Raw genomic sequence first — 72,089 nt, forward strand, 5'->3', positions numbered from 1 at the left:
ATTCCTTTTAGTTGATTTTTTTTTAAATACTTTATAAAATTGACAATATACTTGCATAAAGCTAGATCTCCGAGAAGATACAGCTCTGTAGACCAGTGTTTTAGCTTCCAGTAGAACTACGGGGTATTGAACCTTTTGTTTAAAGAAAATCACGTCCTACACAGTAGCTGAGTCAATGGCTCACTGGTAAGGTGCTTGCCTGCCATGCATGAGGTCGTGAGTTCGAATCCCATCTCTGCCCGGTGTTGATGTCCTGCGAAAATTACATATCCAAGGCGCCGATGTAATAAGGTAAGTGAAAGTATGTGTGTGGAAGAAGATTCTGTGGTGAGGGTGGGGAATATAGACAAAGGAGCGTTAATGGTGGACTACAATACTGTGTGTGTGTGTGTGAGAGAGACTGTGTCTAAATGAAGAGTAGAAAGCTGGGGGAGGAGGAGTCAAAGTCAGGAGGAAGGTAAAGTAGGGAAATAGGCCAGAGGAGGTGGCATAGGAGGAGTTAAAGTCAGGGGGGGGCAGACTAAAGGAGGTACAGTGGGGAAATAGGCTCAGGGAGGAGGAGTTAAGGTCAGGGGGGAAAGGTTACGGTGGGGAAAGAAGCTTGGGGAGGAGGAGTTAAAGTCAGGAGGGATAGGCTATGGGAGGTAAAGTAGGGAAATAGGCTAGAGGAGGAGTTAAAGTCAGGGGGACAGACCAAGGGAGGTAAAGTGGGGAAATAGGCTAAGGGAGGAGGAGTTAAAGTCAGGGGGGAAAGGATAAGTTGGGGGGGAAAAAAAGCTAGGGGAGGTGCAGTTTAAGTCAAGGGGGCTGGCTATGGGAGGAGCAGTTGAAGTGGGTGGGAATTTCTTTTTATATCATTTTAGGTTATTCCCCAAAGTTCCCTATACTCCACCAGTCTGTCCCCCCCCCCCCCCACATTCAACCCTCTTCCCTTATCCTGTACCCCCACATTCCCTCCTCCTCCCCCACTTATTCTGCACCCCCACATTCTTACCTCCTCCTTTAGCCTGTGCCACAGCACCCCACCCCCAAAAAAAGTTCCTCCCCAAATTTTCATAGCCGCCACCATACTCAGTATACTAACTTTTCCTCTTCCCTAAGCCTGCACCCCCTATTTTGACTCCTCCCTTAATCTGTACCCCCCACATTCCCTCCTTCTCCCTTAACCTGTCCCCCCCCCCCAAACTGCCTCCTCCTCACTCAGCCTGTACACCCTTTTTTTACTCCACCTCCTCTAGCCTGTACCCCAACTTCTCCCCCCCCTCTCCCCCCTCCAAAAAAAAAGTTCCTCCCCAAGATTTCATGGCCTCCACCATACTCAGGATCCTAACTTTCCACGCTCCCTAAGTCTGCACCCTCTATTTTGACTCCTCCTCCTCCCTTAACCTGTACCCCCCAACCTCCCTCCTCCTCCTCCTCCCTTAACCTGTACCCCCCAACCTCCCTCCTCCCTTAACCTGTACCCCCCAACCTCCCTCCTCCTCCCTTAACCTGTACCCCTCCCCCCCCATTCCATCTGCTTAACCTGTATCCCCACTTTCCTCATCCCTTAACCTGCATCCCACACTTTCTCTCCTTCTCCCACTTTCCCAGCTACTCCCTTAGGCCATACCTCCCACTTTAACTCCTTTTTCTCCCTTAATCTGTACCCCACCACATTCCAGCCCCATACATTTTTACAACTACCCACTCGTTGTTACACAGGACAGTGGGTCATGACATGAGTCATATTATATTTTGGTGCAGTGGCGGGATTCGAACTCACGACCTTGAGCATGGCAGGCAGGAACCTTACCGATGAGCTATACTCAAGTACTGGCAATTTGCCTCTCATGGCAGCGTATTGGTCTTAAGATGCAGCAAATACTACTCTTAGCAATCGATGTCCTCAGCAGAAACATCTTGTGTAGCTTGCTGGTAATGTTCCCGCCTGCCATGCTCAGGGTTATGGGTTCGAATCCTGTCAGTACTGCTATTGACTTTCAAATCTTACATGTCCCCAGAGACTATGTAATAAGGTGTCCTCAATGAGTTGGACTTTTTTTAAGAAGTTGTTTTAGGTGATTTAATTTTATAGCAAAACAGATCTCCACAAAGGGTACAAATCTGTATAGCTCACTGGTAAAGCTCTTGCCTGCCATGCTCAAGGTTGTGAGTTCGAATCCCATCAGTCCTGCATGTTGGCTTGCAAAAATTGACATGTTCCCAGAGCCTATGTGATTAGACATGCACAGCAAGGATCTCTTTTGATGAATTCCTTTTAGTTGATTTTTTTTTAAATACTTTATAAAATTGACAATATACTTGCATAAAGCTAGATCTCCGAGAAGATACAGCTCTGTAGACCAGTGTTTTAGCTTCCAGTAGAACTACGGGGTATTGAACCTTTTGTTTAAAGAAAATCACATCCTACACAGTAGCTGAGTCAATGGCTCACTGGTAAGGTGCTTGCCTGCCATGCATGAGGTCGTGAGTTCAAATCCCATCTCTGCCCGGTGTTGATGGTGTGTGTGTGTGTGTGTGTGTGTGTCAAAAGCTTTGACCAGAAGAGACCCGCTTAGCGTTAAATAGTCTACGTATATTAATGGATGCGGATGCACCAGAGCTTGTATCACCTCTGACAGTTAGTAGAAGTGAAATGGGTCTATAAGATTCTGGTTGTTTGGGATCTTTACCCGGGTTTTGGAATCGTCACTATTATAGCCTCCCGCTCACCTTCTTCCTCTGCTGTTTTAAACACCTTAGTAGTAGGAAATCCTGGTATTTTTTTTTTTTTTTTTTTTAATTCCCCCGGCAGCCCATCTATTTCCGGAGCTTTGTCATTCTGAAGGTTCTGTTCCACCTCTTCCAGTTCCGACAGGGTAATTGGGGCCTCCAATCTTTCTCTAACCTGTTCAGTCACTACTGGCATTTGAATGCCAGCTACAATCTCCCTCATGACATCTAGGGATTCCTCCAACCCCAAGCTATAGAGTCTTCTGTAGAAGTCTCTTAGCATTCTAAGAATACTTGTATCCTCTGTTACCTCTTGCCATTCTCTGGAACATAGACATTAAATATGGGAGCTACTAGTCTGACTTTTAATCAAAGTGGCTAGTAGATGCCCCGAGGCCTCCCCCTCTACAAAATATTGCTGTTTTAAGAAGTATCTCTTATAGGATGCCCTATCCAGCAGATGCTCTTTAAATAAGTCCTGGGCCTCTTTCCAACTTTGTTTGGAATCAGCATCCAGGCATTCAATAAAACTTTTCTCCGTGTCAACTACTCCTTTTTCTAAGGCCATTGACAACTCCCTGGACTTGGTCTTGTATCTAGAGATGCGGGCATATAGCAAGCCCTTGCTTCACCTTTCACTGCATTCCAGAGGGCTAAAAGAGGGACCGACCCCTCATTATATGTCAAAAATGTCTGTATGTCCTTCTCTAGTGCTTCCCCAACTAGTTCTAGCCAGAACAGATTAACTTTCCATAGTGGTCTCTCTCTGGTCCCTACTCCAAAGTCTAAACCCACTCGTATTGGTGTATGGTCAGAAATACTACGAGCCAGATATTCTACCTCCCTTACTTTAGAGGCGATATGCTCTGACCCTATTGCCATATCTATTCTAGATAGACTATGGTAAGAGGCTGAGTAACAGGAATATACCCTTGCCTTAGGGTTCCGGTGTCTCCAAATATCTACCATCCCTACCTCTCCTAATAATCTGGCCAGTGAGGTGGGAGGTGCGAACTCTGCAATGGTGCCTTGGTGGAATTTATCTAGGAAGGGATTTAAATAGTTATTAAAATCCCCTATTATAAGAAGAGAGTGTGAGGGGGAACCCGAGGTTAATCGCAGAATATTCTTCATTATATCTGCTGAATATGGTGGTGGTATGTAGATAGCTACCAGCAATATAGGACATTCATGGATAGTACAGAATAAACATACAAATCTACCTTCAGTGTCAATGACCTGCCTATAGCAGTGAAAGGGAATAGATTTGTGGACCAGTACACCTACCCCCCTTGCATGCGTCGAATACGTAGAATGAAATTGTTGCCCTATCCATGATCGGCCTGGCACATTAACAGTATCAGCCGTATAGTGCATTTCTGACGATTGCACTCATATAGTGCATTTCTGACGATTGCTGGTTGATACTTTTGGAGGGTTTGGAACACGGCAGATCCCCATTCCCCTAACATTCAACGCTATAACATTAAAGGCATCTGTCATAGCTATCTAATAGCTGATATAATAGCAGTGGCATTGCAACACCCTTCATGGAATTCACAGACAGGTTCTTTGTATAGGACACAAGAGTTGTACCGATAGAACATTTCCCCCTACCCATTCCCAACAAAGACAAACACATGCAACACATACACCACTCACACAAAACCCTATCTAATTCTGGATGCCTAGGTATCCTATATCCTAGAAAATAAGTTCTGACCTGAGCTCCCGATTCCCTTGCTTCTGTGTGTCGTTCTCTTCCAATATGTCACTCACAAAATAGAGCAGTTCACACTCCTCCAGCACAAATTCCTGAATCCTCCGATAAGAATATACCGCTATTCAGACCAACACTCCTGCGTTTTTCTTGTGACCTCCTCCGTATGCAACATATGTTGCCGTAGATCGCTGGAAGAGATTCACCCGCAGATATCGTAGTACAGTTTAACACTCAGGATTTATTTAGGTTAAAAACATACTCACAAAAGAGCGATAAAAATGTGCATATAAAACTCCAATATGGGACGCCAGCTGAACGGTTTCGCCCGGTTTGGCTTCTTCTGGGGCATTGCTCTCCTATATCCTGATCCTTGTAACCACGTTAGATGTTAACTATACAATAATCGGTACACTCCAATACACTCCGGTGCTTAAACTAATAACGAGGCAGTACTAACAACAGAACAACAGCAGGTTCATTAGAATATTGATCAAAACCTTTGCCCCCCTACATGGAAGGGAAAGCAATATCTATTGCATCTTGCTTTGACTCAGTCCCATACCTGTTGGCGGATGCGGGCCTCGTTTATATCTACCCATTCCATAGCCTCTCTTGGTTGATCAAAGAAGTGCGTCTCCTCAGAACGGGTATGGGGGGAGCCCCTGGTGGGAGATGCCTTATGCCTATATACTATTTTACTATTTTACTATTATACTATTATATACCATTTGACAATGGTGATGTCATCCAAGGTTCTATACCCTTTACATTTGCAAAATGTACCCCATGTATGTATCTGATCACAATAAACCACAACATATCTATGTGGACTGTGATTTCATGTGATCAGCACATCTCAAGTCATACCTCTGAAAACGTACTAAAATGCTATTACCTGATATTGCTGATTACAAATGGAGTATTGAGCATGCCCAAAGAGTGCCCAAGTCAGAAAACCTCCCTAACGCAGTTCCCCAGAACATACTGGCCAGATGCACCTTCTACCATGTCAAGGAACATCTTCTCTTGCAGTCAAGAAAGCTCCTTTATGTATGACTCCATCAAGCTGTTCATGGATTTGTTGCCAGCTACTCTACAGGCAAAGGAAAATTTAGCTCCTATAACACTAACACCTCTCCTCAGAGCTAACAAAATTCTGTACAGATGAGGATTCCCCACCAGAGTCCTAGTCAAAAGGCAAAACAACATCACAGAGGGATGGTGGTGGAGCTGGCCTCTGCACCCTTGTGTTTCCACTTCATCTAAACATGGGTACCAAATGTCTACTCTGACATGTTTAAGTGTTGTTGTTCTGTGTTTTGTAGTTTGCCTGTTGTGACACAGTCAGGGGTTTGTTGCTGGATGGGAGGTATTATCCTCTCAGCTTGTGTTGCTCAGAGTAATGCAGCAAGCTGAAATCAAGCACCGGACCAAACTTCAAGCACCGGTCCAAACCGGGTTTTCAGGGTGTTCCAGCTAACAAAGCTGAGCTGGAAGTGTGCACAAGAGAGTGGAGTGAGCTCTAGTCTCAGAGGGAGAAGCTTGTTCCAAGAGCAAACACGTGTCCTGTCTAGGAGGACAGGTTGGCTGTTTTGGACTTTAAATGGACTAAGTGCTATGCAGCAGCTTCTGCAAGGTGTGAACTTACACCAACAATTTGGACTATTTGTGAAGACCCTGCTACTGGGTGAGAAGGCCAAGCCTGGTCTGTATGTTTATGTTTTAAACAAGCATGAAGACAATGCTGGATTTTTGTTCCATTTGTTTTGTGGTGTGAATAAACACTGAACTGAACTGAGAACTGTCTCTTTCCCTCTGTCTGCGACCGCTACCTAGCTTACACCTGAGCAATACCCCACAATTGGTGGCTTGGAGCGGGCAAAACGCAGTGAGGGTGGTGCAAAACCGGAGTTTTTTTTCTGGGCACCATTGCATGTCGTGGATTAAACCTGCAAAGTTTCAGCTAGCATCACCGGACAAGATGGAGGAGCTGATTAAACAACTTGTGCAAGCTAATGTTCAACAGCAGATGGCACACTCTGAGGCTATGCAGGCCCAGCAACAGACTAACGACTTACTGCTACAACAAATAAAGGCGCTGCGTGAGACTCCAACAGTGGTGACCCAGCTACAGCCTGCGGCCAGAGAGAGAGTCCGAACTGCGCTGAGAAAGCTGACAGCGGAGGATGACGTAGAGGCCTTCCTGGCGGTGTTCGAGAGAACGGCAGAGCGTGAGGGGCTGCAGCCTGACCAGTGGGCTGAAGTGGTGGCCCCGTTCCTGACTGGCGATTCGTTAAAGGCATATTTTGACCTCACTCAGGAGGATGCCCTGGACTACAAGAAGTTGAAAGGTGAGATCCTGGCACGCATGGGAGTCAATGTTTATGTGCGGGCCCAACGTGTATATCAGTGGGGGTTTGTGGAATCCCGAGCTGCCAGGTCTCAAGCTTATGACCTACTGCACCTGGTAAAAAGGTGGCTTCAGCCTGAGACTTTAACCCCAGCCCAAATAGTGGAGAGGGTGGTGGTAGACCGTTTTGTGCGCACTCTGCCGGTTGCCATTCAGCGCTGGGTAGGTCAAGGTGACCCAGGTAATTTAGACCAGCTGGTTGGTCTGGTCGAACGTTATATAGCCACCCAGGACTTTGTGCGGGACTGTACCCCTACACGTAAGCCACCCCGTCCCTCACCCCCACTTGCAGTGACTGAGGAAAAGCTCCGACCTTCTGCTGGGAGTAGCTCCCCAACGATGTCCAAACAACGTTCCACAAAGATTCGTGAGATCCCCACACTCCGCTGTTGGCGCTGTCATGTCCTGGGACATGTGGCTGCAAATTGCCCCTTGGCCTCCGAACCTATGGACTGTGGGTACGCTCGCCGTACTTCCTTCTATGCACGGCCTGTATGTACCGCTGACGTCCTGGATGCAGATAGGGCACCTCCCATGTGCCCAGTGTCCGTTGATGGGTGCAGGGCTAATGCACTACTTGACTCAGGGAGCCTAGTGACCATAGTACGGGATACCCTGGCGCTACCCTCTCAGTTCACTAGTCGCAAGGTTCGAGTATTGTGTATTCATGGAGACTTAAAAGATTATCCAACCGCACTGGTGGTCATAAAAACACCTGCTGGGAGGAAAGTCCACGAGGTGGCAGTAGCATCAAATCTGCCCTATGACCTAATTATAGGAAGAGACTTTCCATTATTCTCTGCACTATGGCCATCGTTACTGCATGTCAGTCCCCAGGGGTCAGGGAGAGCAATAGCTGAAGGTCATGTTCCAGACCTAGAACCAGAACCTTGGGAACCCGAGGCGGAAGGGCCAGCGGTAGGGGTGACCGCCACTTCGGTGGATGATGGGGAGACACTACCAATGAATGTAATGGTTGGGGAAGTAGAGGACTTGCCGCCAGGCCCTGAATTGTCAGACTTAAACGTCTCTGGTGACAATTTTGGTACGGCGCAACTCCGGGACCAGACTCTGTCCCGAGCCTGGGGGAATGTGTTAATGGTTGAAGGTGAGCCACAACAACCAGGAGCTGAGGCAGTTTTTCCTCGTTTTGTGGTTCACCATAATTTACTGTATCGGGTCACCCAACTACGGGGTGAGAATGTTGAACAATTAATAGTGCCTCAGGCATATCGTAGGATGGTACTGGATCTTGCTCACCAACATGTTTTAGGTGGACACCTTGGGCCGCAGAAAACCCAGGACCGTATACTACAGCGATTTTACTGGCCCAGTGTGTTCAAAGAGGTGGAAGAGTTTTGTAAGTCCTGTCCGACCTGTCAAATAACTAGCCCCCAGCAGCACTTCCGCAGTCCCCTAGTACCCCTCCCAATTATCGAGGTACCTTTTGAGAGAATTGCCATGGACCTTGTGGGTCCAGTACCTAAATCTGCTAGGGGTCACCAACATATTTTAGTTGTCCTTGACTACGCAACCCGGTATCCAGAAGCAGTGCCACTGCGTCATACCTCTGCCAAACTTATAGCTAAGGAGTTAATGGAGATGTTTTCAAGGGTTGGGATACCTAAGGAGATTCTGACAGACCAGGGGACTCCCTTCATGTCGAAGGTCATGAAGGAACTCTGCAAGTTGCTGGGGATTAAACAGTTAAGGACTTCAGTTTACCACCCCCAAACAGACGGCCTGGTGGAGAGATTTAATCAAACTTTGAAAAATATGCTGAAAAGAGCAGTGTCCAAGGATGGAAGGGACTGGGATCTGCTTCTGCCCTATCTTATGTTCGCAGTGCGAGAGGTGCCCCAGGCCTCTACTGGGTTCTCGCCCTTTGAATTACTATATGGCAGACATCCCCGAGGTTTGCTGGACGTGGCCAAAGAGGCATGGGAGCAACAGCCCACTCCGCATAAGAGTGTCATTGAATATGTCACTAAGATGCAGGAGCGGATGGAGACAGTGTTGCCCCTTGTCAGGGAACATATGGAGGCGGCTCAGCGAGCCCAGAGTCAGGTCTACAATAGAGTAGCTAAGGTGCGGAGCTTTAACCCAGGAGACAGAGTCTTGGTTTTAGTACCAACGGTAGACAGTAAGTTCCTCGCAAGGTGGCAAGGCCCTTACGAAATTCTGGAAAAGGTAAGCAATGTAAATTACAAGGTACATCAGCCAGGGCGACGGAAGCCAGAGCAGGTCTACCATGTCAATTTGCTAAAGCCTTGGAGAGATAGGGAGACCTGCGTTGGGAGCACCCCGCAGCCGGTATGTTTAGGGGAAGGGAAACCAGTACCTCCAACTGTTCCCGGGGAAGCGGCTGCCACAGTGCGCATTGCTGACAGCCTTTCCCCTAAACAGGCTCAAGAGGCCAAGGAGTTAATTAGTCGGAACACGGACGTGTTCTCTGACCTCCCTGGACGTACTTCCGTAATCCAACATGACATTGTCACGGAGCCCCAGGCAAAAGTCCGGCTAAAGCCGTACCGGGTGCCCGAAGCTCGGCGACAAGCCATCACGGAGGAAGTACAGTTGATGCTGCGGCTGGACGTAATTGAAGAGTCAAGAAGTGAGTGGGCAAGCCCAATAGTTTTGATACCCAAACCAGATGGGACGCTACGTTTCTGTAACGATTTTCGTAAACTGAACGAAGTGTCCAAATTTGATGCTTATCCCATGCCCCGGGTGGACGAGCTAATTGAGCGCTTAGGACAGGCCAGGTATTTTTCTACCTTGGACCTCACTAAAGGGTACTGGCAAGTGCCCTTGACGGAGGCTGCCAAGGAGAAAACTGCCTTTATCACACCTGAGGGACTATTTCAGTATAAAGTGTTACCCTTTGGCCTGCATGGCGCCCCGGCCACGTTCCAGCGTTTAATGGACATTGTGCTTCGTCCACATCGGCGTTACGCGTCAGCGTACCTCGATGATATTGTCATTTTCAGTGCTGACTGGGAGAGTCATCTGGCAAAAGTGCAGGCTGTAGTAGACTCCCTCCGTAGGGCCGGGCTAACTGTTAACCCAAAGAAATGTGCCATAGGGCTAGAGGAGGCACGGTACTTAGGCTATATCATTGGGCGTGGAGTCATCAAACCCCAGATGAATAAGGTAGAGGCAATACGGAGTTGGCCACGACCTGTCACCACCAGGCAAATAAAGTCATTCCTGGGGATGGTGGGGTATTATATGAGATTTATTCCCCATTTTGCTACTGTAGCGGCTCCATTGACAGGGCTCCTGAAGGGACGTAAGACAGTGATGGTTCGCTGGAATGACCAAGCGGAGAAGGCTTTTTCCGCTTTGAAGTCGGCCTTGTGCGGGTCACCAGTCCTGGTGACACCCGACTTCAAGAGGGAGTTTGTAGTACAGACCGATGCCTCTGAAGTGGGCCTCGGTGCTGTACTATCTCAGGAAATTAATGGGGAAGAGCATCCTGTTGGGTTCCTGAGTCGCAAGCTCACCCCAGCCGAAACCAGGTACAGTATAGTGGAGAGGGAGTGCCTAGCCATCAAGTGGGCACTCGAGTCTCTCCGCTATTATCTGTTGGGGAGGAAGTTCCGACTGGTGACTGACCATTCACCTCTCAAGTGGATGAGCCAGGCCAAGGAGAGGAATGCTCGGGTCACCAGATGGTTCTTGTCTCTACAGAACTTCAAATTCACAGTGGAACACAGAGCAGGCCGGCTACAGGGGAATGCAGATGCCCTGTCCCGGGTGCACTGTCTGGCGAGTGTTCATCCCCTCAAGGTTGAACAAAGGGAGGGGGTATGTGACACAGTCAGGGGTTTGTTGCTGGATGGGAGGTATTATCCTCTCAGCTTGTGTTGCTCAGAGTAATGCAGCAAGCTGAAATCAAGCACCGGACCAAACTTCAAGCACCGGTCCAAACCGGGTTTTCAGGGTGTTCCAGCTAACAAAGCTGAGCTGGAAGTGTGCACAAGAGAGTGGAGTGAGCTCTAGTCTCAGAGGGAGAAGCTTGTTCCAAGAGCAAACACGTGTCCTGTCTAGGAGGACAGGTTGGCTGTTTTGGACTTTAAATGGACTAAGTGCTATGCAGCAGCTTCTGCAAGGTGTGAACTTACACCAACAATTTGGACTATTTGTGAAGACCCTGCTACTGGGTGAGAAGGCCAAGCCTGGTCTGTATGTTTATGTTTTAAACAAGCATGAAGACAATGCTGGATTTTTGTTCCATTTGTTTTGTGGTGTGAATAAACACTGAACTGAACTGAGAACTGTCTCTTTCCCTCTGTCTGCGACCGCTACCTAGCTTACACCTGAGCAATACCCCACACTGTATAATGTCACTATGATGTCTAATAATGTTGCAGTGTTAAAATCAGTGCTGACAACTTTTTCTCACTAAGCGCATCACCTAAACACCACTATGACAGTGTCAGTATTCTCACTTAATGTAAAAGAGCTTAATAGCCCATTTAAGCATTCTCAACTATAAAATGAGGTAAAGAAGCGAAATGGGGATATTGTATGTATACAGGAGACTTATATATGCTCCTCCAACCCCCCAAAAATCTCTCATATGTCATTTTCCCATATAATATTTTCTTCCTTCCATAAAAAAGAGAGGGGTTATTACTACTTTGAGGTCGACCCTGGCAGTCAACATCCAGCATACTATCATAGAAACTCAAAGTCGCTATATATAATTTGAGTTTGCACAATCAACAGTGTGCAATACATTATTGTCAACTTGTCTGCTTCAAATATTAAACAAGGACCCTTCCTTAGAAAGCTCTCTCTAAGTGATGTGGGTTAAACAAGGTTTATAACGCGATCAACCACCTCATGTCAGATACCACATCTACTTCTTCCCCTACCTAGGTCTTTTACACTAAACCACATACTATATATTTGGCGAAAATAATCTGCAGGACATTTGGTGTATCTAGTACATGACAGAAAGAGATTTTACATACTTCTCTTTTAGACATACTCTCGTATAGATTTTATCTTTGTCGACAGATGAATGATAGACAGATGAATGATAGGTGATATCCTCCATAATAGGGTGCATACATTGACCTGCACCTGTTGTGGTCAAACTCTTGGATACATTTCCCAATCATAATGATTTTGTCTGAAGGGCAAATATGTCTTCTATCTCTCAGACTACCCATTCTACTCATATTGGAGCTTGCACTCAAGGAATTTCTTCGATTTAATGATAACAGGAATGCCAATATCTTCTCCGCTTGGATAATGATGAAGGGCTTTGTTCAGGTTGAGTTTATAAAACTAGGTATCACTCTTAAGAAAATAAGGACAATGAAGTTAACCCTACATTAGCTAAAATACAGCGCTTAGAGTCACTGAACAAATAAGCTCCGTCCTAATCACTAATCTTAGAACTAAATAAACTGGGTCTCCATTTAAGGAACCATATGCTACATACCTACACTCACTCCCTTCAGAAACTTAAAATGTGTCACTACTCACAAGATCAGAAAGCTGGAGCATTGCTAGCTAGGAGATTAAAGCAAGCATTAAAAACAAAAATACCCTTTCTCAACCTCATCCAGGAATTAAGATTATGTCCAGGGTCAGACTGGGTGCCTAGGGCCCACTAGTGAAATAGATTCTGGGGGCCCACCTACCGCTACCTGGAAATATTACCTGTATGTTCTTAGGCCACGTTTACAGAATGCATTTTTATTGCGTCTGAAAGGCACAACAAATGGATCAGGCAACACACACAGTATTAACGATAATAAAAACATGGATGTATTTTGAGGAGTGTTTTTTTCCCCATATGTTTACAAAGTGTTTTAAAATGCAACGCAAATACATAATTTGAACGCCGCCTAAGACCATGTGCACAAGATGCGATTTAATTGTGTTTTAAAATAAATTTTAGGTGCATATAGAGAATTTCTTTCCTGAATGCAGACTCCTGAAAGCAGATGTGTTCAGACCTGCTTGTGTTCGTTAAGTAGTAACATGCTATGTTGTAAGTAGTAGCATGTGCAACATCCCCCACCGGGGCCTAGCCTTTTCTCGGGGCCTGGAGTCAGCCGGGGCCCGCAGTACCTGAGTACCACGGTGCTTGGTATGGGGGAACCGGAGGGCTGTCCTACAGCCTGGCAGGTCTCCAGCAGTGTGGTGTTGGCAAGAAATGATGAGGGAGAGGCTGCTATAGCGGTTCTCCCTGGGGCAACCCTTTGGTGTCTAGAGTATGAGTCTCTGTGTGGTGGACAGGGTGCCCGTGATGGTGGCAGCCGTAGTAGCAGGGACCAGACGGAGGCAGAGGTTGAACAAAAACAACTTACAGTTCTTTATTGGAACCGACAGGAACCGCAGCAACGTGCCTTAACAAAATGGTGGAGTACTGAGATGCAGTTGGAGGGAACCACAGGAGGGATCCTCAGTCTGGATGCAATGGCAGGCTGTGAGATAGCTGTGTCCTAAAAGGCTGCTTCAGCTTGTCCTGGGTTTCTTCAGGTATCACCCTGGAAGGTAGGATGATACCCCTTTCCTCTCTCTGTCTTACTCACTACACTCTACAGTCTCACTGCTTGGTCTGACTGGCTAGTCTTTCTGACTGAATCCTGTCAGACTCACTTCTCTGACTGAACTGACTGTTGGAAATCTCCAACCGTCACTTTTTCTCAGCTCTTGGTCATGTGGTGGTTACTCCTCCAATTACATCCCAGCTTACAATATATTAGGATAATACATGTGGTTGGATGACACATTTTACATCACATAAAGCAATTAACTCCTGCCTTACCAGGCAGGATCTACCACTGCAGAGTTCCTCTGTGTTATCTAGTGTTATGTAGTGACATGCTGTGAGGCTAATCAGACCCTACACAGGCTGCAAGCTACATGGTGGGACGTATTTGCAAACACAGCTCTGCCTTGCATCGGTGAGGGTGTTGCATACCCCCGGGGCAATTGAAAGAGCCTCCCTCAGCTCGACTACAGACTGATTGGGGCGCAGAGGTAGATAGGGGCACTTCTGTGAAGTGCAGGCTACATGATCTGTAGGGACAAACCGCCCATGGTCTTGGAGACAGGCACCTGGGTTGGTGTCGGACTAAGACAAGGACATGTGTGACAGTTGGTTGCTGACGCCATTAATCCAAACTGTACAGTAGGAAAGGTGTGGTGTCATGTACTATAATCCACTCCTTGCACCGGGGCCTGTATATTTGTTATATAAACACTTCTTCCCTGGCGACAAATATATAGTGTATATATGCATTACTTTGGCATATGTGACACAATAAAACATTGTACAATGTACAAGTACCTGCCGACTGACATTCTTACCCTTGTGTGAGTGGCATCCAGGTGCTATATCTTTAACACCCCCGGTCCCTTAAGGACCCGCAGTTTACGGACTACCCCCACTTGCAAAGCTTTGGTTTGAGGCATAAGATAGCGGTCAAGGATTAGACGGTCCGACACAGCCACACTACAATCTGAAAAGCCTATAAAAGGTTGGTGCAAACTACAGACATAAATTGACAGTGTGCAAACATTTTGTAAACTCACATTGGCTTAGGAGCCCAATGGGTACACATCTTATAACATTACAAACGTTACAGATAGTTAGGCTACTCAGGGTAGCAGCATAGAATGTCTCTTTACCTGAAAAGGAAAGGCATAAAAGTGCATGTAGAATGTCCGTACCTAAAAGGAAGGCATTAAGTGCAATATAAAAATAAATAAAGTAGCAACTTTTCCTTGAGGTTGGCAAAAGTCTCTCAGAAGGTCTTTAATAGCAATGTCCATCTTCTGGGTACAGCCCTTGAAGTGGGAACAGTGCAATAAAGATGCAAATGGTCCCCTCTATGTGTAGAGGGACAGAGTCCTTTGTAGGGGTGCTATCATAGCACTTGACAGTGGGCAGTTCAAGGTATGTCTCTTGACTGAAATAAATAATTAGGGGTGAGAGTCCCAGGAAAGTCTCTGGCTCTCGTGGAATAGCGGGTGCTCAGCCCAAATGGGATAGCAGTAATAATATTTACAATATGTACAATAAGTAAGGCTGGTAAGGCTTTCAGCCCATCAGGGGTTACTCAGTATCTTCTTCGGTGGTAAGTACTTCGGTGTCAGAAAAGCGTACCTGCCTCCTCCTTCTGTGTGACACCAGTTGGTACTCCTGCAGGTACGCAGGAGCTTTACCTTTTGTCTCCCTTTGAGACCTCCGAAGTTCCGGCTGGGACTCCTCATCCTCATCGTCCTCCTCTGAGTCAGGCGCTGGAGTCGGAGTCTCAGCTGTCTCTGATGCTTCAGGGGTTGCAGACACTGGAGCCGGATCATCCTCCACAGGCAGCAGTATTGGAGACTGCGGTGGGGATGATGGTCTCTCTGGGGTACCTCTTACTGGAGTGGAAACAACAAAACAGAGTTGAGGCACAGTCACAAGTTCTAAGAAACTGGGGGGTAGGTGAACACAAGGAGGTCTGTAAGTTGGGGGTCGAGGTGAGAGGTGTGGACATAGGGGCAAAAGGACGAAGACATCTCTTCAGCCGGTTCCTATGTACCCGGAGTAGTGGACGGTCACCTCTTGAAATCTCGTAGACTTCAGGGGAGAGACTGTCCCTAACTAGGTATGGCTCACACTCCCAACGCCCATCTAGCTTACTGGTGGGATGGTTGTTGCGCAGCCACACTCGATATCCTGGGGCAAGAGGCTCAGCACAGGCATTACGATCGAAGTCCCTTTTTTGTTTCTCTCAGTCCTCTTCCAACCGCAGATCCACAACTTCTCTGGCATCCGCCAGGCGCCTCTGGTGTTCATGAACCCAGTCAGTCTGGGGGAGTAAAGACTGAGAATCAGGGGACTCCATGTCCCAGGTCATATCAGCAGGGAGATGGCCGTGTCTCCCGAACATCAGATAATACGGGGTGTATCCTGTGGAGCAATGAGTGGTATTGTTGTACAGGTACACTAATTCGGGCAACAGTTTTGGCCAGTCAGCCCTTTTTGCAGGGGTCAGAGTCCTCAGCATGTTGATTAGAGTCTGATTCATCTTTTCGCAAAGCCCGTTGCCTTGGGGATGATAGGCTGTGGTCCTCAGCTTTTTACAGCCATATAGAGTGCACAGCTCTTGGAAGACTTGGGACTCAAACACTGTTCCTTGGTCCGTAAGGATCTGGTCCGGACAGCCATAGGGGAGGATGAAGCTCTTCCACAGGGCTGCTGTGGTGGTCCTTGCAGATAGGTCTCTTACAAGTACTGCAACCACAAACTTGGTATAGTGGTTGATGATCGTGAGAGCATAACTGTGACCGGATCTGCTGGGCTCCAACTTCACATGATCCAATGCCAGGATCTCTAAGGGCCGTTGGCTCACAATGGGATGTAGAGGGGCCCTTTGATTGTGTCGCTCTCCTCGAGCGATGGCGCAGGCTGGGCATTCCTGACACCAGGCTTCGATGTCGGGCTTCATGTTGACCCAGTGGAAGCGCCTTCGGAGGGTGGCTTCAGTCTTCTGAGCGCCAAAGTGTCCGGACTGGTCATGGTACATATCCAGTACTATCTTGGCGTCCCTCCTGGGAATCACAATCTGGTACAGCCGGTCATAAGTGATAGGGTCCAGAGTTCTTCTCTTTAACAGACCCTGATGCATGTTCAGAGTCTTTCTCTGGCGCCACAATTGAGACAGTTCTCCATCAGCTCTTCTGCGGCGGATTCTTTCAGGCACTCGCCCACTAGAGAGATAGTCGATTACTTCTCCTATGGCGCGGCTATCAGCCTGAAGACTTATCCAGAGGTCCTTTTCCGCAGGGGGCTCTGACTCTTCTTGAGGAGTAGCTGGCGCTGCCTCTGACGGTAAGGAGTAAACTCTCTGGGCATCTTGACGCACAAACCGGGCATAGAACGCTGGCATCTCCACATCTTCCCACTGAGCATCCGTGGAGGGTCCCTCCCACTGGTCAGGGAGACGGGACAGAGCGTCGGCGTTGTCATTGGTCTTACCAGCCCGGTACTTGATGGTAAAGTTGAAGTTGGCAAGTCTGGAGGCCCACCGTTGTTCCAGTGCTCCAAGACGAGCGGTGTTCAGATGCGCCAAGGGATTATTGTCTGTGAAGACAGTGAAGAAGGATGCAGCCAGGTAGACCTTGAACTTTTCGGTCACAGCCCAGACTAACGCCAGAAACTCCAACTTGAAGGAACTGTAGTTCTGGTCGTTTTGCTTCGGTTCTCGGAGGGAACGGCTGGCATAGGCTATGACCCTTTCAGTTCCGTTTTGGAGCTGGGATAGTACAGCCCCTAGGCCTTGCTTGCTGGCATCAGTGTATAGGGTGAAAGTCAGACTGTAGTCTGGATATCCCAACACCGGAGGCTCAGTCAACCGTTGCTTGAGCATCTGGAAGGCAGCTTCTCGTTCGGCTGTCCACTCAATGGATACTCGGGAACGTTGGCTCTCTTTTGGCAGGCCCCTTAGAAGTTCTTGCAGGGGAGCCGCCAGCTGGGCAAACTTCGGGATGAAACGCCTGTAATAACTGGCAAATCCCAGGAAGCTTTTGATGTCCCGTATGGTTGATGGGGTAGGCCAGTTGTGGACAGCTGCAATCTTCTCTGGATCTGGCTCAATTCCATGAGCGCTCACCACATGTCCCAGGTACTTGACGCTAGGTTGTAGCAGGTGGCACTTGGATGGCTTGACCTTCAACCCATGTTGGGTCAGGATTTGGAAGATTTCAGCCAGATGGTGGAGGTGGTCTTCATAAGTCTTGGAGTAGATGATGATGTCGTTCAAATATAGCAGGACGGTCTCGAAGTTGCGATGACCCAAACATCTCTCCATCAGCCGTTGAAATGTGCCTGGGGCGTTGCATAGCCCGAACGGCATGTTGTTGAACTCGAACAGGCCCATTGGGGTGGTGAAAGCCGTCTTCTCTCTGTCTTCCGGTGCCATGGCCACTTGCCAGTAGCCACTGGTCAGGTCCAGGGTAGAGAAGTAGGCAGCTGACCCTAGGGCTGCGAGGGATTCCTCGATTCGAGGCAGAGGATAGGCATCCTTGTGGGGGATATTGTTGACCTTCCTATAGTCAACACAGAATCGAAGGGTTCCATCCTTCTTTTTCACAAGGACCAGCGGGGCAGCCCATGGGCTGTGACTTTCCCAGATAACATTGGCTGTCTTCATCTCTTGTACCAGCTTCTTCACCTCTTGGTAGCGGGCTGGAGGTATGGGCCGGTATCGCTCCTTGATAGGGGGATGAGAGCCAGTAGGGATGGTATGTTGGATCAGGGTAGTCTGCCCAAAATCCAGTGGGTGTTTGCTGAAGGCCTGGTGGTGCTTCATAACGACATCCAGGACACCTTGTACTTGGTCTGCAGGAGTAAAATCGTCGTCTCCAATATTGAGCTCAAGCCACCAGGATTGCTCGGCAGGCTCACCTTCAGCACTTTGCTTCAGTTCCAACTGTTGGGAGGCAGACAGAGAGGTTTCCACCAAGTCTTCAGGATGGACGCTGAAGAGAGTGGCTACGGCTTGGTACTTTCTCAGATCCACTGGGGAGTCTCCCACATTTAGTAGTCGAATGGGTACTTGTCCTCGGGATACAGTGACTAGGCTCCTGGCGGCTAGAATGGGCAGGTCTTCATCAGCTGGTAAAGGTTCTACTATCGCCTGGTAGTCTTGACCTTGGACGCCCATGCAGGCTCGAAACCATACTAACGTCTCAGTCCCAGGTTGAAGGCGGACAGGTTGGGGATCCTTGATCCGGCCTCTGCAGATTTCTCCATTAGGGCCAGCAAACTTCTGTTGCGCCGCTAGAACCTGCATAGTCTCCTGAATTACCTTCCGGGAACTGTTGGGCACTGTTGGCAGGGAGTCGTGGAGAGCCTTCAGCACTTCAGGGTAGCAGTTGCGGAGGACATTGGTACCCAGTACCAGAGAGAAGTTACCATTTTCAGGTACTCGTGTCACCACTGGTTAACTCAGTGTCTCCAAAGGTTAGCGTGGGCTCCCAGTAGCCGCGGATGGGTACAGGTTTTCCGTTCGTAGCAATAATGTTCAAGTAAGCCTTGGGAGGCTGGACTAAGGATGCTCCTCCTCGGCCTAGAGACAGTGGCTTGGATTGGCGAAAGCTCGCCTGGCAGCGGAGCGCCAGCTCCATCTCAAGATCCAACTAACTTAGTTTTAACTGCAGCACCTTTAATCTACTACTAGTTCACTGCCTCCATACATGGTCCCCTTATCAAACGAGCTGTGTCAGGCATAATTTTGGGTTGTTTTCATGGCTTCCACATCAAACTTGTTAACTTTGTTGCCACCCTGCTGTGTAATCCACAAAATATACTGGCAAACTTTTATCATTTACCGATATTATTTCAGCGCTTCTTGCGCATCTGTTTACATTCCCCTCACCCGCCATATCCTAAACTTATAAGAGCACTCCGGAGGGTGGTCACTTGAGAGCCGGTATCAATTAAGGCCGGTAGGGTAACTCCGTTGATGGTTACATGAACCATGGGGCGAGTCCCCACAAACCTGGGCATCCAGTTAGCATCTCGGGGACTTACAGGTTCTTCCCTTGGAGGTCGTCCCTTAGCTCCAAGGGTTTGTCGTTTAACTGACGTCATCCATCCTCTTCATGCCCATATTTATGGCAGTAGCTGCACCGCTGGCGAGGTTTCTTCTGACTCCAGGTGCTTAACGACTTCGCTTCTCTTGGGCGCTGTTTGGCCGGAAAGTCACGAGGGGTAGCTGACCGTACAGAGTTCTCTGGCGTTTTCTTCCTCATAGCGTAGACAGTCACTTCCAACTGGGTCAACCGATCGAGTATTTTATGCAGGGTGTCCGCCAGATTAGGGATCTGTCCTGCTAAGCCAGCAACTTCCGTAGCCGCTGGAGTAGGTGATGTCGACTGCGTTGGATGGCAAGCTAGAGCAGAGTCCTCCATTTCCACGGATTCAGGCTCTTTCTGCGGTCCAGTAGGCGGTCGGTCCCCTAATATGTCAATGGCAATTTCCTTAAACTCAAGAAAGGAGGCCTGGGCATGTTGAGAAGAGATGATCTTTAGTTGACACCTTTGATTTCTATCAACAAGTCCATTAATGAATTGTTCCCTCAGGGTTTGCTCAGAGGTTTCAGCGTCTTTGGGATCAAGACGGGTTATGGCCTTCCATGTCTCCTGTAGGGAGAGGGCAAAGTCTCGGAGGGACTCTTGGGGCTTCTGTCTTTTCCCGAAGAATTGCTGCTTCAACTCTGAGGCAGTACACTTGTCAAAGGTGTTGCGCAGCCTATCAAGAATTTGAACCACACTCTGACACTGTTCTCGGGGCCAAGACTTGACTTCCCGGAGAGCGGGTCCTTTCAACTGCCCGGTTAGGATGCCCACTTTCTGTTCCTCTGTGAACGGGTACAGGGCGAAGGTGGCTAACAACTTGTCCATGAATTCAGGGAGAGTGTGTGATTCTCCCTCGTAGTGGGGTAACCAGGGGGCCCCCAGATAGTAGGGCATAGTCAGAGGTATCATGGTGGGGGTCCCAGGGACACTAGCTGTAGCAGGGCTGAAAGGACTCTCTGGAGGGCTTAACATGCTCCGGTACCCTGAGGAGGGACCAGGGGACGGGACCTGCTCCAGTCCCGTATCTTCGCCCTGGGCGGACATGACTGGCCTAGCTGAGAGAAGTCTGTAGGGTTACACACTGTCCTTTGTTATGGGCGATGGCTAGAATGGGACGTGGGCACTTTAAGACACAGTCACTATTCCCTGGGAGGTGAGCCAATAACCTAGCGTCGGAAACAATCTCTACCCCCCTTTAACTTCCCCAGTGGTACTCACTCAGGATCAGCCGCGGTGACAGGACAGCTCCGGTGCATGAAGGACTCCGTTCCCGATGTCCGGCAGGCAGCAGGGGCTCGGTGATGCTCAGCTGTGTTTTCCTCCAGTCGCAGGACACGTGCGCCGGAACTCCGGATGAGGCGCACGCTGCTGGCAGGCTTCAGACGCGGCCTGCACCGAAATCCAAGATGGACGATTAACCCTCTTCGTTGCCGGCCGCACACGCTCCAGCTCATCCTCCACGGTGCTTCGCGCCACTCGCGCAGGGGGCGGAGCCTAGTGACGACTCTGGAGTTCCCGCCAGTGAGGATTTGGCGGGCTGGAAATACTTGCTGCGCCACAGCCTTGTGAGGTAAATGCTTCAACTGCTCTGCACCAACTGTAGTTGAGCTAATAAAGTCAATGTGAAATATAGCACAAAATCACTTGAGCCTATAGCCGAATGGTAGCAGGGTTAGGCAGCACAGTAGTTTTTCAATAAAGGATAGTCTCTAGTGCCAGAATAAGGCACAGAAGTAATGATCCTGTGTTCGTGACGCCACTTGCAACATCCCCCACCGGGGCGTAGCCTTTTCTCGGGGCCTGGAGTCAGCCGGGGCCCGCAGTACCTGAGTGGCTGGCGGTTGCGGCCTAGGCACGCTAGTGTCACGGTGCTTGGTATGGGGGAACCAGAGGGCTGTCCTACAGCCTGGCAGGTCTCCAGCAGGGTGGTGTTGGCAAGAAATGATGAGGGAGAGGCTGCTATAGCGGTTCTCCCTGGGGCAACCCTTTGGTGTCTAGAGTATGAGTCTCTGTGTGGTGGACAGGGTGCCCGTGATGGTGGCAGCCGTAGTAGCAGGGACCAGACGGAGGCAGAGGTTGAACAAAAACAACTTACAGTTCTTTATTGGAACCGACAGGAACCGCAGCAACGTGCCTTAACAAAATGGTGGAGTACTGAGATGCAGTTGGAGGGAGCCACAGGAGGGATCCTCAGCCTGGATGCAATGGCAGGCTGTGAGATAGCTGTGTCCTAAAAGGCTGCTTCAGCTTGTCCTGGGTTGCCTCAGGTATCACCCTGGAAGGTAGGATGATACCCCTTTCCTCTCTCTGTCTTACTCACTACACTCTACAGTCTCACTGCTTGGTCTGACTGGCTAGTCTTTCTGACTGAATCCTGTCAGACTCACTTCTCTGACTGAACTGACTGTTGGAAATCTCCAACCGTCACTTTTTCTCAGCTCTTGGTCATGTGGTGGTTACTCCTCCAATTACATCCCAGCTTACAATACATTAGGATAATGCATGTGATTGGATGACACATTTTACATCACATAAAGCAATTAACTCCTGCCTTACCAGGCAGGATCTACCACTGCAGAGTTCATCTGTGTTATCTAGTGTTATGTAGTGACATGCTGTGAGGCTAATCAGACCCTACACAGGCTGCAAGCTACATGGTGGGACGTATTTGCAAACACAGCTCTGCCTTGCATCGGCGAGGGTGTTGCACATGCATTTAATTCTAAACACATCTGCGTTTCGGGAGGAGTCTTCAATCAAGAAGGAGATTCTCAGGATGCACCTAAAATTCAATATTGTGAACATGGATGTAAAGTCCAGCATTATGTAGGACTAATTAAAAAACATCAGTCCCACTGCCAGCTCCTATTGTGGCCCCTGACCTGCCGCTCATATTGTGGACCCTTTCATCTACCCCTCATATTGTGGCTGCACATCTCCTGCTCACATTGTGGCCTTTCATCTTCCCCTCATATTGTAGACCATCTTATCTACCCCTCACATTGTGGCCCCTCACCCCCTCATATTTTGTCTTCTCTCCTCTCCCACTCATATTGTGGCCTTTCATCTCCCCCTCATAGTGTGGCCCCTCTCATCTCCTCCTCGTATTTTGGCCCCTCTCATCGGCTCCTCGTATTGTGGTCCCTCCCATCTCCTCCTTGTATTGTGGCCCTATCCTCTCCCCCTCATATTGTGGCCCCTCTCATGTCCTCCTCATATTGTAGGCCCTGGTCCACTCCTCATATTGTGGTCTCTCATCTTTTCCTCATATTGTGGCCCCTCACACATATCCCTTATTTAGTAGCCCCCCCCCCCACATATACACTGATATTGTTGGCCCCTTCTCATATCTACCCATATTGTGGGCACCTTTTCATACTCCCCATACTGTTCACCCCCTCTCATTTTCTCCCATATTTTAGGCCCTCTCTCATATCCCCCATATTGTGCGCCCATTCTGATACCCCCCATGCTGTGTGCCCACTCTTATAATCCCCATATTGTAGGCCCCCTTTTCTTATAGGCCCCCTCTCGTACCCCCCAAATTGTGGCCACCTCTCATGCCTCCCCCCATACTGTGCACCTCACTTGGGGACCCACCTAATTCAGGGGCTTCACCTGTGGGCCAGTCCAAGCCTGGTTATGTTCCCCAGAGAAATTACCAATGCTTTTATGGAATTTTAGTTTAGTTTATATAACCTTCGGGAAGACCAATCCACTATGATACCATCTCAGGAGAACATCGAAGCTTTGAGACAAATTATCCCACCCAACAGTCACTAAAGAGCAGCTTTTCTCTCTTAAAGGGATATTCCTATGAAGACAAGTTTCTCACATGGAAACCAGCACATCTGTGCCACAAAAGGATTGCGTGCGCCACAATCGCAGTGCACTCACTTCTTAAATACCTGCCGAAGCAGTTTTAGCCCTGAAGAGCGTGTACAGTCCGACTAAAGTGCACAGTGCGACCCTTAGTAACTAAGCCCCAAAGGGTCTGCTTAGAGAGTCCCTGCCCACACCCTGGAATTTTGCACTGACCATCACTAAATGAGAGGAGCTAAAACAGCAATAACACTGAGTAAAATTGTAAAGAAAGGGGTTAAAAAGGATCTGTTATTGTGTTAATATCACCAGGGGATTGAAATTTAAGAATTTTCTTCCATGGGAAAACTCCCCAATTATGGAGGAGGAAATTAATAAGACAATTAAAACCCTGCCCTGACAGGCTACCTGGAGCATTTTCTAAGAAGTTTTCTCAAGCTCTAGTGCCCTATTTGCATAGAGTATTTGACGAGGCAGCCTCCCACGGAGCATTTCCAGAGAAAATGTTAGAAGCACTAATTGTAACTATACTAAATCCAAGCAAGCCTACAGATAACCCAGCAAATGTCCGATCCATCTCATTGTTAAATGAAGATATCAAACTATATGCGCCAATAGACTCAAAAAGGCCCTCCACTTTTTACTAGCCCCAGACCAAGCTGGATTCACCCTTAGGCTTCCTGGCCTCTTACAATACTCGCAGTCTGATTAATCTCATCCAGATCTGTGAAATAACCTGTCACTTTTCTAACTGTCATTCGACAGGGTGAACTGGGACCACATTTTCCTGACATTTTAATCAAATTTGGCATTGACTGTCACATTTTTATGGCTATAAAGGCTCTTTACTTCTCTTTACCATCTGCTAAAGAGTTTGTTAATGGCACTTTATCCCATAAGTTCACCTCAAAGTCTCACCAATAATTGAACCACTCACATAAGCAATTACATCCCATCCAGGAATAAATGGCATAAGAGTAGGAGGTCATGAGCATAAAATCATGCTTTTTGCGGATGATATTATTTTGTTGACTACCATATATACTCGATTATAAGCGTACCCAAGTATAAGACGTGACCTGTAATTTTAACACAAAAAAATGGAAAAACCCATTGACTCGAGTAGAAACCGAGGGTGCATTGGTCACAGCCCCCCCCCCCCCAGTATATAGCCTGCCATCCCCTGTAGTATATAGCCCTTCAGCCCCCTGTAGTACATACCTGCTAGCCCCCTGTAGTATATAGCCTGCCAGCCCCTCGTAGTATATAGCCTGCCAGCCCCCTCTTGTGTATAGCCTGCCAGCCCCCTCGAGTGTTTAGCCTGCCAGTCCCTGGCCCCAATATAATACCTGTAGGAAAAAACAAAAAGTGTACTCACCCTTCAATGCCCCCCTGGCAGGTCCTCTTCCATTCATCGCGGCCCTGGCATTGGTACAGTGTCCCAGTGCGCTCCGTCCCAGGCATCATGATGACAGCGGCCGACATCACGATGCCTGGGATCATATAATAAATATCACCCAAGAGTTTGGTTCATTGTCTTATTATAAAGTTAATAATTACAAATCTCAGATTCTACCAGTAAACACCCAGATTCCTGTCTTAACCAAGCTTAAAGGAAACCTAGCACTTGGAATCATGCTTCCAAGCCGCAAATACCGTGCACCAGCTCAGGGTGAGCTGTTACCGGTGCTTATGTTCTTAAACAGATGTAAAGCGTTTAAATGCTTTATTAATTTTTATATATGAAGTAACTTCACTGCACCGTGGTCCACGCATGGTCGCGTGCATGGTGCGCCGAGAGTGTACCACGGTGCGGTGAAGATACTTCCTATATAAAGATTAATAAAGCATTTAAACGCTTTAAATCTGTTTAAGAACATAAGGAAGATAAGCGCAGGCACCAGCTCACCCTACCTGCTGTCGCTGTTGGTTCAAATAAAGAACTGTAAGTTATTTTTGCACAACGTTGCCTCCGGCTGGTCCCTGCTATGGCTGTAACACCAAGGGCGCCCCATCCATCTACCAGGGACACACACTACAGACTCTAATGGCTGCCCCAGAGAGAATCAGTACCACAGCCTCTCCCTCTATATCATTTCTTGCATACACCACTTGCTGGAGACCTGCCAGGCTGTGAGACAGCCCTCCGGTCCCCATACCAAGCACCGTGACACTAGCGTGCCTAGGCCGCAACCGCCAGCCACTCCGGTATTCCGGGCCCCGGCTGCCTCCAGGCCCCAAGAAAAGGCTAGGCTTTTGCACATCTTTCACTGTGCTCCCCAAATTACATGTACAAAAATTATGTACCTCCTGTACAGAAAAAATTCTTCACTTTGCCATGGTCTGGCACTAATAACTTTTTCATACTTTGGTTTATGGAGCTGTGTGTGGTGTAATTTTTTTGCAACTTTTGATTACGTTTTCAATGCTGTGATTTTGACGACTGTTGATCACTTTTTATTACATTTTTTATATTTTGCAAAATGGCAAAAAAGTTGTATTTTCAACTTTGGGTGCTATTTTCCGTTCCAAGGTTAAATTTGGGATGTGATAATACCTAACTTGTTTAAGATAAGATTTTTAGTGTTTATTTATATTTTTATCAGTTCTAATCAAAGGGGGATGGTTTGCATTTTTATGTATTTTTAATGTAATTATTTTTTTTAAAACTATCTTTCATATGATAACCCTAGGTTGTGTCAGGATTCAGAGGTAATGGACCCTCTGTGCCACCTTGGACGATGATGTAAGCTGACACCTGTTAGTGGAGTCTAAGTGGCACCTGGTTTTCACAGGCACAAAAATCTGGCAGAGGATACACGAAGTGGATTGAATTTATCAGGGCAAGCAGCAGGCCAGGCCAATTATCGGCACGCTGGCCCTTTTAATTTTACTGAGCTGACGTGCACGCGCCCTAGGGGACAGGGATGTCCGCACCAGAGCACGGGCACCATGGAATCCTGGGATATGGGTCGCAGGGACACCTGTGACAGGTTGTATGATGGATCCTACCTTATATTGCCATACTACAGTATGGCTGTATATGGGCATTTTCAACATCATATATTAAAATGTGAAAATTGCACATTCTAACAGATAGTGTAAAAAGAGACAGACATCGGTCTTTGTATGACCTGAGGCTGTCATAGAAACAGATCGCCACTCCCCGATGACGTCATGGAGAGCGACAATCTGCCAGCTTTTTGATGATTTTTAAGGCGAATGAAGGATTAACACCAGCAATCGGTGCTAGCTAGGGCTTACCAGTGGGTGTTTGCTGAATATTGCTAGCTATGGAGATGGCTTAGCCCATGGGTCCGCTCCAAAACACCCGTAGCCGATGGGGTTAAGGGGTTAAATTAAGTGGCACAAAGTTCACATTAGTGAGGCAAACTTCACTAAGGCAGATTGCGCCAGTTTTCATAAATTGCAGCCATTATGGAAAAGTATGAGCTGTAAATAGAGATGAGCGAGCACTAAAATGCTCGGGTACTCATTATTTGAGACAAACTTTTCCCGATGCTCGAGTGCTTGTCTCGAATAACGAGCCCCATTGAAGTCAATGGGAGACTCGAGCATTTTTCAAGGGGACCAAGGCTCTGCACATGGTAGCTTGGCCAAACACCTGGGAACCTCAGAAAAGGATGGAAACACCACGGAAATGGACAGGAAGCAGCAGGGGCAGCATGCATGGATGCCTCTGAGGCTGCTTAATCGCACCATTATGCAAAAATTATGGGCAACAGCATGGCCATGACAGATTGACCGAATGAGGCTAGATAGCATCTAAAACATGCAATAATTGACCCTGACACTATAGGGGACGGCATGCAGAGGCAGCGGCAGCAGCGGCAGGCTAGAGAGTGTCATGGCGACATACCCTAAATGGACTCAGGTTTCACCAAAGGAGGTGAAATGATTTCCTATGTGAACAAAAGGTTGAAGGTATATTTAGTCAAGTTCCACAACGTATCTGGTGAAACACCCGAAAAATTAGCCTGACACAGCTCTTTTGATAAGGGGATGACATGTGGAGGCAGCCATGGAGACGACTTCCATGATTAAGAGCGACAGTATGGGGCATTCATATTGCGCTGCTATGATTGCAACTTCAGGTCTCCAGCATGGCGGCGACAGATGGGCCGAGTTCCACTATGTATCTGGTGAAACACCTGAAAATTCTGCCTGACACAGCTCGTTTGATAAGGGGATGATGTGCTGCATATCCTCTCGTGCTCCAGCGTCTGGGGTATAGAGAGTTGAAATGAGACATTGGTGGACGCTGTGGAGGATCGTTGAGGCAAAATGGACAGGAAACAGCAGGGGCAGCATGCATGGATGCCTCTGAGGCTGCCTAATCTTGGGATGGAGCTGGCGGTCCACTGCCAGGCGAGCTTTCGCCTGTCCAAGCCCCTGTCTCTCGGCTCCTCCCCACCCAAAATGGGCCTGGGGGCCAGAAGCGTTTACTTTGAAAAAATTATAATTTTCAAAGCAGGCCGGGTCGTTTGAATATTTCACCTAGGAATAATGGAATAGCATAGTGGTTCTATTTTTAATTGTTTTTACGGAAATGGTTCCATGATTAAGAGCGACAGTATGAAGCATCCATATTGCGCTGCTATGATTGCAACTTCAGGTCTCCAGCATGGCGGCGACAGATGGGCCGAGTTCCACTATGTATCTGATGAAACACCTGAAAATTCTGCCTGACACAGCTCGTTTGATAAGGGGACGATGTATGGAGGCAGTGAGCTAGTAGTAGATTAAAGGTGCTGCAGTTAAAACTATGTTAGTTGGATCTTGAGATGGAGCTGGCGCTCCGCTGCCAGGCGAGCTTTCGCCAATCAAAGCCCCTGTCTCTAGGCTACTCCCCAAACAGCACTTCTAAGAACCTTTTGTATAAGATCAACTGTAGTAGCGTTCTTATAAGTTTAGGATATGGCGGGTGAGGGGAATGTAAACAGATGCGCAAGAAGCGCTGAAATAATATCGGTAAATGATAAAAGTTTGCCAGTATATTTTGTGGATTACACAGCAGGGTGGCAACAAAGTTAACAAGTTTGATGTGGAAGCCATGAAAACAATCCAAAATTCTGCCTGACACAGCTTGTTTGATAAGGGGACCATGTATGGAGGCAGTGAACTAGTAGTAGATTAAAGGTGCTGCAGTTAAAACTATGTTAGTTGGATCTTGAGATGTAGCTGGCGCTCCGCTGCCAGGCGAGCTTTCGCCTATCCAAGCCCCTGTCTCTAGGCTACTCCCCAAACAGCACTTCTAAGAACCTTTTGTATAAGATCAAGTGTAGTAGCGTTCTTATAAGTTTGGGATATGGCGGGTGAGGGGAATGTAAACAGATGTGCAAGAAGCGCTGAAATAATATCGGTAAATGATAAAAGTTTGCCAGTATATTTTGTGGATTACACAGCAGGGTGGCGACAAAGTTAACAAGTTTGATGTGGAATCCATGAAAACAACCCAAAATTCTGCCTGACACAGTTCGTTTGATAAGAAGACCATGTATGGAGGCACCTATATGGACGACTTTTTGAGGCAGCTATGGCGATGACGTGTGGAGGTAGCAATGGAGACAACGTGTGGAGCCAGCTAAAAAGACGACATGTGGAGGCTGCTATGGAGACAATTTAATTTGGATAGTGCCTGTATGTGGCAGTCCAAAAAAGTTTTCAAACCAGAGGAGCAGGTAGGTGGTCCTCCAGAAAAATTAAATAAATTGAGTGCCTGTATGTGGCAGTCCAAAAAAGTTTTCAAACCAGAGGAGCAGGTAGGTGGTCCTCCAGAAAAATTAAATAGATTGAGTGCCTGTATTTGGCACTTCCAAAAATTGCTTAAAACCGAGGACCGGGTAGGTGGCCCTCCAGAAAAATTAAATACATAGAGTACTATAGCTAGAGCCAGTTGGCCCTGGCAAAAAATAGCCAGTTTCCTATGCTTTAGTGTACAAATAGGAGGAGAAGGAGGACAATGAGGAGGAGGAGTGCATACATTATTTAGGTTGAGCTTCTTTCACCTGGTGGAGAATGAAAATCCGGAGAGATCCAGGCTTTATTCATCTTGATAAGCGTCAGCCTGTCAGCGCTGTCAGTCGACAGGCGTGTACGCTTATCGGTGATGATGCCACCAGCTGCACTGAAAACCCGCTCGGACAACACGCTAGCGGCAGGGCAGGCAAGAACCTCCAAGGCGTAAAGCGCCAGTTCGTGCCACTTGTCCAGCTTTGAAACCCAGTAGTTGTAGGGAGCTGTGCGATCATTTAGGACGATGGTCTGGTCAGCTACGTACTCCCTCACCATCTTTCTGTAAAGATCAGCCCTACTCTGCCGAGACTGGGGACATAAAACTGGCAAAGGCCTTGTAAAGCGTACCCCTGCCAGTGCTGGAAAAGCTGCCTGCTCGCCTATTCTCCCTCGCTGCTGCTAGCGCTGTCAGAAGGGAAATACTGTTTCAGCTTGTGCACCAGGGCCTGCTGGTATTCATGCATTCTCACACTCCTTTCCTCTCCAGGGATGAGAGTGGAAAGATTTTGCTTGTACCGTGGGTCCAGGAGAGTGAATACCCAGTAATCGGTGCTGGAATAAATTCTTTGAACGCGAGGGTCACGGGATAGGCAGCCTAGCATGAAATCTGCCATATGCGCCAGAGTCCCAACGCGCAAGAATTCACTCCCCTCACTGGCCTGACTGCCCATTTCCTCCTCCTCCAACTCCTCTTCTTCTGCCCATACACGCTGAACAGTGAAGGACTGAACAATGGTCCCCTCTTCTGTCTCGTCAACATTCTCCTCCTCTTCCTCATCGTCCGCCTCCACCTCCTCCGATATGTGCTGAGAAACAGACCTAAGGGTGCTTTGGCTATCAACAAGGGAATCTTCTTCCCCCGTCTCTTGTGACGAGCACAAAGCTTCCGACTTCATGCTGACCAGAGAGTTTTTCAACAGGCCAAGCAGAGGGATGGTGAGGCTGATGATGGCGGCATCGTCACTGACCATCTGTGTTGACTCCTCAAAGTTACTCAGCACAGATATCAGACATACACGTCCACTCCTCATTGTAGACTTGAGGAAGCTGACTGACCTGACTACCAGTTCTGGTGGAAGTTGACATCTGGCAGTCTACAATCGCTCTGCGCTGCTGGTAAACTCTGGATAACATGGTTAATGTTGAATTCCACCTCGTGGGCACGTCGCACAACAGTCGGTGAGCGGGCAGTTGGAGGCGGCGCTGCGCTGCCCTGAGAGTGGCAGCATCTGTGCTGGACTTCCTGAAATGCGCAGAGATGCGGCGCACCTTTGTGAGCAAATCAGACAGATTGGGGTATGTCTTGAGGAAACGCTGAACTATGAGATTTAACACATGGGCCAGGCATGGCACATGTGTCAGTCTGCCGAGTTGCAGAGCCGCCACCAGGTTACGGCCGTTGTCACACACAACCATGCCTGGCTTCAGGTTCAGCGGTGCCAGCTACAGATCAGTCTGCGCCGTGATGCCCTGTTATAGCTCTTGGGCGGTGTGCCTTTTATCGCCTAGGCTTAGCAGTTTGAGCACCGCCTGCTGTTGCTTAGCGACGGCACTGCTGCTGTGCCTAGAGCTACCGACTGATGGCGCCATGCCCACGGATGGTAATTCGGAGGAGGAGGTGGAGGAGGGGTGGGAGGAGGAGGAGGCATAGTAGGCCTTTGAGACCTGGACCGAGGTAGGCCCCGCAATCCTCGGCGTCAGCAGTATATGACCAGCCCCAGGGTCAGACTCGGTCCAAGCCTCCACCAAGTTAACCCAATGTGCCGTCAGCGATATACAGTGGCCCTGCCCGGCAGCACTTGTCCACGTGTCCGTGGTCAGGTGGACCTTGTCAGAAACGGCGTTGGTTGATGTTCTCTGACACGTGCTTGTGCAGGGATTGGGACGGCACATCGGGAAAAGCAGTGGCGGCTGGGGACCGAATACCGAGGGGTAGCCACTGCCATGAGGTTTCGAAAGGCTTCGGTCTCTATCAGCCTATAGGGCAGCATCTCCAGGCTAAGCAGTTTGGAGATGTGGACGTTGAGGGCTTGGGCGTGTTAGTGGGTTGCACTATACTTCCTTTTGCGCTCCAGTGTCTGGGGTATGGAGAGCTAAACGCTGGTGGATGCTGTGGAGGATCGTGGAGGCGAAGATGGGGTTTTCGCACGGGAGGTGTTTGGGCCGGGGTCCTGGGCAGGGGGCTGACTAGCAGATGACACAGGGGAAGGAGCAGTGGTGTGCCCGGCCATAGGTAAATGGGCTTGGTGCCATTGAGTGGGGTGTTTAGCATTCATATGCCTGCGCATACTGGTGGTAGTTAAGCTAGTAGTTGTGGAACCCCTGCTGATCCTGGTTTGGCACAGGTTGCACACCACAGTCCGTCGGTCATCCGGTGTTTCTTTAAAGAACCTCCAGACTTCTGAAAATCTAGCCCTCGCCACGGGAGCTTGACTACGGGAAACATTTGGCGCTGATGCACCAGCTCTGGCCCTGCCTCTTCCAACCTGTTCTGCTATAGGACTCGCCTCCGTCTCAGAAGCACTGTGTTCACCCGGCCTATCAACCCAGCTTGGGTCTGTCACCTCATCATCCTCCAATCCCTCAGTCTGCTCCCCCCTCGGACTTCCTGCCCTGACAACAACTTCACCACTGTCTGACAACCGTGTCTCCTCATCGTCCGACACCTCTTTACACACTTCTTCCACTACGTCAATAATGTCATCATCACCCACAGACTGCGACCGGTGGAAAACCTGGGCATCGGAAAATAGCTCAGCAGCAACCGGACAAGTGGTTTGTGACTGTGGGAAGGGTTCAGTTCCTCAGAGTATGCCGGTTCAAATGCAAAATTTTTCTGGGAGGGGGCAGACTGGGGGGAAGGAAGCTGAGGTGGAGGAGCTGGAGGAGTGCTGATTTCGGTGACATGGGTGGACTGCGTGGAAGACTGACTGGTGGACAAATGGCTAGAAGCATTGTCCGCAATCCACGACATCACCTCTTCGCACTGTTCTGGCCTCAACAGTGCTCTACCACGAGTCCCAGTAACTTGAGACATGATGAACCTAGGGAGTGTAGCTCTGCGGCGTTCCCCTTCTCCCTCATCAGCAGGTGGTGTCTCACCCCGCCCAGGACCACGGCCTCTGACCCCTGCAGTAGTTGGACGCCCACGTACACGCCCTCGTCCTCTACCCCTAGCCCTCGGGTTAAACATTTTCCAAATTAAAGTGTAAACTTTAATTTTTTTTTTTTTTTAAACAAAACGATGCTATCCTATTGCTATGGCTAGTTTCTAACCTACGCTGACAGCACACAACTGGATTTTGTGCTGTGCCTGATGACTTTGTGTTATAAAAAGAAATAAACGTAAAAAAAAATAAATCAGCAGACTCTGCCTAATTCAAATCAAACCCCTAATAAATTGTCCCACTTCGGTGTTTGAGGTGGATATGTGTGTTACTAAGAGCTAAACACAACGGTCGCAAGTCGCCCTGCAAATTACTCACAATATGGTACTAGCTGCACTACTAATGGCAGCAAGCCCAGCCAGAAGCAAACCAAAAAAAGGAAAATATAACGCTATTGTAGGCCTAAATAAGCCGTTGGGGTTCTCCTATGGCTATTTTCTAGCCTACACTGAAAGCACACTGCTTTGCCAGATGACTTTGAGTTCTAAAAAGAAATAAACGTAAAAAAAAATAAATCAGCAGACTCTGCCTAATTCAAATCAAACCCCTAATAAATTGTCCCACTTCGGTGTTTGAGGTGGATATGTGTGTCACTAAGAGCTAAACACAATGGTAGCAAGTCTCCCTGCAAATTACTCACAATATGGTACTAGCTGCACTACTAATGGAAGCAAGCCCAGCCACAGGCAAACCAAAAAAAAGTAAAGTAAAACGTTATTGTAGCCCAAAGAAGGGCTGTTGGGTTCATGTAGAATCACTCCTGCCTAACACTATTCTAATAGAACACCCTAACGCTTTCCCTGACCACCAGCAGCTCTTTCCCTAGCGGCATCCAGACAGAGAATGATGCGAGCAGTGCGGGCAGGGGCTAGTCTATTCCAGGGTCACCTGATCAGGCCAGCCAACCACTGCTATCGACGTGTAAGGGTACCACGTCATGCTGGGTGGAGTGCAGAGTCTCCTGGCTTGTGATTGGCTCTGTTTCTGGCCGCCAAAAATCACAACGGCGGGAGATGCAAATTTCTCGAGCGGGCGAAGTATTCGTCCGAGCAACGAGCAGTTTCGAGTACGCTAATGCTCGAACGAGCATCAAGCTCGGACGAGTGTGTTCGCTCATCTCTATCTGTGAGTTAGAAAGCTGTACACTATAATCATTACTGGTTTACTAGATTTTGTTTCCTACATTACTGCACTACTAAAGAATGTTCAAACATGAATATTCATGGTGGTTTAATAAATATATATATATATATATATATATATATATACATACCGTATATATACACACATATATACACATGATTTAAGAAGGTTAGTATTGATTCAGATTAAAGTCATTTTACTTTCCAGAAATTATAGTGTAGCTTTAATGAGGTCAAAAACTTTACATTATAATAGTAGAACATAGGTGCACAAGTTGTATCTACATGCAATTAGAAGAGTCGTCTGTAAATTAATTATACACCTCCAGAGAAAATTGCACACATTATAGTGCCTCCTGATTTCTCTCAGATGAATTCTTTTTCTAAAGCTCAAGCCTCTTCACACAGTGTTATATTGAGAAGATATCACCTTCTTCACCCTCAAGAATGAACATCTTGGTCGTTTATCAATTTTTCTGTGCCTGCTCCTGCAATTTACTTTTTACAGACTTCTTGCAGAGATATGCATCCATTACATCCAGACCTCCATGTCTTGTCTTGGGCATTTATTGCCTAAGAAAAAAATTGAATAACACAGATCAGTGCAGCATTACTTGCTCTTACTAACTTGCCACTGTGAAAATGCAACCTTAGACTAGATTCACATGAATGTGATCAGTCCATGGTTGGATCCCAGGGACCCAGGACAGTGCAATGGCCCTTTAATTAAAAGGGAATGCAAGGAGTCCCTGTCTGCTGGCTAAAGAGAACACTGTAATAACTCTAGGGATTTATCTACTGTTTATCTTTTATATAGAAGAAATGTCTCCTTTAAGTTGTCTCTTTTTAAAAATCTTTTCTCATAACTGGGATTCTTCACACTCATTATAATTTTTGTGGCTCTCCTTTGTACCCTCCATAGCTCCAGCATACTCTTTTTATGAACATGTGTCCAGGACTTAAATGCATATTTTATTTGTGGTTAGACTAATGCTTTGTGGCAGAATATTACAGCAATATCCTGAGAGTATATATCGTTATTAAAACATGATAACATCCTGCTGGTAAAAGGCACAACTGATTGCCATTTCATGCTGTTACTTAATCTATGATCTGCAACTAAACTTAAAGGGGTTATACGGCCGTTCTATCCAAAAATAAAAAATCATTACATACCTTTTTTATGTTCCCTTTTTTAATACACCCATGTTTTTCAATTTTACGGTTATTAGAATGAATTTTTAATACATATTTTACCTTTTATTGCTGGTGGCATGAAATGATGTCTAAAGATGGCCGCCGCGATCCGCATGATAACATTAGTTCCCAGGATACCACGCTCCCAAGGAGCACTTTTGTGCGCGCCCACATCACACGCTCCTCTTCAATTGGCTGCGCAGCAGGCAGGGACAGCGTGCACGGCAGCCGTGCATGCTATGTTTAGACAACTAGTTATATCTGGTTTGGCAGAGTGAACGTCGGAGCATCAAACATGGTGAGTAGAAGTATCTAACCAACCTGCATCCCCACAGTATATATCAAGACTCCTGCCCCAGTATATAACCAAGCAGCATCCCCCCAGTATATAACAAGCCCCCTGCCCCAGTATATAACCAACCTGCATCCCCCCAGTATATAACCAACCTGCATGCCCACAGTATATATCAAGACCCCTGCCCCAGTATATAACCCACCAGCATCCCTCCAGTATATATCAAGACCCCTTCCCCAGTATATAACCAACCTGCATCCCCCCAGTATATATCAAGACTCCTTCCCAAGTATATAACCAACCTGCATCCCCACAGTATATATCAAGACTCCTTCCCAAATATATAACCAAGCAGCATCCCACCAGTATATAACAAGCCCCCTGCCTCAGTATATAACCAACCTGCATCCCCCCAGTATATAACCAACCTGCATCCCCACAGTATATATCAAGACCCCTTCCCCAGTATATAACCCACCAGAATCCCTCCAATATATATCAAGACCCCTTCCCCAGTATATAACCAACCTGCATCCCCCTAGTATATATCAAGACTCCTTCCCAAGTATATAACCAAGCAGCATCCCCCCAGTATATATCAAGCCTCCTTCCCAAGTATATAACCAAGCAGCATCCCACCAGTATATAACAAGCCCCCTGCCCCAGTATATAACCAACCTGCATCCCCCCAGTATATAACCAACCTGCATCCCCATAGTATATATCAAGACCCCTGCCCCAGTGCATAACCCACCAGCATCCCTCCAGTATATATCAAGACTCCTTCGCAAGTATATAACCAAGCAGCATCCCCCCAGTATATAACAAGCCCCCTGCCCCAGTATATAACCAACCTGCATCCCCCCAGTATATAACCAACCTGCATCCCCACAGTATATCTCAAGACCCCTGCCCCAGTACATAACCCACCAGCATCCCTCCAGTATATATCAAGACTCCTTCCCAAGTATATAACCAAGCAGCATCCCCCCAGTATATATCAAGACTCCTTCCCAAGTATATAACCAAGCAGCACCCCCCCCAGTATATATCAAGACTCCTTCCCTAGTATATAACCAAGCAGCATCCCCCCAGTATATAACAAGCCCCCTGCCCCAGTATATAACCAACCTGCATCCCCCCAGTATATATCAAGACCCCTTCCCCAGTATATAATCCACCAGCATCCCCCCATTATATAACAGACCAGCATACCCCCAGTATATAATCAACCTGCATTCCCCCAGTATATATCAAGACCCCTTCCCCAGTATATAACCAACCAGAATCCCCCCCAGTATATATCAAGACCCCTGCCCCAGTATATAACCCACCAGCATCCCCCCAGTATATATCAAGACCCCTTCCCCAGTATATAACCCACCAGCATCCCCCCAGTATATATCAAGACCCCTGCCCCAGTATATAACCCACCAGCATCCCCCCAGTATATAACCCACCAGCATCCCCCCAGTATATAACCCACCAGCATCCCCCCAGTATATAACCAACCTGCATAAACAACCGTGCATCTCGAAATCTTTATCATCTTTCAGATTTATCTTCTATCATCCATCTACCTATAATTGATTTCTTATAAATCCTCCAACAGTCACATATTACAGATACTTACCCGACGACTACTAGTAAACCACAAAGGGTTATTACAGTGTAGCGATCAAGGAGCATTTTTTTTTTGTGTGTGTGTCTGAAAAACTTGGCATATTCACAAGTGCAGCTGGTATGTGCCTGAATTTGTTATCCTTTGAAAGATAAGTGTATGATTGATCATGGTTGTAAAATTGAAATAGCAAGGCCCCATGTTAGGCATTGAAATGTGTAAAACCGCACTGTAGCATTATTACAGGAATTTTATAAAATGCTAATTAGCTTTTCGGACTCATGTCTCCGGCCTCTTACACTTCTCTCTCTGGATGCCAGTGAACCATGCCACATTTATCTTTCTAAAGCTTTGAAATCCAGTCACACTGATTATGGATTAAAGTGAATGATATCTTTATTCAGCAAACAAATATAGTGACGTTTAGGGCGCCTTTACTCAAAATCAAGCGGTTAATCTGCCAATTCTCCTGCGCTGAACCTGCATAGCAGTCATGCATCTCCTATACCTTTTCAAACTGAGTCTGATGAAGGTCGGAGTGTGCCCGAAACAGCACTGTATTTGTTTGCTGAATAAAGATATCATTCACTTTAATTCATAATCAATGTGACTGGATTCCACATCTTTATTTGCTTAGTGGATTGGCTACCTATCCAGAGCACCTGAATACACAAAGCCACTGGTGTGCGGTACAAGTCCTGGACAACATTTTTCTCTCTGACAGCTCTACATCTCTTCAAATCATTGCTCTGCCTCCTTGTACTTAGGGACTGTATGCTAATATTGTGCTACATATAAACCTCTATGTTCCAATGAGAAATATTGTGTTCCTTTTTTGTTTGTGTTACACCCATGACACGTGAGTTGTGAGATCAATGCAGTTCAATCAGCATTAGAATAATAAAAAAATGTACATCATGTATGTGAGAACATGAAATCACAGCAGCCTCCATAGAGGATGAAGAGTATTTTCATCCTGGAAGCTGCTATGACTACATGTGATAAGATCTTTGCAGGAGGTACAGTTTGCTATTGTTATCATGCAAAAATACCCAAGATTATGTTAATCTGGTCACATGACTTGAACTGTGACCAGTTAGGAGGCATAAGGCATGGGGAGGACTAGATGTGCGGAGACGACTAAGTAGGACACACCCCCCTAAGATGCAAGGTATTATAAGACAAAAGGTGATTTATGTGGATCTAAGTTAAACCTTTTTAACCCCTTAACGCTCTGCGCCGTAGCTCTACGGCGCAGAGGTATAAGGGATGTATGAAGAGGGCTGACGGGCTGAGTCCTCTTCATACAGAGGTGGGGGTTGTTGCATATTGCAGAAAACCCCCACCGCTAATAACCGCGGCTATTAATCCTTTCAACGCCGCCGGCAAAGTCGCCGGCGGCGTTTAAAAGACGGCGGCGCGCCGTCATCTTTTTTACGTTCGCCGCGCCCCCGAACGTCATTGGGGGCCGGCGATCGGTTGCCATGGTAGCCTCGGGTCTTCGTTTGACCCGAGACTATCTGGCATCTGCAGATTCGTTACAATGAGCCAGTGGCTCATTGTAATGAATGTGCTGCAAAAATGCCATATATTGCAATACAGAAGTATTGCAGTATATGGTAGGAGCGATCTGACTATCTATTGTTAATGTACCCTAGATGGTCTAAAAAATAGTGAAAAAAAAAATTTTAAAAAAGTTTAAAACATAAAAAAAAAATAATAAAATATTAAAAGTTCAAATCACCCCCCTTTCCCTAGAACAGATATATAAAACATAATAAACAGTAAAAATCACAAACATATTAGGTATCGCCGCGTCCCAAAATGCCCGATCTATCAAAGTTTAAAAACGGTTACGGGCGGCGGTGACCTCCGAGGCGGGAAATGGCGCCCAAATGTCCGAAATGCGACTTTTACACCTTTTTACATAACATAAAAAAATTAAATTAAAATGATCAAAATGTCGCACAGACCTCAAAATGGTAGCACTGAAAACGTTGCCTCATTTTGCAAAAAATGACCCCTCACACATCTCCGTGCGCCAAAGTATGAAAAGTTATTAGCGTCAGAAGATGGCAAATTTTTTTTTTCTTTTTTGTACACATTCGTTTAATTTTTGAAAATGTATTAAAACACAATAAAACCTATATAAATTTGGTATCACCGCGATCGCACTGAACCAAAGAATAAAGTAGGCGTGTTATTTGGAGCGAAGAGTGAAAGTCGTAAAAACTGAGCCCACAAAAATGTGACGCACGTGCGGTTTTTTTTTTCAATTTTTCCACATTTGGAATTTTTTTTCAGCTTCGCAGTACACGGCATGTTAAAATAAATAACATTACGGGAAATTTAAATTTGTTACGCACAAAATAAGCCCTCACACAGGTCTGTACACGTAAAAATGAAAAAGTTATGGATTTTTGAAGTTGGAGAGCGAGAAATGAGCCGAAAAACCCTGCGTCCTTAAGGGGTTAACAGGTAATTTTTTTTTTGTGTGTGTCGTAAAATGATTTTGTTCTACAAAATCTATTTCCCTATTTAAAAATCTTTTGTCTTCTTAGGGTGTTAATTTTTTCATAACATAATATAAATATATAAAGACTGTATCTACTAAAATATATGGAAAGTTTTTCACAAAAAAAGTGCTCACAAACCGTCTACTCACCTTCCAACGCCTCCAATCCGGCAGGTACTTTTTTATCCATCATTGTCACTAAATCATCTCCATCTACTGGTCCATCACAAACACCGTGAGATCGTCTGTGCAGTGACATTATAAGGTGTGTGCATGATTATACTATAGTCAATAGGTGTTACAAACTTTATTTGTTAAAAATAGGCTTCTTGGCTTATACTCATGTGGTCTTTTAGTCGAGCATATATGGTATATATATATTTATCATTGTAACATTTATTTATTTCTGTCTTTCTAGATCCTTACGTTATGCTGCATACAGATCCTACACTGCATGGGTACATGGACACCTTGGCAAGCATTACAGAATTCACATTCCATCTTGTGTGGTTTCTAAAATTCGTAATTCCTACCCTGAACAATCCGGACAATACACAGGTTTCCGTTATTACATGGATATGTCAATCAGTAACACCGATGCAGAAATGAATTTTTTTTAAAAAGTGTAATGTTTTCAAATTTGTTATTTATGTTTATAAATATATTATATTGTTATTTATTTGTTTTATGACAGATTTTAAGGTTGTTTAACATTTTTACATAAAGTTTTATTTTTATAATCTAAACCTATGATCCTTTTTTAAAATCGGTATTATTGTTCTGATTTATCAAGTTCGGCCTTATGCATCTAATATGTATCTTTACCTAGCATTGTGTCTAGCCTAGATAATTTTTTATGTCAAATTTCCGTCCATAAAGCTTTCTTGTAATAAAACTTTTTGAAGATTTATCATTCTCTGGCTGTTGTAAATTTTATTAGCAATGATTGCTTTTTTCAATACTAAGGTTGTTCCCACGAGTATGTTTCTATACCTTTAATAAAAGCAAACATTGGGGTGATGCAAGAAATTAAAAAGCACAAAGATTTCAAAAAACTGTATATAGCTTTTTATTTAATTTATCAGGATCAAACAAAAAAGGCACAATTGTGTCAGAAATCAAATTTTCTCACAAAAAATAGGAACTTTTCTACTTAAAAGATACAGGCTGACAAAAAATGTAATTTCAAAAAAAATTACAGGGATAATATTCCACTCAGCAATAACAACACATATCTTGACTTCCTCAGTCGAGAAAGGCTCTTATTTTTTCGAACAACCTTAGAACTATTGGCTATCACTATTTTTATTAATTGTTCTATAAACAGATTTTATTGGGGGGGGGGGGTGTAATTAAAAACGACTAAGGAATTTTTCAATCAGCTCCTCTTTTGGGGGGCACGGTATTGGAGCAATATTTTTTGGTAGATTTACTGCTTCAGAATGCCATTCAAAAATTTTTTCACCGGACAAGAACAATAGCACATCGTTGTTGATAGCTCTTGCAAACTGACTTGATTTTGGCTCATATAGTACTTTTACTACCCACGCCTTATGAGCCTTGGAATATTCAATGCGATGTCTTTGTCTGTGTTGTTCTTCCGCTGTTTCATTACCAAAACTGCCAGTCAGAGTCGCCTGCAATCTGCCAACATTTTCATTATGGTCTATAATGGCCAACTGCGTTCTGGCCACCATAAAATCATAAAAAAAATGCACCCTTTTTGGTCTATATTTTAAAACACTGGCATGAAATACTTCTAGGGCTCTGTTCTATCACAGATTTAAATTTGACATGGGCTGCACTTTCTTCTTGTAGCCATTTAGTTGTATGGGGCAATGTAGGATGGCAACACTGATGGTATATTTGGCCATCGGCCCACTCATGTTTGTTTACCACATGTTTGCTTACTTTTTCAACAAGTAGTTCTGGATTGGCCTCACAGTTTCTTGCACTCCACCACAAGTGATTTTTTACTGGGCCAATCCAGGCTGAAATTGATGAACATGATCTAATTTTAGAGGCAGCAAGCAATTTTTGTCCAACAGATTTTGCCAAATGCCACACATGAAATTCATGAATAATGTGTTGATAATTTTCTCGCATAAGTTTCCGAATTCCTACATGGTGATCCGTTGCTATTATTCCAACATTGACTCCTTGTGCTATCAAAGAGCATAAAGTCTTCTCAAAAGCTATTTTTTCAAGTAAAACTGAGGTAGTGGGAGGTATTAGCTGTTCAACTGTAAACCCTACAATTTTTTGGCTTTTGACTTCCATCATTGTATAGATATTGTATTTAGCAGAAAAGCCAGGGCTGTCAGCCTGTCCATCTCCTGCTAAGCAAACAGCTTTGTTTCCATATGTGGATATAATGGTTTTTTGCTGATCCAACCAATAATTATGTATTGGTGCATAAAGATATTTTCGTTGATGCTCATAGTATGTTGTATGTGATATCCCCAGTAAATTCAATATATGGAAGAAATTAGAAATGCGTAGAAAATTACAACCGCTCATCAACACACTTGAAGAAATAAGAACATTGCCAGCTGGCACAGAGTTGATTCGAGGCTGACTACGCCATATACAGCTGATATGTCCACTCTGACATTGAACGTCAACTATAATTTGACTTCCAAACCTTCTTCTACGGAAATGGGTTAGTTTATCCTTACATCGTTTTCTGTAAGGGCATGGAATCATAGATATTAAATATTTTAAAGAACTTTGGAACACTATATATTTCTCTTCATCAGCATAACTCAATTCTGAAGAACCAAGCAATTCAAAGTCACTTGATAATTCCATCAATGTATCAACAATCGCAGAAAAGCAACTTTCTTCTTCACTCTCCTCTGCAACATTAGAAAGATGGAAGGAAGTATCCTGTTCGTGGGCACTGGGGAACGTTTCTTCAAGTAGATTTTCAAAGTCAGTTGAAATGTTTCTTAGTGATGAAGTACCCAAACTAACTTGGGGTTGTTCCTTGTTGGAGATGTCGCTTGTAACAATTGTCGTCACGGCCCTTTGCTTCTTTGATTTTGAGTCAGTTTCTGCTATTGGACTACCTAAATGTAATAGTGAAGAGGTATTTGATACAATTGATCCTTTCAAAGGGGTAGTAGAAAGTGGAGGATTGTCTGATGGCATTGCTGCTGTAGACTCAACTAGTTTTCTTTTACAACCCTTTTGTGTCCGTTTCAATTCTTTTTGTGATTTTGTTTGTTCAATTTGTAAGGTGTCTTTAATTGTAGAATGTGATTTCAAAACCAGGGATGCAGGAGTTGGATTCTGGATCTGGCCAGTTTTTTTCTGTAAGTAGATCACATTGTATGCCAATGCTACATTTTTTAATTTTCGAAAAGGACGGCCTATTATAAATATAAACTGGTTCAGTCATGACTGCACGTTCAGTGGTCTCTACAGATTTTGATGCTTGCTGCAGTATTGTTGGTGTTCCTTGGATTGCCAGAGTTCCTGGATTGTGTTCCATTACCTCATGACACATTGCAAAGGGCACTTCCACAATAATAGTGTCCCCCGCTTCAATCATAGTGGCTGGAACAGAAATTTGTTGCGGTGCTGAGAATTGGTAATTTTTTTAGTGGTGGTTATTTCTTGATTTTTGTGGCTTGAGGATGGAATTTGATCTGGAATGTGAAACAAAGTTGGAACCGCGTCTGGACGTAGTCTTTGCTTTGTTCTTTCGTAGAAATAACTATCATGTTCAAAGTGTTGTGAACACATCCTATACACATCTGTTTTTTTCCCCAAAATAATTTTTTCAACCCAAGACTCAATATTTTCAAAAAACTGTGGGGCTTGACGTAGCCATGCACGGATCCGTTCCTTGTCGTTTGGAAAGACGTGCATAATTTTTTTGTGGTCGGTAATGACCCATGTATGTGTGCATCCGGGTACTATGCAAGAAGGCATACAGTTGGTACTGTACAATAAAATATATATACGTATATTAATTTTTAAACAACAAAATTTAAATTATTATTTTACTTAGTAGTACTACTACTATTACTACTATGAGTACTATTGCAAAGGTTCAAAAAGGCAGCGAAAAAGAAAGCATTTGACATTCTATGCCATAGTCAAAGTGATAGTGTGTGCAACATTTACTTGAGTGGGCATACATATATAGATACATTTGATCTTTTAAATTATTTATAAATGTATATTGTCAAGAATTATTATTTAATTTTGTTCAAATCTTACCAATGAACGACACAGAATATTGTCTCAGTAAAACAACCCTGGAAGATACAATATAAAAAGCCGACGCCAATACAGTTGATTTTACGTAGACTGCAAAGCAATAAACATATTTTTTAATTAATTTGAATTTTTTATCATATAAAAGACTAAAAAATATATATTTACATACACACCTACAGAAGACAACCTCCGGTAAAAGAGCTTTATGGTCCCCATTAGGAAAGTAGCTATTAAAGACAGGCTAGTAGAACAAGATCACAATGAAAGAAACTATTTAAGATTGTAAGTCCGAGAAGACCTTTCTGATATTCTGCAACAGTGTTCAATAGTCACATTAGCCCCATGGATCCATGCATCAAATATAGAGACACTATCCAATAGTCACATTAGCCCCATGGATCCATGCATCATATATAGAGACACTATCCAATAGTCACATTAGCCCAAAGGATCGATGCATCATATATAGAGACACTATCCAATAGTCACATTAGCCCCATGGATCCATGCATCATATATAGAGACACTATTCAATAGTCACATTAGCCCCAAGGATCCTTGCATCAAATATAGAGACATTATCCAATAGTCACATTAGCCCCAAGGATCCATGCATCATATATAGAGACACTATCCAATAGTCACATTAGCCCCAAGGATCCATGCATCATATATAGAGACACTATCCAATAGTCACATTAGCCCCAAGGATCCTTGCATCATATATAGAGACAATATCCAATAGTCACATTAGCCACCAAGGATCCATGCATCATATATAGAGACACTATCCAATAGTCACATTAGCCACCAAGGATCCATGCTTTTTACTCAGGACCAGTCCACAATAAAAAAAAATAAAATCAACACAGGTGGGTGCCTCACAATAGCTATTTGCCACTCTATAAGGTTATGGAGGAATATTAGCGTATAGTCCTGCTAGAAAATAAATGCCGAGTTGACAGTCACCTTTGCCCACCTGCCCAGTAGTCATCACAATCTGTGATGACTATAAAATACATTGTTATGGCCAACAGGAGAATAAAAGGTTGCTTACCTCTCGGGACAGAGAAGGACACGCTGGTAATAAAGTTCTTCCAGCTGCTCTGGCAGACAGTGCGGCCGCGTACCCACCCTGTACGCGCAACCGCCCTGAACCAGAAAACTCACGTGTGCAGCTAGCGTGCACGCACACACGCTGACGAGTGCGAGCAGCATGCACTGCAGAGAGAGCCTTCTACGCATGCGCGGCGGAAGACGCTGGTCATTACCTTAGAGATCAGTAAGTGTAAACAGCTTCGGTTTGGCAAACTAACAATTACATTATCTTACAAATAATGAATTATTCGTAATAACTGTAAATTGGTGATTGCAAAATCTGTCTTTATTGCACCTTGTGACTAGCAATGTCCGTGGCCATACAACCCCTTTAAGTCTTTTGGAAATTTCCGGTTTAACTTCCCTCATGACAAAGTTGCATTAAGTTTTATGTCCAGAGGTGCATAATTTTGGACTGGACTTGGGAGCACTGTTTATGTGCTCTGTGGAGAGCTCAATTGTGCGTTTCTATATGGTAGTCCTATAGATAAGTTTGGGTTTGGTTAATGCCAAGAAAAGTTTTTTAAGCCGTTTGTGGTATGTCTTAATCAGTCCAGCATGACTGTACAGCAGTACATCAAATACTGTCTATATAGGTTTGTCATATTTGGTGTGGAAGAATTGCACTATCCCACATAGCCTTGATTTCAGCTGGCAGATCGCTATGATTCAATGACTCCTATCTACTGCACTGTGCTTGGTTCATAAGAGATGACCAGTATAAGAGTGTGTTTAGGGACTCAGCATGTTCTTTGCAGCTGGACTAATTGAAGGAAATAGCTTAAGACCTTACAGAGGTGTGAAATATGCGTAAATGATTAGCAATGAAAATTGAGCAGATCTAAACTTTAAGTTTGTTTTTTTGGCATTGAGGTTTCTTAGTCTAACCCGCACATGTAGAGTGATATACTACAGAGCAGCTAATCCGGAAGCTTTAGGCCCTTAGCATGGCGTGAGCACTAGGCATGGCTGTGTATCCAATTCGGCCTGGGTTTGGAGAAATCAATAATGCTCTATAATAACTCTCATAGCTGGGATTCCATGGGCCATCTACCTGCCCCTGCCCGAGTTGCAGACATAGAGTTCCTATATGCACAACAACTTGTGTTGGAGCATGTGGATTTGTACAGCGGACCATCGCAGGGCATCGACTATGATGAAGATGAACCTTAAGTGAAAACTGCTGTGGCTTTCTGTAATGTAGAGACTGATAAGGAAAGCAGATGATGATGTCTAAAACCCAATATGGATTAAAGGCAATTCTAGTTCAGAGGAAGAGGTGGTGCACAAAGGCCTAGGTAGCCACCAAAAGATGCAGCAGGGTGAAAAAGTGCATCAAGCAGCCCAGCCATCACCTGCTACTGGCCATCATGCCCAAGAATTGAGCACACAAATGCCGGGCTAGAAAAACTATGGTATGGTATGGAATTTTTTAACCCCTCTGGGACTCAGCCTCTTTTGGCCTTAAGGACGTGGCCCCATTTTTCAAATCTGCCCTGTGTCACTATAAGTGGTTATAGCTTTGGAACGCTATGAGATATCCAGGGGATTTTGAGATTGTTTTCTCGTGACACATTGTACTTCAAATTAGTTTAAAATTTGGATGAAATCTTTTGTGTTTAGTTATGAAAAAAAACTAAATTTGGCAAAAATTTTGAAAAATTCTTTATTTTCAACGTTCTTAAGTCTCTACTTTTGATGCAGATAGTCATAGCACCCAAATAAATTCATAACTTACATTTCCCAAGTGTCTGCTTTATGTTGGCATGGTTTTTTAAGATTCCACATATTTTACTAGAATGTTATGAGGCTCAGAATTTGGGTGCCATTTTTCTAATTTTTGGGAAAATCACCAAAACTAATATTTAGATGGACCTGCTCAGCTTTTAATTGACCATGAGAGGCCTAAATAATAGCTAGACTCATAAATTACCCCATTATGGAAACTACACACCTCACCGTATGAAAAACCATTTTTAAGAAGTTTGTTAACCCTTTAGGTGTTTTGTAGGGGTTAAAACAAAATGGAGGTGTGGTCTACAAATTGTAATATTTTTTGAAAATACATTAATTTTGGGTGGAAAATTAAACATTTGTAATGGATAAAATGAAAAAAGGCTCCACAAAGTTTGATAACCAATTTCTCCCGAGTACACCGATACCCCATGTGTGGTGGTGACCTGCTGTATGGGCACACGACTGGGCATAGAAGGTAAGGAGGCGCCATGCAGATCAGATTTGCTATGTCACATTGTACAGGCTATAATTTTTTTAGTTTTTTTATTGTGGACCTATAGGGGCTTATTTTTTTGCCACATGAGATGCACTTTTCTGGTACATAATTTTGGGGCATCTATAGCTAATTGGTGAGATTTTATTAACTCTTTGTTGGTGGAGGAAATAAAAATCATCAATTTTTTAATGAATTTTTTTTGTATTTTTTTTTGCCATTTACCATACGGTAAAAATAGTATATTATTTTTATTCTATGGGTCTCTACGATTACGAAAAAATCTTATTTATATAGGTTTTTTTTAAAACATTTCCCATTTTACTGAATAAGAAGTAATTAGGCAAAAATGTAAATTTTAGCATCACTGACTTTCATATGCATAACTTTTTTATTTTTCAGCTTACAAATCTGGTTAGGGTTTTTTTTTTTTGCGAGAATATTTGTTCTTTTTAGTGGTCTTATTTTAGAGTGCGTAACTATTTTAAATCACTTTTTAGAGCATTTTTAAAAGGGTATTAATTAAAAATTATCTTTTTTTCCGCAGCGTTTTTGAGGTTTTTTTTTACGGGGTTCATTTTGCAGGTCCAATAACAATTCTATTTTATTATGCAGAATGTTACGGATGCAGGGATACCAAATATGTGGGGGTTTTGTGTATTTTATTCAATTTTACTGTATAAAAACTAATTTGGAGAAAATTTTGTTCATTTTAGCATCACCATCTTTTCATATGCATAACTTTTTTATTTTTCGGCTGACAAATCTAGTTAGGGGCTTTTTGCGAGAAGGATTGTTCTTTTTAGTGGTCTAATTTTAGAGTGCGGAACTTTTTTAAATCACTTTTTAGAGCATTTTTTAAAGGGTATTAATTAAAAATCATCTTTTTTCGGAGAGCTTTTTGAGGTTGTTTTTTACGGGGTTCACTTTGCGGGTCCAATAATGATTCTGTTTTATTATGCAGATTTTCACGGACGTAGCGATACCAAATATGTAGGGGTTTTGTGTATTTTATTCAACTTTACTGTATAAAAACTAATTTGGAGAAAATTTTGTTCATTTTAGCATCACCATCTTTTCATATGCATAACTTTTTTATTTTTCAGCTGACAAATCTGGTTAGGGGCTTATTTTTTGCGAGAACAGTTGTTCTTTTTAGTGGTCTTATTTTAGAGTAACATTTTTTAAATCACTTTTTAGATAATTTTTTTAAAGATATTAATTAATAATTATCCTTTTTCTGAAAGTTTTTTGCAGTTTTTTCCCCCGTGTTTACCGTGCAGGTCCAGTAACGATTCTGTTTTATTATACAGATTGTTACGGACGCGGAAATACCAAATATGTGGCGGATTTTTGTGTGTTTGTGTTTTTAATAGTTTATTAAGTGTTTTTAAGGAAAAATGTTATTTTAGGGGCTTATATTTTTATGTATTAATTTTTTATTTATTCAAATGTGTTAACTTTTGTGTTTTTACATTGTTTTACTTATACTTACTTGAACTTGAACCAGCAATGCTCTGATTGCTGATTAAAGTTCAATACACTGCTCTACAATACTATTTCATTGTAGAGAAGTGTAAACTGTCTGAGCATGCAGGCGCATGCTCAGACAGTTTACAGTCAGACCCGGAAGGGATCTGACTGGCAGGGACATCGGGCAGCCCCGGAGCACTAGGCAGACTTCGGAGCTGCCCAGTACAGGATCGGATCCCCCGTTAAGCGGCACGGGGGATCCGATCCACAGCAGGAACACCCTTACACGCCGCGGTCATGCTTGACCGGGGCGTGTAAGGCGTTAACACCCGCGATCGGAGTTGGCTCCGATCGCGGGTGTTACAGCGCGGTGTCAGCTGTGATAGACAGCTGACAGCCGCTGCTTCTGGTACCGACTCCGTTCGTGAGACGGTCCCAGAAGCTGGAAGTTATACTACGTCCCGGTGCACTAAGCATGTAGCCCCGGGGACGTAGTATAACGTAGTGGTGCGCCTAGGGGTTAAAACAATGTGCAGAAAACAAAAGAACACCAAAAAAGAACACAAGGAAACACCTGAGGCTTTCTCTGCTGCATTAGTTGTCTAAGCCTCTACCAACTCCTACCAGGAGACAAGGCCATCTGCTCCACACAAAGGAAGGATGTGACACTATCCACAACCATCACCACTCCTGTTCACACCATCCCAGGGAAGTGTTCAACTTTCTATCACCCAAAATTTGGAGAGAAAAAAATTAAGTTTGGCCATTATATCTTTTATGGTAATGAGAGGAAGGAATGCAGTGAATACGGATAAATGTGCAGATTTACCAAACAGTTTAAAAAAAAAAATTCTATTAAATATAAATACAAATACAGAAGGGAAGTGAAAAGTACATATCTCACATATATAATGTCAAAACGTTACCAATATTTAGGTTACGATTGTACGAAAAGGAAAGACATACCATATCTACAAAATAATGCAACATTATTTATAAAACATAATATTACAATGTCAAGAAACATTTATGCTTTAATTCCTAAAGGGAAAAAACATAATGGATATTCAATATTAATACCCACATACAATACATGCAATATTGGGTGGTTTAGGTATGATCCTTCTCCTTTTTTTCTTACTTTTTCCCACCCTTCCCTTCCCCCAACATTACACATATTTGAGTCCTCCCCACACAACCCTATCCAACCGTCCAACCCCTACCATATACCCCTCACCAAAAAAAAAAAAAAGGGGGGAAGAAAAAGAAAAAAGAAATTAAATTAGACCTCTCTCTCTCTCCACCGATCTCCCAATCCCCCCCACTCCCCACATCCATCTACCTATCTCCTAACATCCTAATCTCCTCCCTACAGAATTTGGTATCCATGGCTGCCAAGCTATTTTAATTTTTTCTATTCCCGATCCACCTCCCATCATTTTTGCAAAGCCATCAGCTAATTTGATATTATTAACAACTCTCTGCCACATCCCAATTGTTGGTATATCTCTGGCCATCCATTTCCTAATCAGACAGAATCTTGCCGCAAACAGCAATTTTTTAGCCACAAAGTTTTTTTCCCTCCTCCAATATACCCAGCACACGTTTGTAATGTGTCCGGGATATCTACGTTAAAGATCTTCCCCATGTCTGCCAGTACTGCCCCCCAGAATTCCCTGATCCTGAGACAGAGACTTGATAAAAGTTTTGGAGTATAGTATATGCGATTTGAAGTAAATAATTGCGCTATACAATGAGAAGGTATGGTAAATACCCTTTTCACATCTAAAAGTACCTTTTCCCAAACTGCTTCATCATAAATACCCACCTCTCCGGTCCATTTATTTAATATTCTCCTAGCATTATTGTTATGATCCTTGACAGGCCAGCAACTTAATAGCTTGTTACTTTTAAATTTAGTACCCAGTGATCCCCACAAGGACTCAAGAAGTGGGTGTAGATCTTCTATAATTATCCTCGGTTTTTCCAAAGCCCTCCACCAATGTTTGATCTGCAAATATGTATAGTGACCCGAGGATTGGATCCGTTACTCCTCCTGTAGTTGCTTGAAAGACTTAAGAGCACCATTATCTAAAACTTGATTGACGTATTTCACATTACATTCCAGCCATGGTCTAACAATGGCATCAGGAATGTTCCACTTCTTATTACCCGAGATAGGGGTTATAGTTGTAAATCCTGTGACATGTACTTGTGCCTTTAATTCTTTCCAGATTTCTAACATCAGATTTAACATAGGGAATATGATATCTCTTTTAGGGTTTTTCCAAATTTCCGTCTCAAGTATTTTTAAAACATTACATCCATAATTCTTAAGATGGAGGTTGCAGTCAATTGAGAGAAGGGACTTATCCCAAACTGATATGTACTTTGCCTGAGATATAATAAAGTGAACTCTTAAATCCGGTAGACCAAAGCACCCCTCTCGTAAGGCTGCTTCAAAACCTCCATCCTAAGCCTTGGCTGTTTACCCCGCCAAACCAGATCAGCCAATAAGCTTTCAATGATTTTAAATATCTTGTAGGGGACCATAACTGGAGATGCTGCAAGGACATATAACATCCTGGAAAGTAATAGCATCTTAATTACTGCAATTCTACCCATCATATTTAGTGGCAATTTTTCCAGTTTTGATCTCTCTTTCTCATATCCGCTAATTGGTAGTATATTTTTCTCAACAAACTCCAAAATATTGTCCGAGATATTTACACCTAGATATTTTACAGTATTACCCTTAGTAATAATGATTAGTTCTTGAGGGGCAGGAACATTCACTTTATCAAGGGGCAGCCGAGCCAATTAATACATAAGCCGGAGAGTTTCCCAAATTCCCTAAACACCAGGAACACTCTAGATATTGACCCATGTTCCCCTAAATACAGCAAAACATCATCAGCATACAATGATATTTTTTCATGAGAACCCTCCTGTCTAAACCCTACTATATCCTGATCTTGTCTTATATTACATAAAAGAGGTCCCATTGCAATTGCAAATAGGAGTGGTGATAATGGGCACCATCAGGATTCTAGCCGAAGGGTCAGAGTATAGCAATTTTACCCAGGAGATGAATCTCTGCCCAAATCCCATCCTTTCCAAGGTGTACCATAGAAATTTCCACTCCAGAGTATCAAATGCCCTTGAGGCATCCAGGAACAGCAGGGATCGCGGGGCTGGATGGCATGATCTGCATAATCAGGAAGAGTCTACGGAGATTGTCCAGCATGGATCCGCCTCAACATCAAAAAGGAAGAACTACACAAATAGTAAAGAATTGGGCACATGCCTTTTGGTCCGGATAGACAACCTCACTTTCTTTAGTCTTTCTTCTAAAACCTTCGCAAGGAATTTGTTATCAACATTAAGAAGTGAGATAGGACGAAAAGCATCTACTTTCCGAGTGTCTTTATATAGTTTGGGTATAAGGACAAATAATGCCTCCCGTATTGAGGCGGGCAATTGTCCTGTGGAAAACGAATAGTTCCAGACCTCAACCTCTTCCTTATATAAGTCAAAAATTCTAAAGGAATGCCATCCAGTCCCGGAGTGCTACCTCCCGCCGCCCGGGCCAGTGCCTGCTGAATCTCCTGCACATCAAGCTCTCTCGTGGATGTAACGGTGCCAGCACATGTGACCCTGCTCTTATACTTTAGGATCACACGTGCTGACTGGCCAATCACAGGCATAGCTATGTTTGCCAAGTTGCTGTTTTCCTTTGAAGTGGAACCTGAAGCCTGCTGACGTTTGGCTTTGGGGTCGTTGGTTGCCGAACCCCCCCCCCTCTCCATGTTTGGTATGGAACCCAATCTCAAAACTAATGTCAATCAATATTATTTTTACATATTAGGGCAGAAATAGCCTGCTTTTTGAGGGATTGAAGACTTATACCAGTGGTTTGCTTTTTCTTTGCATTTCATCCCCTAAAAGTGTTTTTAAGAAATAACATTTTGGAAAAAAAAGTGCTGTCCCTTGTGATTTTCCCTTCTGCTTTGTACAGGATGTAATCTTCATAGTATAAGACATAGTATAAGACATTGCTTTATTATTAAAACTGATAAAGCGATACATGTTCCGCAAGAACTCTGCCTCTACACTTTTTCCCTTTCATGTAAAAAAAAAAGTTATATATGATGAAAACTGTCTTCTTATTTCCTTTTTGGTTGCGGTATCTCTTTTCTTTTCATTGTTTTCTATATATGTATAAAGTGTATATATATCACAGTACAGGCCAAAAGTTTGGACACACCTTCTAATTCAAAGACATTTCTATTGTTTCCTGAATATAGAAATTGTAGATTCACACTGAAAACTATGAGTTAACCCATGTTTTACATTCTAGGTTCTTCAAAGTAGCCACATTTTGGCTACTATAAAAGAGAATACTATTTTATCAATAGCCACAACTGTAAAAGTGGATGTGTTCCTTACAGTTAAATTTGGATAGTGTTATCAAATAAATGATAGAACATATTGGGGCAGATTTATCAAGCAGTCTGAAAGTCAGAATATTTCTAGTTGCCCATGGAAACCAATCACAGCTCCCCTTTAAAATATCCATGAGCTCTGGTAAAATGAAAGCTGAGCTGTGATTGGTTGCCATGGGCAACTGGAAATATTCTGACTTTCAGACTGATTGATAAATCTGCTCCATTATTTTCATTCTTTGAAATATTGTTAAATAAAAAAATAAAATAAAAAATATTATGCATTCTGTAGAAAGCATCATCTAGCCCAAGTATAACACTCACTCAAATGAACACTGGACTTTCTGAAATATTAACAAGGCTTTTCACAGTCTAATCTCTTTGTTGGCACATATCTTCCTCTTGAGACATCCATTACACAACTGAGCTCAATAGTCAATAAATACAACCAAAAACAGAGAAGTCATAGGTAAGACTTCAAGGGTCCACCTCATTACGAAGCTAATTATGGCTAGTGATTAACAAAATGTTCTATACTATACTTGTTGTAAGGTTGCATTGAAAGGTTTAATGTGATGGACATTACCCATATATTATCATTTTAACAGCTTATAAATAATTCATGTTTTCACATATGAAGATCCCTGATGCTTTTTCCAATATAACACCACTGTGGATATTTAATTCCCTACTGGGTAAAAAACATTTTTTTTTAGCTTCTGCACATTTTGATTATTATGTGTAAGAAGGAACGCACAGTACAGTGAACAGTGGGTTATAGCTTAAAATGGATTAGCTCACCCAGTTCTGGATTTGTAAAATGAGAAAATGCAATGGAATATTGAATTAGTGTATGGCAGAACTAATTTACCCTTAACTTAACACAATGCTTAAAACAGGATATATTTTAGATTTACAGTAATGTTTCTGGATAAACTACAGATGTATTTGTGCTGTATTTAATGGCTTTATGCATACAGGTATATATATATATGTATATATAAAAATATACATATAGAAGGTCTTTAAATCAAATAAATACAAACTTAGATTAAAAAAACAACAAATTATACATTGCCTTTGTTTGCTTAAACCCTTTAAGCCACCATTACATTGGGAAGTCGTGGTGAGCTTCCGTTTCAGCCACCATGACGTTCCTAAGCCTGTGCAATCCATGCAGGAGGCCGGCTGTATGTGATGGGACACGGCATCTAAAGGGTAAAACATGACCACAGCACCTAAAGGTGTATATCTCCTCCTGGCAATCGTCTTCCCCCCGTGCGGAGTAAGGGGGTGCCAATCATCTCCATGGCAGCCCTGGGGCCCAATGAAGGACCCCAGGGCTGCCTCATATGACTGCCTGTGCAATTGCATAATGGTATAATACACTGCCATACATCAGTTTTCATTGATCAGATGATCCTATAGGGGGATAAACAAAAGTTTAAAAACTTTTATTAAAAACAATAATACAAAATAAAAGTCCTCAAAATGCCCCAAGTAGTAAAAAACACCAAACACAATAAAATGTGAAAATCACTACACAAACAGAACATATTGGGTATTGCCATGTCCGTAACAACCCGTACAATATAATAAAATAATTAATGAACCTGTATAGTACACGCCGTAAAAAAAAACAAACACAGCAAAAATTATGATTTTTGCACATCCAAACAAACTAAAAAAACACTATAAAATGTTTTTTTTTTGAAAATCACATTTACCCCTACGTGATAACAATAAAAGTACACCTTGTCCTGCCAAAAATAAGCCCTAAAACAGTTAAATAAACAAAATAATAAAAATGGTATGCCCCTGGTAGACTGCAATGCAAAATCAAATATCTCTAAATGAATTTTTATTATATATTTATATTATTTATTTATAAAAAATAGGGATACCGCTGTAACCGTACTAACTAGAGATGAGCGAACATACTCGGCCGAGCTTGATGCTCGTTCGAGCATTAGCGTACTCGAAACTGCTCGTTGCTCAGACGAATAATTCGCCCGCTCGAGAAAATGGCATCTCCCGCCGTTGTGAATTTTGGCGGCCAGAAACAGAGCCAATCACAAGCCAGGTGTCAGGTTCGCTAGGGAGATTGCTGGGACTTCTGGTTCTTCTGGTGGTACCAGCAGCGTTCTCCGAACCCCGGCGCGTATCCGCGCAAACTCCACCTCTCGTCCTGGGCAGCGGCTGCTAAGATCTCGCGCTGTCTAGGAGTGGCTGGGACTTTGAACCTCTGCTTGGTGCTTGGTTGTTTCTGCACCTTGAGGGGTTAATTCCCAGATGCTGTCCAGCACCTATCAGGTTCTGGAGGTGGAGTTCTGGCTGCATAAATTGCAGCTTCACTAGTCACCAGTGCCAGTGTTTGAAAATCCCTTTCTCCACCTGGTTGCTGCTAGTTTGTATTGCTCTGTATCTGTATCTATATTGTTGCTAACTCGGCTAGTTTTGGACTTTGACTCTTGCTTACTGATTCTGCTTTTGACGTACCCTCTAGTTGTGACTCCGGCTTGTTTACGATTCTTTTATGTTTTATGTTTGTCAGTCTGTTTGTGTTCCCCTTCCCACACTTACCCAGAATATTTCGAGTCTTCAAGTAGTCGCCCCACGGTTTAGCGTGGGGGGGCTATAGGAAGGGACAGAGGTTGGGGCAAGCTCAGGGCACACTATCCCCTGTCTTTTGTGTACCAATCCTAACAGAAACACTGGCCACACATAGGTCTGCATCCTGTATCCGACCTGCTACATTCTCTCCTTCCATGGAGCCTTTGTCAGCTGTGGTCGCTCAGGTCCAGACCCTAACTCAGCTTGTTCAGGATCTAGCTTCCCGTCTCCAAATTCAGGAATCTATGCAGGTTCCACGGCAGACATCACCGCAGGATCCACTGCCACCCACGCCTGAACCTAAGGTTCCTCTCCCTGACGTGTTTTTTGGTGACCGTAAGAAATTTTTTTCATTTTGGGAGGGCTGTAAACTTTACTTTTCTTTACGCCCTCGTTCATCGGGCACAGAGATTCAAAGGGTGGGCGTGGTAATTTCCCTGTTGCGTGGGGATCCGCAAAATTGGGCTTTTTCTCTCCCACCTGACTCTCCATCCCGTTCTTCTCTTGACGCTTTTTTTTCTGCTTTAGGCCAGATTTATGACGAACCTGACCGGCGAGCACTTGCAGTTTCCCACCTTAGATCTCTGTGTCAGGGAAAACGGACAGCAGAAGATTATTGTGCCCAGTTCAGACAGTATGTGACTGACTCTCAATGGAATGACTGCGCCCTAAAAGACCAATTTATGTCCGGACTGTCAGACAGAGTACAGGACTTAGTCTTAGCTTATGCCGAGCCTCAGACATTAGATGATGCTATGACTCTGGTCATCCGAGTTGATCGTCGCCTAAGATCCAGGCGATCACCTCGGGTGTCCTCGGACTGTCAGCCAGCGGCCAGTCCGTCTCCAGGTAGTCCAGAATTGGAATCCATGGAGCTGGATAGCATCTCTCCTGCACAGCGGAAGCAACATCGAATAAGACGCCATCTTTGTTTCTACTGTGGAAGTCCTGATCATCAGATCAACACCTGTTCCAAGAGGCAGCAGCAGGAAAACTTCCGCTCCTAAGCAGTAGTCGGGGGGACTGCTTAGGAGCTCAGGTACTCCCTATTGTGTCTAGAATGTATTTACCTTGTACGGTTAAGTTTCAGTCTGTTTCCTGCACTGGTCGCGCCTTTTTGGATTCAGGTGCTGCGACTAATTTAATCGATTATAATTTTGTCTCTCAGTTTTGCATGTCATTGATTCCATTGTCCACTCCTATCCAGATGTCGGGTGCGGATTTGACCCCTCTACAGGCAGGGTTGATCAAATTCCGAACCCCGCAGATAAAGCTTATGGTAGGAGCTATGCATGAAGAATGGTGTTCTTTTCTAGTTATGGAAAACCTGTCTGAAAATGTCATTCTTGGTCTACCCTGGCTCCGGATCCATAATCCGGTAATTAATTGGGAAACTCTGGAGCTGGTTCATTGGGGTCCTCTCTGTAAGGAGCACCTGACCAGAGTTTCACTATGTACAGTAGTGACGGAAGATCAGGGTCTTCCAGGTTTTCTCTCGGACTACTCAGATGTGTTTTCAAAACCCTTGTCCCAAGTCCTTCCTCCTCACAGGGAGTTTGATTGTAAAATTGACCTTCTTCCTGATGCTAGATTGCCAAAGGGTCGTATATATAACTTGTCGGTACCAGAACGGGAGGCACTGAAGAGTTATATTGATGAGAGTTTGGCAATCGGACATATTCGTCCCTCTGAGTCGCCCACTGGGGCCGGGTTCTTTTTTGTTGAGAAAAAAGATGGTGGTTTACGGCCGTGTATTGACTATCGAGAATTAAATAAGATAACGGTAAAAAACTCAGGTCCCCTCCCATTGATCCCGGATCTCTTAAATCAGGTTTCTGGGGCCCAAGTTTTCTCTAAATTAGATCTCAGAGGGGCTTATAACCTGATTCGGGTCCGAGAAGGGGATGAGTGGAAAACCGCATTTAATACACCTTTGGGGCACTTTGAATACCTGGTTATGCCCTTTGGTTTGAGTAATGCCCCAGCGGTTTTTCAAGGCTTTATGAACTCCATTTTTCATGATTACATCGGTGTGTTTATGGTGGTGTATCTAGACGATATTTTGATTTTTTCTCCTGATATGGTTTCTCACCAGCAACATCTCCGCCAAGTACTTACCAGGTTGCGCAAAAACCACCTCTTCGCTAAGCTGGAAAAGTGTGTTTTTTGCGTCCAGAAGGTTTCCTTCTTAGGTTATGTTGTGACTCCCTCTGATGTACAGATGGATCCGAGTAAGGTTCAGGCGCTCACGGACTGGGTTCGGCCTACCAATCTTAAGGCCCTACAACGATTTTTAGGTTTCGCTAACTATTATCGGAACTTTATAAAGAACTTTTCTGTGATCGCCAAACCCCTCACGGATCTAACCCGTAAGGGTGCTGATCCAAACAACTGGTCCCCTGCCGCTTGCTCAGCGTTTGAAACTTTAAAAGCGGCATTCTCGTCAGCCCCAGTTTTGGTTCAACCTGACCTCTCTCTACCGTTTGTTGTGGAGGTTGATGCCTCCGAGGTAGGAGTAGGTGCAGTGTTGTCTCAGGGGTCCTCCACTCTCACCAGACTTAGGCCCTGTGCATATTTCTCTAGAAAGTTTTCCTCTTGTGAGAGGAATTATGATATTGGTAATCGAGAGCTCCTTGCCATTAAGTGGGCATTTGAAGTCTGGCGACACTTTTTGGAAGGAGCTCTTCATCCGATAACTGTGCTCACAGATCATAAGAACTTAGTATATTTGGATACTGCTAAGCGTTTGAACTCACGTCAGGCTAGGTGGGCCTTGTTTTTCTCTCGCTTTAATTTTGTGGTCACCTACCGACCTGGGTCAAAAAATGTGAAGGCTGATGCCTTGTCCCGTAGCTTCGGGACTCCTGAGCTTCCAGCAACTACGGACAGTAATATTTTGTCTCCAGGTGTTGTGTTGGCAGCTGTCTCCTCCCACCTCTCCTCTCAAATTTTAGCAGGACAAAAATCTGCACCCAAAGACCTTCCGGAAGGCAAATTATTTGTTCCTCTTTCTTGTCGTTTGAGAGTGTTGGAGGAGACGCATTGCTCAGTATTGGCAGGTCATCCGGGAATGCGGAGTACCTTGGATCTCTTAAAGAGAAGTTACTGGTGGCCTCACATGACTAATGATGTGCACGCATTTGTCCAAGCCTGTCAGGTCTGTGCGCGAGGAAAGACTCCCAGGAGACGTCCTGAGGGGCCTCTTCTTCCGCTTCCAGTTCCCACGAGGCCATGGTCTAAAGTGTCAATGGATTTTGTCACTGATCTGCCAGCATCTCAAGGCTATACAGTGATTTGGGTGGTAGTGGACCGTTTCTCCAAGATGGGACACTTTGTTCCATTAAAAAAGTTACCTTCAGCTGAAGAATTGGCTGATTTGTTTATACAGAACATTGTACGCCTCCATGGTATACCAGATGATATTGTGTCTGATAGGGGCGTACAATTTGTTTCCAAATTTTGGCGAGCATTTTGTTCTAGACTGGAAGTTAATCTGTCGTTCTCCTCAGCGTTTCATCCTGAGTCTAATGGTCAGTCCGAGAGAATGAATCAGGAGATGATTCAATATCTGCGACTCTTTGTCTCGGACAGTCAGGACCAGTGGGTGAAATTCCTTCCGTTGGCAGAATTTGCTATTAATAACCACTGTAGTTCGTCCACACAGGTATCTCCGTTTTTCTGCAATTATGGTTTTCATCCACGTTTCTCTTTTTCATCTGTGCCTGTCTCTAATATTCCTCGAGCGGAAGCCATTACATCCAAGTTGCGCTCGCTCTGGTCACAAGTTCGGGAGAATATTCAGAGGGCACAAAATTCTATGGTCCAACAAACTGAAAGAAGGCGCACTAAATCTGATACGTTTGTGGTGGGGGATAAAGTGTGGTTATCAACAAAAAACCATAAATTGAAGGTCCCCTCTTTGAAGTTTGCGCCCAGGTTTGTGGGTCCGTTTGTTGTTACTCATATTGTTAACCCGGTTTCCTTCAAGATTACACTTCCAGCAGGGTGGCGGGTCCATAACACCTTCCATAAGAGTCTTCTGAAGCGCTATGTTGAGCCTGTTTTGCCTCTTTCTGACCCTCCTTCTCCATCTATTGTGGAGGGGAATCTGGAATTTGAGGTGGAAAAGGTGGTGAATTCCAGATGGGTAGGTAACTCCCTGCAGTACCTGGTCCATTGGAAAGGTTTTGGTCCTGAGGATAGGTCTTGGGTTCCGGCTAGAGATGTTCATGCTCCACGGTTACTCAGGTTATTTCATCAGACCTACCCTCAGAAGCCATCTTTAAGATCTAGGGGTCCGAAGGCCCCCCGTCAGGGGGGGGGTACTGTCAGGTTCGCTAGGGAGATTGCTGGGACTTCTGGTTCTTCTGGTGGTACCAGCAGCGTTCTCCGAACCCCGGCGCGTATCCGCGCAAACTCCACCTCTCGTCCTGGGCAGCGGCTGCTAAGATCTCGCGCTGTCTAGGAGTGGCTGGGACTTTGAACCTCTGCTTGGTGCTTGGTTGTTTCTGCACCTTGAGGGGTTAATTCCCAGATGTTGTCCAGCACCTATCAGGTTCTGGAGGTGGAGTTCTGGCTGCATAAATTGCAGCTTCACTAGTCACCAGTGCCAGTGTTTGAAAATCCCTTTCTCCACCTGGTTGCTGCTAGTTTGTATTGCTCTGTATCTGTATCTATATTGTTGCTAACTCGGCTAGTTTTGGACTTTGACTCTTGCTTACTGATTCTGCTTTTGACGTACCCTCTAGTTGTGACTCCGGCTTGTTTACGATTCTTTTATGTTTTATGTTTGTCAGTCTGTTTGTGTTCCCCTTCCCACACTTACCCAGAATATTTCGAGTCTTCAAGTAGTCGCCCCACGGTTTAGCGTGGGGGGGCTATAGGAAGGGACAGAGGTTGGGGCAAGCTCAGGGCACACTATCCCCTGTCTTTTGTGTACCAATCCTAACACCAGGAGACTCTGCACTCCACCCAGCATGACGTGGTACCCTTACACGTCGATAGCAGTGGTTGGCTGGCCAGATCAGGTGACCCTGGAATAGACTAGCCCCTGCTCGCTCTGCTCGCATCATTCTCTGTCTGGATGCCGCTAGGGAGAGAGCTGCTGCTGGTCAGAGAAAGCGTTAGGGTGTTCTATTAGAATAGTGTTAGGCAGGAGTGATTCTACAAGAACCTAACAGCCCTTCTTAGGGCTACAATAACGTTTTATTTTCCTTTTTTTTGGTTTGCCAGTGGCTTGGCTTGCTGCCATTAGTAGTGCAGCTAGTACCATATTGTGAGAAATTTGCAGGGAGACTTGCTACCGTTGTGTTTAGCTCTTAGTGACACACATATCCACCTTAAACACCGAAGTGGACCAATTTATTAGGGGTTTGATTTGAATTAGGCACAGTCTTCTGATTTATTTATTTTTTACGTTTATTTCTTTTTATAACTCAAAGTAATCTGGCAAAGCAGTGTGCTTTCAGTGTAGGCTAGAAAATAGCCATAGGAGAACCCCAACGGCTTACTTAGGCCTACAATAGCGTTATATTTTACTTTTTTTTTGTTTGCTTGTGGCTGGGCTTGCTGGCATTAGTAGTGCAGCTAGTACCATATTGTGAGTAATTTTTTAGGGGGCGACTTGCGACCGTTGTGTTTAGCTCTTAGTGACACACATATCCACCTCAAACACGGAAGTGGGACAATTTATTAGGGGTTTGATTTGAATTAGGCAGAGTCTGCTGATTTATTTTTTTTTACGTTTATTTCTTTTTAGAACTCAAAGTCATCTGGCAAAGCTGTGTGCTTTCAGTGTAGGCTAGAAAATAGCCATAGGAGAACCCCAATGGCTTCTTTAGGCCTACAATAGCGTTATATTTTCCTTTTTTTCGGTTTGCTTGTGGCTGGGCTTGCTGCCATTAGTAGTGCAGCTAGTACCATATTGTGAGTAATTTGCAGGGTGACTTGCGACCGTTGTTGTCAGGGCAGGAAGTCCGAGGGGGGAGCAGACTGAGGGATCGGAGGATGACGAGGTGACAGACCCAAGCTGGGTTGATAGGCCGGGTGAACACAGTGCTTCTGAGACGGAGGAGAGTCCTACAGCAGAACAGGTTGGAAGAGGCAGTGGTGGGGCCAGACGGAGAGACAGGGCCAGAGCTGGTGCATCAGCGCCAAATGTTTCCCGTAGTCAAGCTCCCGTGGCGAGGGCTAGATTTTCAGAAGTCTGGAGGTTCTTTAAAGAAACACCGGATGACCGACGGACTGTGGTGTGCAACCTGTGCCAAACCAGGATCAGCAGGAGTTCCACAACTACTAGCTTAACTACCACCAGTATGCGCAGGCATATGAATACTAAACACCCCACTCAATGGCACCAAGCCCGTTCACCTCCGTCCGGGCACACCACTGCTCCTTCCCCTGTGTCATCTGCTAGTCAGCCCCCTGCCCAGGACCCCGACCCAAACACGTCCCGTGCGAAAACCGCATCTTCGCCTCCACGATCCTCCACAGCATCCACCAGCGTTCAGCTCTCCATACCCCAGACGCTGGAGCGCAAAAGGAAGTATAGTGCAACCCACCCACATGCCCAAGCCCTCAGCGTCCACATCTCCAAACTGCTTAGTCTAGAGATGCTGCCCTACAGGCTGGTAGAGACCGAAGCCTTTGGAAACCTCATGGCGGTGGCCGCCCCTCGGTATTCGGTCCCAAGCCGCCACTACTTTTCCTGATGTGCCGTCCCAGCCCTGCACAAGCACGTGTCAGAGAACATCATCCGTGCCCTGACCAACGCCGTTTCTGACAAGGTCCACCTGACCACAGACACGTGGATGAGTGCTGCCGGGCAGGGCCACTATATATCGCTGACGGCACATTGGGTTAACTTGGTGGAGGCTGGGACCGAGTCTGACCCTGGGGCTGCTCATATACTGCCGACGCCGAGGATTGCGGGGCCTACCTCGGTCCAGGTCTCAAAGGCCTACTATGCCTCCTCCTTCTCCCCTCCTCCACCTCCTCCTCCGAATTACTATCCATGGGCATGGCGCCATCAGTCGGTAGCTCTAAGCGACAGCAGGCGGTGCTCAAACTGCTGAGCCTAGGCGATAAAAGGCACACCGCCCAAGAGCTATTACAGGGCATCACGGCGCAGACTGATCTGTGGCTGGCACCGCTGAACCTGAATCCAGGCATGGTTGTGTGTGACAACGGCCGTAACCTGGTGGCGGCTGTGAAACTCGGCAGACTGACACATGTGCCATGCCTGGCCCATGTGTTAAATCTCATAGTTCAGCGTTTCCTCAAGACATACCCCAATCTGTCTGATTTGCTCACGAAGGTGCGCCGCATCTGTGCGCATTTCAAGAAGTCCAGCACAGATGCTGCCACTCTCAGGGCAGCGCAGCGCCGCCTCCAACTGCCCGCTCACCGACTGTTGTGTGACGTGCCCATGAGGTGGAATTCAACATTAACCATGTTATCCAGAGTTTACCAGCAGCGCAGAGCGATTGTAGACTGCCAGATGTCAACTTCCACCAGAACTGGTAGTCAGGTCAGTCAGCTTCCTCAAGTCTACAATGAGGAGTGGACGTGGATGTCTGATATCTGTCAGGTTCTGAGTAACTTTGAGGAGTCAACACAGATGGTCAGTGGCGATGCCGCCATCATCAGCCTCACCATCCCTCTGCTTGGCCTGTTGAAAAACTCTCTGGTCAGCATGAAGTCGGAAGCTTTGCGCTCGTCACAAGAGACGGGGGAAGAAGATTCCCTTGTTGATAGCCAAAGCACCCTTAGGTCTGTTTCTCAGCGCATATCGGAGGAGGTGGAGGAGGATGAGGAGGAAGAGGAGGAGAATGTTGGCGAGACAGAAGAGGGGACCATTGTTCAGTCCTTCACTGTTCAGCGTGTATGGGCAGAAGAAGAGGAGTTGGAGGAGGAGGAAATGGGCAGTCAGGCCAGTGAGGGGAGTGAATTCTTGCGCGTTGGGAATCTGGCGCATATGGCAGATTTCATGCTAGGCTGCCTATCCCGTCACCCTCGCGTTCAAAGAATTTATTCCAGCACCGAATACTGGGTCTTCACTCTCCTGGACCCACAGTACAAGCAAAATCTCTCCACTCTCATCCCTGGAGAGGAAAGGAGTGTGAGAATGCATGAATATCAGCAGGCCCTGGTGCACAAGCTGAAACAGTATTTCCCTTCTGACAGCGCTAGCGGCAGAGGGCGTACTTCTGCGGGACAAGTAGCGAGGGAGAGTAGGCAAGCAGGCAGCTTGTCCAGCACTGGCAGGGGTACGCTTTACAAGGCCTTTGCCAGTTTTATGTCACCCCAGCAAGACACTGTCACCTGTCCCCAGTCTCGGCAGAGTAGGGCTGATCTTTACAGAAAGATGGTGAGGGAGTACGTAGCTGACCATACCATTGTCCTAAATGATCACACAGCTCCCTACAACTACTGGGTTTCTAAGCTGGACATGTGGCACGAACTGGTGCTGTACGCCTTGGAGGTTCTTGCCTGCCCTGCCGCTAGCGTGTTGTCCGAGCGGGTTTTCAGTGCAGCTGGTGGCATCATCACCGATAAGCGTACACGCCTGTCGACTGACAGCGCTGACAGGCTGACGCTTATCAAGATGAATAAAGCCTGGATTTCTCCGGATTTTCATTCTCCACCAGGTGAAAGAAGCTCAACCTGAATAATGTATGCACTCCTCCTCCTCATTGTCCTCCTTCTCCTCCTCTTTGTACACTAAAGCAGAGGAAACTGGCTATTTTTTGCCAGGGCCAACTGGCTCTAGCTATAGTACTCTATGTATTTAATTTTTCTGGAGGCCCACCTACCCGGTCCTCTGTTTTACCTAATTTTTGGGAGTGCCACATACAGGCACTCAATCTATTTAATTTTTCTGGAGGACCACCTACCTGCTCCTCTAGTTTGAAAACTTTTTTGGACTGCCACATACAGGCACTCAATTTATTAAATTTTTCTGGAGGACCACCTACCTGCTCCTCTGGTTTGAAAACTTTTTTGGACTGCCACATACAGGCACTCAATTTATTTAATTTTTCTGGAGGACCACCTACCTGCTCCTCTGGTTTGAAAACTTTTTTGGACTGCCACATACAGGCACTATCCAAATTAAATTGTCTCCATTGCTACCTCCACACGTCATCGCCATAGCTGCCTCCAAAAGTCGTCCATATAGCTGCCTCCATACATGGTCTCCTCATCAAACGAGCTGTGTCAGGCAGAATTTTGGGTTGTTTTCATGGCTTCCACATCAAACTTGTTAACTTTGTCGCCACCCTGCTGTGTAATCCACAAAATATACTGGCAAACTTTTATCATTTACCAATATTATTTCAGCGCTTCTTGCGCATCTGTTTACATTCCCCTCACCCGCCATAACCCAAACTTATAAGAACGCTACTACACTTGATGTTATACAAAAGGTTCTTAGAAGTGCTGTTTGGGGAGTAGCCTAGAGACAGGGGCTTGGATTGGCGAAAGCTCGCCTGGCAGCGGAGCGCCAGCTCCATCCCAAGATCCAACTAACATAGTTTTAACTGCAGCACCTTTAATCTACTACTAGTTCACTGCCCCCATACATGGTCCCCTTATCAAACGAGCTGTGTCAGGCAGAATTTTGGGTTGTGTTCATGGCTTCCACATCAAACTTGTTAACTTTGTCGCCACCCTGCTGTGTAATCCACAAAATATACTGGCAAACTTTTATCATTTACCGATATTATTTCAGCGCTTCTTGCGCATCTGTTTACATTCCCCTCACCCGCCATATCCCAAACTTATAAGAACACTACTACACTTATAGTAGGAGGACCACCTACCTGCTCCTCTGGTTTGAAAACTTTTTTGGACTGCCACATACAGGCACTATCCAAATTAAATTGTCTCCATTGCTACCTCCACACGTCATCGCCATAGCTGCCTCCAAAAGTCGTCCATATAGCTGCCTCCATACATGGTCTCCTCATCAAACGAGCTGTGTCAGGCAGAATTTTGGGTTGTTTTCATGGCTTCCACATCAAACTTGTTAACTTTGTCGCCACCCTGCTGTGTAATCCACAAAATATACTGGCAAACTTTTATCATTTACCAATATTATTTCAGCGCTTCTTGCGCATCTGTTTACATTCCCCTCACCCGCCATAACCCAAACTTATAAGAACGCTACTACACTTGATGTTATACAAAAGGTTCTTAGAAGTGCTGTTTGGGGAGTAGCCGAGAGACAGGGGCTTGGATAGGTGAAAGCTCGCCTGGCAGCGGAGCCCCAGCTCCATCCCAAGATCCAACTAACATAGTTTTAACTGCAGCACCTTTAATCTACTACTAGTTCACTGCCTCCATACATCGTCCCCTTATCAAACGAGCTGTATACTTAAAAAGGAGAGAAAAAAAGACAACAGAGGACGGCGCCTCGGGTAATATCGTCTGGTCAGTCCAACACTAGTGTAAGAGAAGGCTGAGGTGCTCACCTGAAGGATTCTTGTAAAAGGCACGTAGATATAGTATATGAAGAGGTTCCTTCTTGATTCTTGTCAGGATCCAAGGAGAATTATTTGGGTATGTTCTAGGGTGTGCACTGTCTGAGCAGCTCCCACAGTCAGGAAGGACCGGTAACGCTTAAAGCGTCCGGTAATGCAATGGTCAAACAGAAAAAAAGTGGCACCAGACTCACGTAGGGCGCTGGCAGTGTACCTCCCAAAAATAAACAATACCCTCAATATAGGAAAATCAATGAAAATTTAATCTATTAAAATACATACAATGGTGGGTGTCCAAAAAGTGACGCGTTTCGGGTGTGCAACACCCTTTCTCAAACAAAGGACAATAGATGACACATTACAGATACATTCATATATAGCACAAGGCAGGTCAAGTGACTTACGTGTTCAGATGCTACTCCGGCTCAGATTTCCGGGTACGCATGCCGAGAAAACTCGCGAACGGCCGTATAGTGGTGCGCATGCGCAGTTGTCACTGGGGCGCCGGATGTTTGACCGGCAAACCATGGCAACACTCGAGCGCATGAGGTGAGTATTAGTAAACATGATTGGGAAAACAATTAAGTTCAATCAGGCGCTAGTAAAATTAAATTAAATAAGTATAACTAGCACTAAAAGGTAAATGAGAGTATTGATAAGTGGCATGGTTAATTAGTTCGTAGCGGAGATAAGATAAGACAGTATGAATAACTTAATTATACAGATTTTAAAGTGACAAATGCGTATAAAATATAAAAACATGTACAGTTAATTAATTATTTATAAACAATATAAAGGGAAATCTAAACAACCTGTTAATAAAATAAATAATAATAATAGCAGTTGGTGATCTAAAGTAAAAATTACCTAAGGTAATAAAAGAGAGATATAAGGATGGATTAAAACAGTGTTGTTCTAAAATTCAAGGGGAATATTAGTACTTGGAGAGGGTATAGAAGTGTATGTAAAAATAAAAATGATTCAATTACTGGTAACCAAAGTATAGAACACATAAAAGGTATATATATATATATATATATATATATATATATATATATATATATATATATATATATATATATATATATATATATATATAAATAGATATAAGAATAATCATAAGATTAAAATACATGAATTGTATATATAAAAAGAGGCTATGCCAACGTTGTGTGTAAAGGGTATAATTGTATACGGGATACGCTTAACCTTCAGGAGGGCCCAGACACTTAAGAACATTCTGGCCCCTAGTCGTTTAAAAAATTACAGCCAAGAATTCTTTAACCACCCTATTCCCCAAAGTTGTGGGCAGTTACAAATGTGGACATGCACGTTGTAAGTGCTGTGATTCCATCAAACATAGACAGAAGACATTTATGTCAAATATAACAAAAGAAACATATCCAATAAAAAGTTTTGTCAATTGCGGATCCAACTACGTTATCTATTTAATAGAATGTAAGTGCAAATTACAGTACATTGGACGCACTATTCAACCTCTGAGGGAGAGATTAAATACCCATAGATACAATATCCAAAATGGTTTTACTTTGCATAGTGTGTCACGGCACGCAGCTACTCATCATGACTGTAATATCAAAGAATACAGTATACTCCCAATCGAACATATTAGCCCTACTGTTCCACAGAGATTTAATTATCTCAAAAGGCGTGAGATGTATTGGATATTCAAACTTCAGAGCTTGGTACCCGCAGGACTAAATGAAAGTCTAGAAAACATATACTAGAGTATCCCGTATACAATTGTACCCTTTACACACAACGTTGGCATAGCCTCTTTTTATATATACAATTCATGTATTTTAATCTTATGATTATTCTTATATCTATTTATATAGATGTGTATATATATATATATATATATATATATATATATATATATATATATATATATACCTTTTATGTGTTCTATACTTTGGTTACCAGTAATTGAATCATTTTTATTTTTACATACACTTCTATACCCTCTCCAAGTACTAATATTCCCCTTGAATTTTAGAACAACACTGTTTTAATCCATCCTTATATCTCTCTTTTATTACCTTAGGTAATTTTTACTTTAGATCACCAACTGCTATTATTATTATTTATTTTATTAACAGGTTGTTTAGATTTCCCTTTATATTGTTTATAAATAATTAATTAACTGTACATGTTTTTATATTTTATACGCATTTGTCACTTTAAAATCTGTATAATTAAGTTATTCATACTGTCTTATCTTATCTCCGCTACGAACTAATTAACCATGCCACTTATCAATACTCTCATTTACCTTTTAGTGCTAGTTATACTTATTTAATTTAATTTTACTAGCGCCTGATTGAACTTAATTGTTTTCCCAATCATGTTTACTAATACTCACCTCATGCGCTCGAGTGTTGCCATGGTTTGCCGGTCAAACATCCGGCGCCCCAGTGACAACTGCACATGCGCAGGTTTTCTCGGCATGCGTACCCGGAAATCTGAGCCGGAGTAGCATCTGAACACGTAAGTCACTTGACCTGCCTTGTGCTATATATGAATGTATCTGTAATGTGTCATCTATTGTCCTTTGTTTGAGAAAGGGTGTTGCACACCCGAAACGCGTCACTTTTTGGACACCTACCATTGTATGTATTTTAATAGATTAAATTTTCATTGATTTTCCTATATTGAGGGTATTGTTTATTTTTGGGAGGTACACTGCCAGCGCCCTACGTGAGTCTGGTGCCACTTTTTTTCTGTTCAAACGAGCTGTGTCAGGCAGAATTTTCAGGTGTTTAACCAGATACATAATGGTACTCGGCCTATCTGTCGCCGCCATGCTGGAGACCTGAAGTTGCAATCATAGCAGCGCAATATGGATGCCCCATACTGTCGCACTTAATCATGGAACCATTTCCGTAAAAACAATTAAAAATAGAACCACTATGCTATTCCATTATTCCTAGGTGAAATATTCAAATGACCCGGCCTGCTTTGAAAATTATTTTTTTTTCAAAGTAAACGCTTCTGGCCCCCAGGCCCATTTTGGGTGGGGAGGAGCCGAGAGAAAGGGGCTTGGACAGGCGAAAGCTCGCCTGGCAGTGGACCGCCAGCTCCATCCCAAGATTAGGCAGCCTCAGAGGCATCCATGCATGCTGCCCCTGCTGTTTCCTGTCCATTTTGCCTCCACGATCCTCCACAGCGTCCACCAATGTCTCATTTCAACTCTCTATACCCCAGACGCTGGAGCACGAGAGGATATGCAGCACATCATCCCCTTGTCAAACAAGCTGTGTCAGGCAGAATTTTCAGGTGTTTCACCAGATACATAGTGGAACTCGGCCCATCTGTCGCCGCCATGCTGGAGACCTGAAGTTGCAATCATAGCAGCGCAATATGAATGCCCCATACTGTCGCTCTTAATCATGGAAGTCATCTCCATGGCTGCCTCCACATGTCGTCCCCTTATCAAAAGAGCTGTGTCAGGCTCATTTTTTGGGTGTTTCACCAGATACTTTATGGAACTTGGTCACTATGTCGCCACCATGCTGTGTTATCGACTAAATATACCGTCAACCTTTTGTTCACATAGGAAATCATTTCAGCGCTTCTTGCTCACCTCCTTTGGTGAAGCCTTAGTCCATTTAGGGTATGTCGCCATAACACTCTCTAGCCTGCCACTGCTGCCGCTGCCTCTGCATGCTGTCCCCTATAGTGTCAGGTTCAATTATTGGATGTTGTAGATGCTATCTAGCCTCATTCGGTCACTCTGTCATGGCCATGCTGTTGCCCATAATTTTGGCATAATGGTATGATTAAGCAGCCTCAGAGGCATCCATGCATGCTGCCCCTGCTGTTTCCTGTCCATTTCCGTGGTGTTTCCATCCTTTTCTGAGGTTCCCAGGTGTTTGGCCAAGCTTCCCTGTGCAGAGCCTTGGTCCCCTTGAAAAATGCTCGAGTCTCCCATTGACTTCAATGGGGCTCGTTATTCGAGACGAGCACTCGAGCATCGGGAAAAGTTTGTCTTGAATAACGAGTACCCGAGCATTTTAGTGCTCGCTCATCTCTAGTACTAACCCATAAAACATGAGTAGCATGTTAGCTATGGTATTTGGTTTATAAAACAAAAAAATATATATAAGAATCATTTACCAAATAGATTTTTTCTGCAACCCCCCCAAAAAAAACTAATAGAGGTTATACAATGGGGTATTGTGCCTTCAATTATAGTGTTACTGCAATCCTTTTGGGGTCTACTTTTTAAAATAGGTCCGCTCTTTGGAGGTTTTTACTGCCCTACTATCTTAGGAAAAATTCCGCTAATAGACACTCCTTCCCTTCCGAGATGCATTGTGCACCAATACAGAGAAACTAGGTAGCAAACTATACTGCATTCTACAGAAACTAGGTAACAAACTATGGCGTGCGTTTACCTCTTTAACCCGTTTTAAAAATAAAAATTTAGAGGCCAATGAAAGGTTTTTTTTGGAAAAAGATTTTCACTTACACTAGCTATTGTAAATACTTTCTATAAAACATCTATGGTGGTAAAAAGCTCAAAATAAACCTTAGTAAATTCTCTGGGTGGTGTAGTTTTTCACTGTTCTCGTAGCTCAGGAACTTTTCAAATGTCTAGTGACACCTAAAACATCATCAAAATCTGCCCCCTAAAAGCTCAACAGCTCCATCCATTCTGTGCTCTGCTGTGGGCCCCTAAAGTAGTTTACATTCATATGTGGGTTATTTCTCTTCTTGTAGGAAACAGCACAACAAAATCAGATCCTTGTTTTCACATGCATGAGCGTGTAAATTTTAGGACAAAATAATCTTTCTATTGTCATAATTTAAAAATACCAGATTTTGTTTTAATTCTGGTGAAATTCTTACGGTGTTAACAAGCTTACCAAATACTTTTTTAAATGGCTTGAGGGTACAGTTTTAAAAATGGGCTGATTTGTGGAAAGTTTCAAACAAATAGAACTTGGAAAACCCTTATGAAGATCGTCATCTAAAAATATGGAAATTTATTTGAATATTTGGAAAATCGCAGTTTGAGTTGTAAGCCTCCTTATGTCCTTATAGAAGACATATGGTTAAAGGGGTTATGCCACGAAACAATTGACTGCAAAAAGCTGTCAGAGGTTAAAATATTTCAAAAATCTATTTGTAATGGTTACCTGGAATTAACCCCTAAAGGACGCAGGATTTTTCGGCTCATTTCTCGCTCTCCAACTTCAAAAATCCATAACTTTTTCATTTTTACGTGTACAGACCTGTGTTAGGGCTTATTTTGTGCATAACAAATTTTACGTTCCCGTAATGTTATTTATTTTAACATGCCGTGTACTGCGAAGCTGAAAAAAAATTCCAAATGTGGAAAAATTGAAAAAAAAATTCTTGTGGGCTCAGTTTTTTTTTACTTTGACTATGCACTCAAAATAACACCTCAGCTTTATTCTTTGGTTCGGTGCGATCGCGGAGATACCAAATTTATATAGGTTTTATTGTGTTTTAATACATTTTCAAAAATTAAACAAATGTGTACAAAAAAGAAAAAAAATTTTTGCCATCTTCTGACGCTAATAACTTTTTCATACTTTGGTGCACGGAGATGGAAAGGGAAAGGGGGGTGATTTGAACTTTTAATATTTTATTAATTTTTTTTTAATTTTTTTTTTTACTATTTTTTAGACCATCTAGGGTACATTAACCCTAGATGGTCAGATCGCTCCTACCATATACTACAATACTTCTGTATTGCAATATATGGCATTTTTGCAGCACATTCATTAAAATGAGCCACTGGCTCATTGTAACAAAACTGCAGAAGCCATGTAGCCTCGTGTCAAAAGAAGACCCGAGGCTACCATGGCAACCGATCGCCGATAACGTTCGGGGGCGCGGCCATCGCAATAAAGATGGCGGCGCCAACGCGCCGCCGTCTTTTAAACGCCGCCGGCGACTTTGCCGGCGGCAATGACATGGTTAATAGCCGTGATCGGTGCAAGCACCGACCGCGGTTATTAGCGGTGGGGGTTTTCTGCAGAATGCAAAAATCCCCACCTTTGTATGAAGAGAACTCAGCCCGTGAGCCCTCTTCATACATCCCTTATACCTCTGCGCCGTAGAGCTATGGCGCAGAGCGTTAAGGGTTTAAAGATACCTTTCTATTTGTTATTATGATGCTTGCTCAGCCTCTATTCTGCTCCACACAGAAGCAGATGTGGGAGGGGCCTAACCATGCACATGCACAGCACTGACAGCGGCAGTTATTGCACAACTCAGTGC

Source organism: Engystomops pustulosus, chromosome 3 (assembly GCF_040894005.1).
Source record: "Engystomops pustulosus chromosome 3, aEngPut4.maternal, whole genome shotgun sequence".
Taxonomy (NCBI): domain Eukaryota; kingdom Metazoa; phylum Chordata; class Amphibia; order Anura; family Leptodactylidae; genus Engystomops; species Engystomops pustulosus.